The sequence below is a fragment of the Amblyomma mixtum genome, chromosome 4 (assembly GCF_055824585.1).
Source record: "Amblyomma mixtum isolate Tamu chromosome 4, ASM5582458v1, whole genome shotgun sequence".
In the NCBI taxonomy this organism is placed as follows: domain Eukaryota; kingdom Metazoa; phylum Arthropoda; class Arachnida; order Ixodida; family Ixodidae; genus Amblyomma; species Amblyomma mixtum.
In genome coordinates this window covers 94927195-94998262 of record NC_143015.1, presented here as the reverse complement: position 1 = coordinate 94998262, position 71068 = coordinate 94927195, and the positions used below count along the sequence as shown (strand labels likewise).

At 46.9% G+C, this 71068-nt stretch overlaps 3 protein-coding genes across 3 annotated transcripts in view; all 3 read left to right on the top strand.

Annotated features, from left to right (window-relative positions):
- Positions 1-12716, top strand: part of LOC149347481 (uncharacterized) — a 76546-nt gene extending 63830 nt beyond the window's left edge. The window contains exons 16-19 of the mRNA XM_089541586.1: positions 2299-2364; positions 6461-6565; positions 10715-10791; positions 12602-12716. Of these exons, the coding sequence (XP_089397712.1) occupies positions 2299-2364; positions 6461-6565; positions 10715-10791; positions 12602-12716 (363 nt within the window). The remainder of the gene's footprint in view (positions 1-2298; positions 2365-6460; positions 6566-10714; positions 10792-12601) is intronic.
- Positions 12717-22876: 10160 nt separating this feature from the next.
- eIF3b (eukaryotic translation initiation factor 3 subunit b) lies at positions 22877-70766 on the top strand. The gene is made up of 14 exons (XM_089587147.1): positions 22877-23072; positions 27940-28135; positions 30413-30532; positions 33538-33595; positions 35122-35250; positions 36494-36651; positions 42609-42893; positions 46460-46694; positions 50560-50632; positions 53185-53386; positions 58067-58205; positions 66153-66356; positions 69409-69517; positions 70582-70766. Exons 1-14 carry the CDS (start codon positions 22928-22930, stop codon positions 70689-70691), a joined length of 2163 nt encoding a protein of 720 aa, XP_089443273.1. The 5' UTR covers positions 22877-22927; the 3' UTR covers positions 70692-70766.
- On the top strand, positions 36667-40211 carry LOC149347480 (uncharacterized). The gene has a single exon (XM_089587148.1). It carries the CDS (start codon positions 37679-37681, stop codon positions 39539-39541), a length of 1863 nt encoding a protein of 620 aa, XP_089443274.1. The 5' UTR covers positions 36667-37678; the 3' UTR covers positions 39542-40211.
- Positions 70767-71068: the final 302 nt, after the last annotated feature.

Below are 71068 nucleotides of genomic sequence, written 5' to 3'. Positions count from 1 at the left end.
CCACTTAAATGCTAAAGCATTAAAAGTTGAGGTCAAAAATAACTGAAAGACAAAAGTACACAGTGATAACAGCATTATTTTCCTTACCTTCCATCGTGCTCTGCAGAAGCTATTCACACGGCACCATTTATTATTTGGAATGCTGCCAGTCTCTGGTTGGGACCTTAGCAGGTGGGCATTACATGTATCATAGTAAAGGATAATATTTCTAAAAGCGGCTGTGCAAAGGACAACTGTAATCTGGGCAATTCGTAGCCCAGAAAAACTGAAAAGAAGTTTGACAGATTTGCACAAGGAACACAAAGAAAGAAAACATGCTAATTCAGAAACATAAACATAACATAAATATGGGCACAACACGTCGTGTACTCCTTAAAATAGACAAAAATGAAGAAAAGCTTTCTAACCACAACACTAGTTTTAAAATGTGACTTCTAGATCGAAACAAAAATCTGAAAATTAATCAGCGTTAGTTATGGGTGCGTCTAGACGGTTCCATTCTCTTGTTTCTAGCGGGAAGAATCTTTGAAAGTGTTACTGTGATAAGGATATTCGGTTAGTGTTTACGCGTGCTGGTTTCTTATAATGGCGTTTTTTTTTACAATGAAATGTACTTTGGTGAATCTATCATAAAAGTGTTAAGAAGCTGATAAAGGAATTTTAGTCGCGCGCGCTACAGCAGATTACAGCAAGTTGTGTTGGCGAGTCAGTTTTTTTGTACATGTTATGAATAAACCTTACTGGTTTACTTTGAATTCTTTCAAGTCGTGAAATATTAGTTAGAGACTGAGGAAACCAAACAGTGTTAGCATATTCTAGAACAGGTTAACAAACGTTTTATAAGCTAAAAGTTTAGTTTCTGTTGGCGCAAGACGAAGACACCTTTTAAGAAAAAAACAGCTTTCGTAATGCAGTTGAAGTGATGTTGTAGATGTGTTTTCCCCATTTTTCGATTAGAGAAATATACATGCATTCTGTCTAAGCAGGTTTCTCGAACTGTAGTTTATATAAACAACTTCACGTTATTTTATAGGAACTGAATGTTGTGCAGACAAGGGAATGGAAAGAGGTGCTCCTTATGGCATACATGACCGAAGCCAGCAGTCACCGATACCAAGGAGCGTAGGGAATGTCCTTTGCTTTAATTTGTGCATTTATTTCATCAATGTGGTTTAATAAAAGCAGAAGAAAAAACAACCACGTGCCGCCGGTGAGATGCCAACCTACGACCTGCGAATCTCGCGTCGGTCCTATTTCCTCTTTTCTTCGTAAGAAAAATGGTGGTTCCCACTACTTCCTCTCGACTTTGTACTGTAAGAAACACTGTGCCGGACACCAGACACTCTTTTTCTTTACGATGAGGGTTCAGTGCTAACACATTAAGAAGTCATGGTGGTTGTCTCACGCCTAGCGGGCGCCTGAACCACTCCTCGATGGAAGGGGTTTTGGTAGGCGTAAAGAAAGAGAGGTAATAATGATGGTCATAAGGAAAGGAAAGGCGCAGAACTATCTCATTCTCAACTGATAGGTGAACGACGTCGAGAGGGAAGGAAACGTCCGCTTACGGCTTCATGATTTAAGTTTGAGTGGATTTGTTGCGTAAGCAACACCACGCCAGCCAGCTCGGCTCGTCGCGTGGTCGCACTGCAGCCGTATGCCGTGGCCCACGAACGACCTTGAGCCGCCGTTGCCTAGCAACGTCGCAGCCGCGCTCCAACAGATGGCGCCGCCGTCACCGCTCGCTCCATTAGATGTGCTCCGCTGGGGTAGAGGGGGAGGAGGTGTCACCTCGCGTGGGATATATATATATATATATATATATATATATATATATATATATATATATATATATATATATATATATATATATTCGCTTCGCCTCAGTGGATTCTAGTCGTTATGGATAGCGTTAAAGAGAGGCAACATCGAAAGAGCGAAGCGAGGAAGAGACAACGCGCTCGATTGCTTTCGCAGTTCAACTAGGGTTAACCAGAGCTCAACCCCAGCCAATTTTTTAATGTACACATACATCGCACAGCAAAAGGCGCCCTCCCGCTGTGCGATGTCAGGGGCACGTTAGAGATCCCAAAGTGATTAAAATTATTCCGGAGCCCTCCACTTCGCCGCCTTCCTCCCTTTCTTCTCTCATTCCCTCATGTATCCCTTCCCTTACGGTGCGGTCGAGGTGTCTACCGGGATGTGAGACAGTTATTGTGCCTTTCCTTTCCTAAAAAAACATGTTTTTTTTCGCACGGTCAGGCGACAAGCTTATACGATGGGCTGTTTTGTGTGACGCAGATCAAAGACTCTATGGAGCTTTATGAGACAATTGCCGAGATCGCCGCTGTCCACGTTCTCGAGAAGGTGGGTATGATTTCTTAGAGATGACTCTCATTCCGTCGACGGACAGAGTAGTATTGTACTTCGTAGCCCTCATACCTGTGCTCTATATTAAGGCTTTCCTCCAGTGAGGACTGTGCAGTTCAAATTAGCCGTACCTTGCTGGGCGGAAATCTATGAAGTATAGTTATTTAGCTTGCCTACGAACTAGAAACTTTACAGCCAGTTGCCTAAGAATCAGAATCTGGAAATACAGCTCAAGTCAGTCTTAGACAGTCGTAAGGCTGCAGAAAAAGGTCCAGGAGGAGTGTCCCAGGGGATTCCGTTGTGAGAGTGGTACAGTCTCGACTAAAGATTAGCACACATGACGGAACACCGGAGCGCCGGAATGGCAACGCGTGGTGCTGCGGGTGGCGAAGAGGCTGATAACGAGAGTGCTGGGCCGTTCCCATTCTACAGAATTTAGGGGGTTGAGTGGATTGTCACGGACCAGCAAAATTACTGGCTGAAAGCAGCGCTATCATCTATTGTTCCTGCGAGTTCCTTTTGACTAACCGTCTCGGACATTAAAAAAAACAGTCATAAAATGAAGCCATCTTTGCTCATGATAACCGAGCCAAAATAAATGCCGCATGCACAGTCACGTAGGAACGGTACTTCAACATTCCGGTGGTGCACGCTTGATAAAGCTCACCTGTTGCCGTCCCCCCCTAGGCTGCAAACATGGAAACGGCCCGATAGGTAGGTCTGCGAACCGCAGCGCTGCGTGGTGAGATGTCCCAAATCTGATCGCCAGAGATCTCTGCTAATATTTTTTGCTCGCGACTGTACATATATTTCTTTGTTTCTTAGTGCACGGTTTGCATTTGATAGCCAGATTTTCTCACTGTCGGCGCATTTCATCACCTCCATCCGCGGCTGGAAACCACATCGGCAAAAGAATGCTATTGCCACCCTGGTAACAACAAAGAGCGCCTACGTATTTCAAGTTCCCGCTCTAGTGTATGCATCATGCATACAAGCAGCTCAACTTTTTTTTTAATTTCATTGTTGGAAACATGTAGGGTACTGGTATAAAGATACTGAAGATATTCCACTCTCCTGATGTGTAGCAAAATCTTTCTTTTGTAGTGTTTCCATCGCTCACACCGAGCAGTTAATAGTGCCGTAGGAAACCAATGGGGAACGCTTTGGACGATAGCAAGAACGTTAATTGCAAAAACATGCAGGCCTGCCGACGGGAGATCTGTGGCTATATTGGGTGCCATAGTGAAATCTTGCAACATATGAAAAAAAAAATTTTTCATGAAGTCTTTCCCGTTCTTTTGTCCAGAATTGTTGGGTATGGCCTCATTTTAAGCGCACTTCATACTTCTGCCCTGGATAGGAATCTGGGTTATCCGTAGTTCCCAGGTGGGGTTGAAATGAGAAGACGGTGAGGAAGAGAGAAAGAAATAATACACAAAGGTCGCGCCGATAAAGTACGTACGCCTTTTAGAGGAGTCAACGTCACCCCAGTAGTGGTACAACTGCAAGCTCACGTCGACAAGAGAACAGAAACCACCGGTTATGACTCCTCTGCATAAGACCGTTTCGTTCCTTTATTTTGTTGCGAAAGCAACACTACGCAAGTCGCCGAGCCATTTCGCGGAGCTGCCGAAAGGCCATACTGAGCATGCGCGAGGAGCAGTGACGTCACACGGCACACAGCTGGCGCGCCGCCGCCGTCGCTGCGCGGGTGACTCAGAGGTGCCGCCGCCGCGCTCGCCAGTTGCGCATGCGCAGTAGCGGCGCGCATAGCTAGCGTGCCGGGGCCGCCGCCGCTGCCGCGCGCTCTCCATCGCCTCTCTCTCTCCTCGTTGCTTTCGCAATCCTCCAGGTTTAACCAGAGCTAAACCACTGCCAATATTTTTTCTCTGTCTCCAAAGGTAAATATGTACTACCAGCAAAAAATAAAACGCGAACAAGACAATTGAACCACGTACTGCAAAGTGAGAAACTCTTAGCCGATGCAAGTTCAGTACTAGCGGAGAGTAAATTCACTTCGAAGGCGGGAAGACTGTCCTCTAGAAGTGTTAGTCAACCTCGCTTGTATTTCCTCTCCATGAGCTAATATGTTGGTGTTTGTTTTTTAGCTGACACTTCACTTCTGTTGTTCAGGCCTCATATTCTGCTGATGGTGCGTATTATTCCGGAGCCCTCCACTATGGCACCTCTCACTTCCTTTCTTTCAGTCCGTACTTTCTCCCTTCCCTACGGCGCGGTTCAGGTGTCCACCGAGATATGTGAGACAGATACTGCGCCATTTCCTTTCCCAAAAACCAATTTAATTTAATTTAATTTGATGGTATATACAGTTGACGTCAGATGAAACGCAAACAGCATACCTGTAACTGGGAAACAATAATGCAAGATAATAACTACTGGATAGGAAATACACCATCGATAAACGCTTTTACATACTGGCATTCAAGACACAAAAGTGAATACTAATTAAGTTAGCATTCACTCTTCCTAAACTAGAAAAGTCCCGTTCACGAGAAAAACCGGCGTCCGTTCGTGCCACGAAAAAACAGTTGAGGCAACCTGTTGAAGCAACCTGTCTACCTCAACCAACAGGTTGAGGCAACCCGTCTTCCATGGCAGGTAACAATGAAGCTAATTCAAATTAATTCATTGCGATGCCCACCCCATTGCCCGAGATATAAACAGCATTCCCTGAGTCACTTTGGGAAAAACTAAAAACCAAACCAACCTAAACACCTTCTTGAACAACTCTCTCTGCAAAAATAGACCGAGCGGCAAGAGATGCATTCGTTGTTGAATTAAAGGAGATTCAAGTGTTTTCCCGCCGCTCGATACAAATCCATGGCGTGCACAACAAAAAGGACTCTGTGATCACCTCAAGCATCCGCCCGCAGTAAGCGGTCTGGACACCAGGCAGATCACTAGCAAAACTCCACCGATTTCCGGTTTGGTCGAGATAGCTCACGTGACCTTGTAATGACATCAAAAGCTGTCCTGATGGGCCACCCTGATTGGTCGAGAGGTTATGGCGCCTTGTGACGTCATCACAACTTGCCCACCGAGTTGTGAGCATCCTAGTCTGTAGACAGCAACCTAAATAGAGAACTGAAATAAAAAAAATCTGAAGAAAGTGCGATATATTAACTGTTTATGACGTCCCAAAGCGACTCAGGCTTCTAGAATTTCGCCTCCATCGAAATTCAGAGCCGCCGCGGTGGCTCATGGTTATGGTGCTCGGCTGCTGACCCGAAAGACGCGGCTTCGATCCCGGCCGCGGCGGTTGAATTTCTTTGGAGGAGAAATTCTAGAGGCCCGTGTACTGTGCGATGTCAGTGCACGTTAAAGATCCCCAGGTGATCGAAATTTCCGGAGCCGTCCACTACGGCGTCTCTCATAGCCTTAGTCGCTTTGGGACGTTAAACCCCATATACCAAACCACCATACCGAAATTCGACCTTCACGGCGCGATATATGAACTGTCGGCACCCTTGCAGCATAGCGGGTACCCGCCATATGTAGCTATACCCACCCGCTGCAAGAGCAACATCTCATTTCCGTTCTTTTTTTGTCATATCATCTCGGGACTGGAACGATCTGCCGCCGGAAGTCGTACTCATCGTCAACTGCATCGACTTCAAGAAAAAGATTGAGGCCATCCTTATGTAATCAGTAATCTTCATGTATCCTGTAATCTTTATGTATCCTGATCTTTATGTACTCTGTAATCTTTATATAATCTGCATGTAATCCGCCCATCCCTCATGTAATGCCCCACAACCGGGGCCTTTGAGGTAATAAATAAATAAATAAATAGTAGTCCGAATACGGAGGTTGATGGAGCGACAGTTGGAAAGAAACTGACGCAAACACACACACCAGTTGCGACAGAAGATGCGACAAATGCGAAATCTTGTGCTATGGCATTGCACTCTGAAGGCGCCTCAGGCGTCCTTATAGCTTTTCGGCTTCGTTGTCCTTACGGTAATCTACCGATACGGGCCAATCTAACTTTGTCCTCACTGTCCATTGAAGGGAAAGATATCAACGGTGGCATCCTCACTGTTCGCTGATAAGTGATTCCCGGCTCGTGCAGATGTACAGTGATAAGGTGAAGATCAAGAACGAAGCCGTCGACGTGCGACTGCCTTTCCTGAAGAATGTCCCCTCCCAGACACACTTCTACGTCGCCTTAGCATCGGTGAGTATCGGTCGGCGGTCGGTACATCTGCGGCTGCTGCGGCCTCATCGTGGATCAGACTTTAACACTAAAACCCTCCCATACAAAACGGAATGCTCAGAAAAGTGTGGGCAGTAGAAGTGGCGGAAATATCGCCGCCGCGGTGGCTCAGCGGTTATGGTGCTCGGCTGCTGACCCGAAAGACGCGGGTTCGATCCCGGCCGCGGCGGCTGGAATTTCTTTGGAGGAGAAATTCTAGAGGCCCGTGTACTGTGCGATGTCAGTGCACGTTAAAGAACCCCAGGTGGTCGAAATTTCCGGAGCCCTCCACTACGGCGTCCCTCATAGCCTTAGTCGCTTTGGACGTTAAACCCCATATACCAAACCAAACCAAGTGGCGGAAATATAGAAAACCTCGAATAGAACCATGACGAGGCATGCATTCGAAGTTATAACGTCTGAAATTGAACACTTCAACGTCCTCCGTTAGCTTTTGCAGGCCTGTCTGTATGTTTTATTTTTCTTTTGCAAGAATTCATGCTTTGTAATAACTGAAATCTACTGGTTAGCCTTACTTGAAAGTAAGGAAATAGTGAAAAGAAGCATAACGTGGACCATGAAAGTACTTCAGACACCATGCGGACATACTGTACGGGCCTGACAGAAATTGTGTACAGTTAACCACGTGGATAAATCGAACTGGAAGGGGGAGAAGAAGAACCGAGTCATTTCTGACCTCCAAAAGAACGGCTACCCAAGCTCATTCATCCGGCGCATTATCAGGAAAGAAGAAAGGCAAAACAAAATTCGATCTATTATTTCCTCAGACGCATCCCAGAAGCGAAAACGTGTTTGCATCCCCTACGTGAGAGGCGTGAGCGAGACGCTGGCTCTAATTCTCGGAAAAGAAGGGGTGCTGGCAACGCACAAACAGACCAGTACCAACACCACCAGTACTATCGGTCGCCTTCTCCCCAGCCTAAAAAACCGGCAGCCCAGAGAAAAGGCCCAGGGCGTCGTGTACAAAATTCCGTGTTGCGTCTGTCCGGCGTCGTACATAGGGGAAACGAAGAACTTCGCGGAAAGGATGAACCAACACAGAGCGGACGTCCGTTACATGATTCGTCAACGCAGCGCCGTGGCCGAACACTGTCAAGGGTGTGACCACCCAATTGACTTCGACAGCACCATTGTATTGGAAACGGAAGCTAACCCACGCACGAGGCTTCTACTCGAGTCGTGGCACATTTAACAAACACAAGAGAATGTTAATCGTTCCCTGGGGACTCTCCCCTCATCCTACGTCCATGGGCTGCGGCCACTGACCCGCAGGTCCTCCACGCAGGGGCTTAAAAAGCCAAGCTGCGCTCGCCCGTAGTCACACCGTGAAGAAGGGCCCGAGCCGGTCCCGAAACGTCGTGTTTTTCCTGTTTTTTACTTGGTTGGCGTCACTTGCCTTCTCCTAACATTAAATTTCCCAACCAGACAGACTTCTGTCGAATGTTTTCTTTTGAGACGAATAGTTCAGTATGTCGATAATTCTATACGAGGTGCTTCACCCAAGACTTGCCAGAATTTTAAAAAATAATAATAATAAAGTGGTTATTTATTGTGCATTTGATACGGAAGATAAAAGAATATTTGCTGCCCCGGCATCTGCTATCGCGACAGGGAGCACCTGAGCTGGGGCAGCGAAATAAAGGATAGCAGGCAGAGTGTAGAAGTGAAAGAAAAGTGGTGAGGGGACAGTAGAAAGAACAGGGGGAGGAGTACACTTTCAATGAGACTATTTACATATCTACAAGGAATAAAATATACATATGTACAACGCGCACGCGCGTGGAGCTCTGAGCGAACGCTGCTCCGTCACACGCGCACGACAAACAGATTAAATATACATATATACAGGTCGCACGCGCGTGTTGATCTGGGCGATCGATGGTCCATCACGCGCGCACGACACATAGCACAAAACAGCTGGAGCTTTTTCAGTTAACAGAGCGGTTTATTCGTCATGGCATTGTCAGCGGTGTAGTATATCAGAACCCAGCTAAGATGTGCTAGGTAGTAGGCTGGTCAACGAATATTCAATAGCTAACTTTTTAACTATTACTTTTAGCTCCCTAATTACTGAAAGGCGTGTAACATATCGTAAGTACTATCCATATCAGTTTTTAGAACTTCGAAAACGCTGTTGCTCTCTGCGCTGTGGCCGAACAAATTTTAGCTATTTCGACGAGTTACATATGCACTGGAAAGGTTGCTTTACCTGCAAGCTTCTCTAAAGCGCATTTATTTTGGCCCGATGTAGCCAAAATTCGTAGGGCTACAGTGCCGAGGGTAACCGCGTTTTCTAAACACTAAAAACTGATATGGATATTACTTACGATGGGCTATACGGCTCTCATCATGGAGCAGCAATAGTTGAAATGTTAACTATTCAATTTTGGTTAACCAGCCCGCTAGTTAGGACATCTTAGCTGTAGTCTGATGTACTGCACCGCTGACCATGCTATGCCGAAAAAAAGTTCTCTTCTAACACAAAAAGCCTATATTTTATATATTGTGTAGTCTTAGATGAAACACCCTGTATATAAGAAATGGCATTACATAAGTTTATCTAACTTAGAAGCAAGAATGCACTAGAACTACGCGAGCCGAGGGCCTCCGCTTTGTTTTAGTTAAGTAGTTAAGTTGCCTTCACGGCATGAGAGCGACGCGGCGTACAAATTAAATCGGTAGAGCGGAGAAGGCCTTTGCGCGCGAAAAGTGGTAACAGCGCCGTAAGGAGCAGCATCGCTTTCAGAGGCGCGACTAGCCATTCGATATAGCAGATGTTCCGCTGAACGCGAGTTCGATAAACGCTAATTATGGCGCTGCACTTTTGTGAGGAATTTTTCAAATGTTCTGAATTTTCGATATAGGCAATAATTCGATGAATCCCGCTTCAATATATCCGGGCTCGAGTGTATATAAAATGATCTGGGAATGTGAGTAATTTTTCTATGCTATCTCGGTGTGCTTCTCAGAGAACTGAAATTATGAAGATTTTTCTCTGCCCTCAAAACCGCGATGAGGGGCAAGAAACTAATGCAGTCTACACGCTGACAGCGCACTGAGCTAAAAAAAAGAAACAAGTAGTGTTCGATATTGGACTTCTTATATACATGCGCTTGTTTGCTTCACTAAAATTCAGTTGTTAGACAGCCTGGTATTCCTGCATCTTCCCTGTTTGGCCTCTATTTGTTGACTGTAGATCTATCGAACCTTTAGTAGGTACTGTGGCGTAATTCAGTTGTCATTGTAGATTCAACAGCGAACGCTATAAGCGATAACGGAACCATTACGTATGAATAAAAATTAATAAAGAAAGCAATTTTAATGGGCCCTGTGCATCGCTGTGTAAAACAGTGAAATTCATTAGGCAATCTCGCCAAGTTTACCTTGGTGATAATGTAATGTTCAGGGACAGCTTGGCTAGGGCGAAATTTTGACGCATGACGAAGTGCTTAGTAATTCTAGGAAGACGAGGTATTGAACAACACATTCGGCCGGAAAACTGGCACTGACACTGTTCGGAACCGTACAAGGGGCCATCATAGAGCACTGTGTGGCCGGACGACTCAATGGAATAGGGATTCTTAATGAAAAGCCACGCCCAAAGGCGTGGCTTTCTGATCGCAGTGCCATCCAGTCTCAAAAAGTAAAGGCAAAGAAAAATATATGCAGTTAACAATGCTGGAAAACATCTTTAAAAACACGAAATGCTTGTCTTGTTTGGCTTTTTTGACGGGTGTTTGTTGGGCACAGATTTCAAGAAGGTAAAATTGTTGCAGCATCACCGAGTGCCCCTCGTGGCCAGGACAACACACAATACCTGCCGCTGCTGATGAAATTTATCACTGCAGTTCTTTTAAGGAAGCCATAGGAATAAAATATTGTCTGATCTCATCGAATGAATAGAATACCCTATAGACTTCAATTTTAAAACACCCACTTCAGCCACCTCGTGCACAGCACCGGGCGCTGAGCCTCCTTTGAGCTTTCGCTCTTTTGGTGAAAAGATTGGTCTTTGGTGGAAAGGCCTTCGAGGAATGCCGTGACAGGGGTAGCATCTATACTGCACCCTTCATTGCATAATGGAGTCATTTCCCTGCACCCTTTCCGCAGGAGATGTGCTCCAGGACGAGCGACTCAGTAAAGAATCTTCTCAACTCCGAATACGGATACAAGACGGCGAAACAAAGGTGAACAACGCAATGTTTGCTCAGTACTTCCGTTGGAACACCGTGCGCCAGCCGTGCATAAGCTTCGAGAATGGGGGTAAAAGAGGCTATACGTACAGAGGGCAAAACACATGTCTAGAACGACCAAACTGTGTTCCGCAGCTCCCAAAGCCGTCGTGACCAGGAAAGCAACAAATTACGATTAAATCCTATGAGTGCACCTGTTTACACCCATATCATTTCTAAATGTTATCGCTAGATATCCCGTGTTCAACCTGAAACACGCTCAGAACGTGTTTTTGACAAGCGTTTTGCCCTCTGTGCAGTGTCTATAGTTTATTTCATCTTGTATAAATGATTGTGCACAGTGACCGCCCGCGCGCACTTATTTTCGGACAAAACTTGAACATTTGCTCGCGAGCGGCGCGAACTTGATTAGTTTTGTATTTTGTAAGTAGTGTACAAAACTCTCCCCTGTCCTTTCTTGATATCGCTCCCCTGTATGCTTCTCCTGGCTATCATTTCCGTTTCACCTCCGCCGGCTGTAGCATGGGGTGCTTAAGACAGCAATTGCCGCGGCCCGCAAAATTCTTTTGCTTCATCTTTTTTTTTCTTTTCTGTTTAATAAATCACTACTACCGCCTATACGCTCATACCTTCCGATTTCTGCTTATGCAAATGTGTAGAATAAACTTGTACAGTCCTCTACTTCATCAGCTCTCCGGTCCTTGCTTACTCCGCTTCCGGCTGCGTCGTTACGGTCCCGAACCCGTTACGAACCTGGGGCTACAACAGCGCGCCGAAGCATAGCGGAACTGCTCTCTTATACCACTCTGGTAGCAACTGCATTAAAGGGAAACTGCATAGGTTTTAGAAATCGGCCAGCTTAAGAGGGTCGAGTGTGTGAAACTTGCAGGTAAAGCGTGCGAAGTCTTTTCGGGCTAGCACTTGAAATAGTGAAGTAACCGCCGATTAAAATCCGGACGCTCTTCAAGCTTCTCCGCAGCGCACAACGCCAAGTGGATGGCGCATGATGACGTCATCGAAGGTATCGGTACATTTCCAACGCATAAACGCCTGCTTTGAAGGAAAAAAAAAACAACGCCACCGAAGGCGAACCCTGCCGAGAGTTGTTTGGCAGCCTCTAACGAGTCAGGGAGTGGCTGACCACAGCGGTAATTTGAAATCATACCTTCTGTGCCGTCACGCTGGGTTTCTGTACACCCCTCCGGTGCATTGCGTAGAAGCGCAAAATTCAATCGTCGATTACGTCACTATTTGAAATGATAGTGCAAGAATACTTGGCATCAGAAGTACTTGCATTTGGGCGTGTTGGTTCATAACTTTTCAGGAGGACACAGGGGCGCAATAAAAGACACGGACATAGAAGTAGACAGGGACGAGCGCTTACTATCAATGGTAAGCGCTCGTCCCTGTCTACTTCTATGTCCGTGTCTTTTATTGCGCTCCTGTGTCCTCCTGAAAAGAACACTTGGTATGCTTTGCCTACAGTCTATACAGATTTGAATCCTTGAATATCGCGAAATTCTCAGAAAAGTGCTGCAGTTGCCCTTTAAGACAGGCAAGGCGCAACTGTTCTCTCACACCACTCTGGTCGCAGCTGCATTGAGTCATGCAAGGTGCATTTGTTCTCTCATACCACTCTGGTCAGCTGCATTAACCAAATGGGCACTGAACGTCCTGAAGACATCCTGAACGTCTTCAGGACGTCCAGAGGAGTTTCAATGCCCATTGGAAAGTCATGCAAGGTTGGCAACCCTAGCCTAAACTATCGCTGCTTGAAGTAAGCTGTTTTTTTTTCCATCCGCAGAATGGAGATCCTTGCTACTCATCTTCCCAAGTATACGGCACACTTCGAGTGCGGCATCCGTTCTAATATGCACTATCACCATAGCTACACCGAATGCCTCTTCTGGAAGCGATGACGTCGGCGTGTCAACAGCCAAGGGGCAACAGCCGGGGATCTGCCTTCGACTCTGGCTTTTTTTCTTCCCGCTATTTCATACCGTTATCGTCTGCAATCCATACAGAAAACGCTGACCTCTAAGAATTATCGCCACAGCATAGCCGGAATGTGGCCGTGCCCTTCAGGACAATGGTTTTGATGTGCCTATTAAGATGTGCACGTTTTCTTCATATTAAGTTTACTCTGATGCTATCTCACATTGTGTATTTGATTCGTTAAGCAGACAGAAGAGCAGTTACCGCTCTGCCATTTCTTTCAAGCGAATTCTACGCACGCTTTTGTTTGCCCTGTCCACATGTTCGCGATAGTCATGTTCTGGTTTCATTTTGCACAAAGTACTTTTTATTTGCACGGCGAAAAGCTGTAAGCAAACAGGGGGCACGTAGCCGTTAAAAAGCAGATGGCACTAGGATAAACTGCAACACTCACGCACCAAACAGGAAAACATATGCAAAACATTGGGCGCTGTTGATAATGGAAGTAAACGGTGGAAAGTAAACTGCAGCAAATGCGTTTACTGAAATTACAAAAAAGCATTCGTCAATCAAGTTTCTAGCCGTAATGTGCGCGCACTGAACAATGCAAAATTCAACGATCCAAAGCAAATGCCTTACGATTCGTAAACGGGAGTAGAGTTGAACGAATGGATTAGAGACGAATAAAAAACATTGCGAGCTTACCTTTTGTATCTCTCTTACAATGCCGGTGACATTACGTCCGACCGGCGGTAGTTTTCATATCGGCTGCTTCTATAAGCAACATGCTACCAGCAACGAATGAAAGGCGAACAAGGAAACTGAGGTGACAACACAAAAAGACCCATATTAGCTCCTGGAGAGCAAGTACAAGCGGGATTGTTTAACACTTCTGAAGAGTCTTCGCGCCTTTTAGGTGAAATTACTCTCCGCTATAATTGATGTTCCCGGACAAAGAGAATTCATATTTTGCTCTCCGTGCCTCAGTTGTCTTGTTCACGTACCATATATTGCTAATAGTACGCTGCTCGCACCAGCAATAACGGAGTCCACGTTCAGGCCAGTTTACGTCACTTTTCGTCAATTTCGTCATCAGAGAATCCCGAGTTTAAATCGGGGCGGCGGGAAATAGTTTTTCAACTTCGAAGGCAAATCTCTTAGCAATAAAGGCATCTTTCCCCGCTGTTCAAGCGACAGAAAGCCACGAAATGCTGAACTCTCAGACTATGCTAACAAAAGAATGGGATAGGTTTAATACCTGCGTGTGGGCCAGTCGGTGAGCAATCATGGAGACGTGCAGCGCAAAGGAAACAAGGACGACATAGGCACAAAGGAAACAGCGAGAAGTCTGCCTTGAGGCATAAGTTGAGAAAAGGGGGAGTGGAATGTAGGTTACAGAAAGTTAAAAGAAGGAGTGTAGACCAGTTTCGGCGAGGTACTCGCATAGGCTGCTGGTGAAGTGATTGTCCATAGTCCACTTCACATAGTCCCCGTCGCGGTTCCACCACATGCAGGCCGACCTCCCTGAGGAGCCGTTTTCTAATAGGGGCCGTCGCTGGGCAAGTTCACAACAGGTGCCGCACATCACAAATGTCCGGTGCAGCGCCGCAGTGAGGGCACCTGTCAGTTGCTGGCAGATTTTTATCACCGCACCGATAACGGACAGATGGGGTCAGGGCCGCCCCTGTCCGAATCCGGCGCACTGATACCTCCTCCTGCCGAGTTAGACTACGGGGGAGAGGGTGCGAACACGGAGGAATTAGAGCGCGTGTCCGCTGGCGCAGAGCTTGTGAATCGGAGACATGGGACAGGAACGGATCTGGGGGAAGAGGGGAAGGTGGCGGGTCGTCTGATGTGTCAATGTGAGTCATAGCATCTGCTTGAATGTTATGTAGATCGTGAGCATGACCGCGAATCCAGTGTATGCGTACAGGACATGGGTATTTTGCGCAGAGTAGGTGAATTGATTGTGTTATCTGGAATTTACGTCGAACAGCTTAAGCTGTTTAAGGGCGGCGAGGGAGTCTGTATAAATATGAACTGCATTGAATGTGGGAACGAGCGGAAGGGAAGCAATGGCATTGTAAATGGCTTGAAGTTCCAATGCCAGGGGGGTACATGTATCTACGGTGTACGTTGCACGAGAGTTGAGATGCGGATGGGAGGGACTATATACAGCAGTAACTCTTTACTTGTAAAGAGTTACTGCTGGTTACTTGTAAACATAAATACCCCCGAAAGCAGAAGATTGACAGCCGTCGCCGTAGCTCAGAGGTAGAGCACCGGACGCGTAATTCGGAGGTCGTGGGTTCGGATCCCACCGACGGCATGTGGTTGTTTTTTCTTCTGCTTTTCTAATAAATTATCTTTAAGCGATAACATATTCAGTAATATTCTAAATTGATCAACACCACAACATAAATAAATTAATTTAAAAAAAAAATCCCCTGTGCCCCTTGGTTTCTGTGGCTGTTGGCTTCTGTCATATTTATAACGAGCCCCTCATTACCCTTCCCTTGTTTGCTCTGCAGTATGTGATGCATCAGTGTACAATATGCACCCTTCAGGCAGATGCGCGGCTGATACCGACGGGGAAACAGTGGGGCGATTGTCTGTGAGCTGACAATACGACCACGGAGGGAGCGTCTTTAAACGATGAAGTTGTAGAGACTGTTTGCGAGCTCTGTTTGCCACCCGCTGGTCGATGAGTTCACTGAGAGTATTAATTTGGGCGAACTCCTGAAGCACGGGTATGGGTGTCAAACGAGGCAAAAATGTTATGGCGCGCATAGCCTCACGATTGATAGCTTCAAGGGAGTCCCACTGTCTGCGGGTGAGACGTTGAAATTGTGCCTGATATATTATCCGTGGCTGAAGGATAGAGCGCACAAGCTGGCGGGCCGTATGAGCACGTGCGCCACCAGATCGCATAGCTATGCGACGAATCAGACCTATAGTAGCGTGAGCTGATTTACGTGTGGCTGTCAGCCAAGGGGTGCCAGTCCCAGAGGTATGAAGGAGGAGGCCAAGAATACGAACAGTTTCTACCTGAGGAATCGGAGAATTATCTACTGTAAAGTTTAAAGGGACAGCTTTCCGTAAGCCAGCTTTGTTTCCAATGCGAATGAAACATGACTTAGTAGGCGAGAGGGTTAGACCCAGAGGTGGGAGGCGAGATGTCAAGACATCTAGCGCATGTTGGAGGGCCGACTGATGGATAGACGCATCTGGGTGACAGCACCACAAGGTTATGTCATCGGCGTACGCAAGCACACGGATAGAAGGGATGGTCTCGAGGGCTCTAACAAGAGGAATAAAAGCCACATTGAATAATGTGGGGGAGAGCCCTGGGGCACTCCTCTATTAGAAGTGAAGTTACCAAAGGGCTTTCCATGGACCCGTACACTGAAGGTTCGATTTGTTAAAAAGGCGTGAATGGATAGGAGAAACTGGTCAGGGAGACCAAGAGTTTGAAGGGAGGCAAGAATGGCAGAGTGAAGGATGTTATCATATGCCTTTGTTATGTCTGTCGCGATCACCGTTCGAACGAGGTGACTCTGCGGAGAGTGGTGAAGCACGTCAGTAGCCAAAGTAGCAAGACCATCCTCCGTTCCAATTTGGGGACGGAAACCTATCTGGGAATCTGGGTAACAATCGTGTGATTCTAGCCACCACGACAAGCGTGCGGCGAGAATGCTTTCGTAAAGCTTGCAGATGGTAGGCGTGAGAGAAATTGGACGAAGGGCCGAAAGAGATACTGGAGGCTGACCTGACTTGGGTATTGGGACCACAATAGAATGCTTCCACTCTCCAGGGATGACACCAGAACGCCACACTTGGTTGAAAGTATCCAGTAGGGTTTGCAAAGCAGATCCATCCAAGATACGGAATAAAGAGTTTGGTATGGCGTCGTGCCCGGGAGAAGTGGTAGTTTTGAGGCGTTCAATGGAGGCTAGCAATTCTGCCCTGGTTAGATCAGAAGTAACCTCATCGGAAGGCTCTGTAACCGATAAGACTGGAGGATATGTAGGGGTGCAGTCATGGTGTGGAAAAAACTGACGGGCCGCTTGTTGTGCAAATGTATCTTCGTCCACATTCAGCGCGAGGCGAATGCTTTCAGTGTAATCTGCAACCTGAGAAGGGCGCTCCATGGCGTGAAACACTCTCCAAAGATGTCGATTGCCCTGCGTAGAGGACAGGCGGGCACACCATGCAGCCCAGCGTCTCCTGCCTAGTTGCTTTGCATAACGCCGCGCTCGGGCGGTAGCTCGGTGAAGAGAGGGAAGAGCCAAGGGGTCTTCAGGGTTGCGAGAAGCATAATGATCGGCCTGGCGACGAAGAGCCCACAGATTCAGGAGGTGTATGTCAGGGTTTGGGTCGCCTTCATTTACAGTACTGGTAATAGTATGAGTTGCAAGAACATCAGAGAGGGTAGACACTGCTGAAGACGGGTTGAATGTAGATAAACGATTGTCAGCGCGTACAGAGTCCCATGATGTTATGCGTACGCTGCGGCGTACTTTCCGTAGACGCGAAGGAGTGAGGGAGATAAAAATAGGGCAGTGATCACTACCCCAAGAATCTGATTCAACATCCCAACGAGGGTTACCGGGCCCTAACCACCAAGTCAAGTCAGGTGAATACGGGCCACCTCTTGGGCGAGTAGAGGTATTCGGGTGGTTTAAAAGTTGAAAGGAATTATCTGAAAAGCTGCCTTGGATGTGCGCACCCCTTGAGGAATCTGCTGGGTAACCCCACGAAGTGTGTGCGCCGTTGAAGTCTCCACCAACTAGAATAGGGATACCCGGGTTGGTACAACGAAGGAAACGTACCCATCCAAGATTGGGAGATGCGGAGCTAGGACGGCCATAAAAAGAAACTAGAATAAGAGGGGTGCGTGCTGGTTTAACAAGAAGGGCGACGACCTCTTGACGTGTGTTGCACCACCGTGAAAGGTCTAGCGGAGTATGGGGAATGGAGCTGTGAATATAAATTGCAGATTTACCTGCGGTGAGGGAGGAGGCGATGCAACGGCGATCAGGGATCGAGGGTGAATTGTATGCGCAGAATCCCGAAAGGCGTGGTAGTGAATTATGCTCTTGCAACAGGAACGCCCTTGCCTTCAACTGTCCGTCACGAAGGCGGATATTCACCTCAGTGGCCTTATTAGCAAAGCCTCGACAGTTCCACTACACCACCATAGATGATGCACTATCCATGGCGAGGCCGAAGAGCTTCTATGATGAGGGAGGTCAACTGATTCATGAGCGCCAATATTTTATCCACTGTCGGGGTAGTCACGGTTAACGGGTGGTCGGCACATGATTGTGGTCCAGTGGTTATTGGGGGTGATTTCTGTGAAGATTGCTCCCGAGTGATTAATGTTCTTCTAGAGGAGTGCCTATAGGGTTGTCTTCAGTGTCCCTTTAAGCTGCTAATATCTTTTTCCCAAGAACATCATCATTTCGCTGTTCTGTGCTTGTGCATAGCAGTATGCATATCTCAAAGAAATCATTGCTTTAAATGCGCGATCCAAGTGGAACGAAATGAATGCTCCAGTTGGGATAATTAGACATTTCAATTGGAGCTTCTAATTGGAATGTCCATTAGCCTCAAATGGAAGCTCCATTTGGACTCCAGTTGCACGATCCAATTGAAACCAATCGAACTGGCCAACAGGAAGTAAGGAGACCAACTGGGCAACCCAATTGGCTGACCTATTGAGCTCGTTTGAGTCCGATTTGATCCAATTGGAATGCCCAGATGGTTCCAATGTTTATTTTGCTTTTTTTTTGGGTGTCGCCATTAAAATACACGTCATAATCGTGATGTTTGCCTTCGGTCAGTAAATAATTTATAACTGAATTTCATCTTTACGCTGCTCGAGTTTTATCGACCTGTCACAGACCAGTGGAACGTGTCTCGTCAGGAGAGAGCAGAGGCGGCGTTCGAATAGCAGCAGGCACGTAGCACGGCTGTTGCTGGGGGTCCGTCAGGAATTCTCTCGGCTTTCTTGCTGTCGCTCCCGTCTATACTTCTCCTCACTATCCTCTCCCTTTCCCTTTCATGTCCGCCGGCTGCAGCTCGGGTGCTTAAGATATTATATAGCAATTGCCGCGGCCGGCAACACTCTTTTGCTTCACTTTTTTATTTTTTAAATAAACCACTACCACCACCACCATCGGCGAACGAAGCCGGCACTGGAATTCCAGGAAGAGTGGAAAGTTCTAGAGCGGTGGTACGGGCGCGCTTTTTTTTTAAAGTGGAGAGTGCAGGCATAGCCGACTCGGCAACGCCTGTCACGGAAGACTTTAACCTTTTGCGCCCCGATGATGAGGGAAAGGGAAGAAGCATGCTATCTGCCGGCCCGTCCAGGTTGCAGAGAGCGGTTGGGACAGTCGGGAGGAAATAGGCAGCTGAAGAGGTTGGGTGGTGTGTCTGCGGGCGTGGAGGGCCGATTTACTGCGCCGAGGTACGCGCGTTCCATCGCGCAAGGCCCGCCGCCTTCGAGCCATCGCCGCATCGACAGACACCCGAACCAGAGGCATCACCTTGGCCCCCGTATGTGAATTGTCCGCCGGACTTTCTCCTTTTCCTAGCTCTAACTTTTTTTGTATATTACTTCCTTTCATGCACTGTACGCCTTCTTGTTCTCTGTAGTTGGATTTGTGTGTTTTTTGTATTGTCTGTCTCCTACTTGTCGGGTTTCATGTTTTGTATAGTTGTTTCTGCTACTCCTGCTGTTCGTTTTTACCTTTTATGTGTTTCCCTGCCTGTAAGTAAATGCTTGTTTTAACCCATCGACCCCTTGAGTTCCTTTGGAGGACCGACACACCGACACACGTGCACCACGCACGGGCTGACCGACCTCAACAGATAAATGTTGTACAACGCTCGCTTTTAGGCCACAGGGGAGCGTAAAGCGGCCCCTGTGCCTCAACGGCTTGCACCAGGCAGCCGGTTGACGAGCGATAGTTGTGACACGACCGAACCACACATAAAAAAAAACGGATGACTGCGGATACGTTATTTGTTGTAATTCCAGCTCTTGAAGCAGGCAACGTTTAAGTGTTTTAGTCTAATAAATCTACACATGAGCGTTTATATTGATGTTTTTTGTGCCTCACGTGGCCTAAAGGCCAACTACACATGTCACAACCATCGCTGGGTTGATGAAACCGAAACTACATCAGAGAAAACATCCTATTATATTTAGCGGTCGTAGGCGAATACCAAGTGGTGCTCCATGTATCCTAGTTTCTAATGCATCATTTGAAAGAAGAAAGCACGCAACTATAATAACGTGTTTGTAGTTTTTTAATCGACATATGCATCCACGCTAGACGTTATTCTCATGCCGTAGTGTGTGTGTGTCCTTTGTGTGGCCTCGTCTGCAAGCACCATGTCTGCAAGCGCTGTGATTTCATGATGTCTGACAAAAACCAACTAGCCCAGCGACATACCCTTGTGGAACCTGTATTAAAGAGACTTTCAAAGAGGTCAAAAACCTCTCGGTCGAAACCCAGATTCGGATTCGGCTTTTTTTGAGGGGTTTTAAATGCCTTCATGTTTTAAAAAGACGTTTTTTTTGTGCTGGGAAGAGGAGACTCTAAAGGATATGGTGTGAATAATCAACTAAAAATGTTCAAAACATCCCTAGAGTTGCCCGTTAAAGGACTATAGACACGCTCATTTCATTGCGTGTTTTCTTCTTTCAAATTATGCGTTAGGCAGTAGGATGAACCTGACCTAACCCCCGTTGTACAACAACATGAATCACCGCGTGGTATTCGCCTAGGACCGCTAAATTATATTAAATTTCTTCTCTCATGTTGTTTCGATTTCGGTTTCATCAATGGAACGATGAATGTATCGTGTTCGAACTTTTTGTCGCGTGAGGCACCGAAAAACTGCTATTGAAACGCTCATACGTAGCTTTAGCTCACCGCACCAGCCTGCTTCAAGAACAAGAGTGGCCAGAAAGGGCATATCAGCAGTTATATTGCTGTTTTTCGCACTTCACGTGATCTAAAGTTCAGCTACACGCCACAGACATCGGTCGGTTGACGAAACCGAAACCGAAACAACGTCACGAAGAAATTCAATTATACGTTATTTAATTATCTTACGCGAATACCGTGGGGTGGTCCATGCATACCAATGTCTAACACACCGTGTGAAAGTTAAAAACATCCAAGAGAAAATTTTTTGTCCATAGTCTTTTAAGGACAGTAGGTTCAGCCTTTGTTAAAATATGCAGCCCACAGTTTGCTTCTGGATGCTGTTGTGGGGCTCCTTTTGCATCATTAACGCTCGAAATTTCTCGAGGATGAAACGAAGTATCTTCCCCTCTTCTTTCTACTATCCCCTCCCCTCTTTCTTTTCACTTCTACACACTGCCTGCTATCCTTTATTTCCGCTGCCCCAGCTCAGGTGCTTCCAGCAGCGATAGCAGATGCGAAAAAATTCTTTTACCTTCCGTATTCAGTGCAAAATAAAAACCACTACACACAAACGGAGTATCAACCTGGGACCCCGAGGGTTAGAACTTCCAGCTGACTGCAAGAGCCCCACTGCAAAAGGATGCTGAATTGGGCGAGTGGGAGTGGCCTTTGCAATATGTGAAACGACAAGGTGTTGTGTGCTGTTTTTCTAATGTTATTGGACGTCTGTTTTGTATCTACACTTTTTCGTTTGTTTCGTGTCTTTTGAGCTATATATATTATTGCCGTCGTAATAAAGGAACCAGTTCTGAGACAGCACTCGCGTGTCCTTGTCGTTTCGCCCAGCCTAACTACACGTTCTAGAAACAAACCCTTTGGACTATATATTTTTGAGAAAGGCTGTACGTGGAAAATCCCAAGTAAGTACTGCGGCGCTCTTATCTCTTGTTCTTTCACTCCCTCCTCCGTTCCTTTCCTTGAGGTGCTGTTGAGGTGTCCACTACGAGTGATACAGTTATTGCGGCCGGCTGCGACAGTTCCCTCTCTAAGATGCGGTTAGAAAGTTGGCAGCCGCAGACTCTGGTGCTGCACAAGCTTAAGGTGATATCGTCTGAAGAAACTGCAGTGCGTTCCAGGTCTTTGGGTGCTTGTTATTTTGCTGATCATCTGTAGTTCTGCTTAGACCTCACGGCACATACCATCGGATTGCCGCACTACGCTGCAAAAGGCTTATCCGAACTCTGAATTTTGTGGGCCCACATTAAGGCCTATCTGCGTCTTGGTATTGCTCAGGAGCATATAAATAAATGCTCCGTGTTGTAATCATTCAGCAACAAGAGTATACAGCTAGAAGACATAAGCCTAATAGCAAAAACAAACGACTTGCACTGCAAAGTGTTTTCTGCTGAAGCGAAACTGAAAGTCGAAACCTATCGTCATGCGACGGCTGGCCAGCATACTAGCCAGCAAGCCATTGCAGCACGTACCTCAAAGCGATAGACGTATAATACAGGTAAGCGAACTCTATGAGTAAATTTATTTCTTTTTCCAGACACCTTATGCACTTTATACATAATTAATCTCTATTTTCTTTGAGTAGATTGTTGCTGGTTCTACAAACTGTCCAAGATTCATCCGAGACGTGAGAGGCTGGGAATTTGTTTCAACCAGTTGCAACGCTCTAACGTTATAATTCAAAGCATTAGTAGTAACACTTCAGCTCGTACACTTGACTTAAAGCACACATGAAGTATGTATAGCTGTTTACAGCAAATACGTCATTTTAAACGCGTCACGTCCATGGTCACGTCTAATGAAGTAGCCCTCATCGAGGCCGTTCACCTTCTTTCATAGAGTTCATGGAGGAAGGAATGATAGAGTTAATATCCCTCTCCAAAAATCAAATATTGCAGGATAGATGGATGGAAGATAGGAGGGTCCCCTCTGAAACAGGGTGATGCCAGTTACCTCTGTGTTCAACTTTTTTTTATTTTTGTTTGCCTGCGTTGCAAATTGTAAATAAAATTTTCTATTTTCTTTCAATATGGTTTCCTAGACTTCTACTTATATTAACTCTATGCTTCTAACCTGATGCCACGACGACACTGAGGAGGCCATGGCCACCACCAGAAGGGTGGTGCGGGGCGCCTCTAGTGGCGAAATCAAAGATCATCCCGGCAATTCTTTTCGGCTCGCGCATGCGTCGTGCATAGTCCTTTTGGCTTCCCTCATGGCCACGGTGGTGGTGTAAGATGGTCGAGAAAGGAGACATGGCTCTCAGCAATACGGAGTCGGCGAGCGACCTCAAAAAGACTAGCGTGCTAAATGGAGACGATGACGACGAGCTACCAAGCTTTAGTGATCCCGAAGACTTTGTTGACGATATCACGGACGAAGGTGCGCCTCACTTTATTCCGCGCGCACGTGCTGCTGCTCCTCCCTTCGAACCTTGGGCTCGGATTCGGAGGCTCATTTTACGACACGTCCTGGTGGTGGTGATGTATCGTTTACCCGGCGTCGGGTGCGCGTTCGACGCGACCCGTGGGCGCCTGCGCCCCCGGCGTCGATGCGACGCACCTATCGCGTCGTGCCTTCATCAAGTTCTTGTCCACGCCGGCATCTGGCAAGCGAAGCGGCGCCCCCAAGTGATTATTCGAATTTCGCCCGGTTCCCTAACGCTAGCTATGTAAATTTCACTAGGCGGTTGCGCATGCTTTATTGGACCCCGTGATTGGTGTTGACAAGTGATTGCTGCCCTTCAGAGATTCCGTGCAGAGATTCCGCTAGAATAGATACCACGATCCACGGGAGCCGAGCCTTTGACATATTTCCGGCTTTTCTTGTTTTTGTGGGCGCCGCAGGCTTAACTTCTAGCCGGCCGGTTTGGTGGTAGTTTTTTTCCAATGCGCGACGTATTCGAGCCTAATTACACTGTTGCCCGACGTGGTCGGCTTTGATTGGTGTACATTTGTCGCAAGACAAGGTTCTCGGAGTCAAATTCGGTGTCGGTTGTCGGACCATATTGGAAGCCGCGTTCTGTTGAGCCGTTTCGTATCGAGTTTTGATTACGTGCCATTCCAAAAGATGGATTAGCGCTTTGAGATCTGCTTGGATAATTTATCATTTCTTCTTCTTTGCCGTTTGCTTTGTTTACAAGCGGTCGCGGTCGTTGACATATTTTGATGCGTCATTAGTATTGAGGCAACGTTCGATTGTTAGGTTGCGCTGTGCCTTACGTTCCATTCCCGCGAAGCGCGGTTTTCGATTAGCGGAATGTCGTGCTTTTAGCGGAGCTTCAATTTCCTTACTGATTTTGTGCATTACGAATAGTTGCAACTAGATGCGATGGGGAAAGTATAGAAATAGCATCATACCCAATAACGTGATGTGGTTCAAACGGTATGAATATTCGCGAACAGGGTTGTTTCTGAGTGCAGTAATATTGCGATATCAGCCAGAACATGCAAAGCAAAAAGGGCGTTGAATTCAGGCTCTGTCTTAACATAGTGCGTCACTGTTACTTAACTGCTGTGCACCTGATTGGTTGGGATTGCTCCAAATGTTAAATCACAGTGCGGAATTTATCAGCTTTAGATGCGCATCCTTGTCTGGTTGATCGCATTTGAGGGGGCAAAATGCTGGAGGCCTGTGTACTGTGCGATGTTGGTCCACGTAAAAGAACCCAAGGTGGTCGAAGTTATCCAGAGCCTTCCATTACGGCATCCCTCATAACCCCAGTCACTTTGTGGCGTGAAACCCCATAAAACTAAATTAAAACTATGTTGTGAATGTCCATTTGCACTTTGCTGAAAGTGCGCAGCCAAACCAGGCTTGTTTTCAAAATTTGCCCGTCTTTGTGAGGATTCTAAAACGCGCTGCTAGGGCTTTGTATGATCAAACCTCTGAAATGCTTCTTTTGACTGTAAGGAACTTGTGTACATTAACACGCAGCCACAGGTCCCTTGCACTAATTTTATGGCTTCACACAAACTCTGCATAGCTGTTGGGCATTGTGTGGCCGGTAGTATAGTTGTCTGTATTGTGTTGAGCATACTTCGGCCAAAGCTTCAGTATGGTGGGACTAGCTTGTCAAGGAAACGTACTTAGTACTAATCATACAGTGTTTTACGTAGCCTTCACGTTCCAGTCTTAGGCTCTTTGGCATTGAATCTAGAATTGTAAAATCTGCATTGTCGTAGACCTGTCGGCCATGCTAAGTGCTTTGCTAGAGCCTGCTCGTGTCCTTCAGTGTGCGTGTGACGTATTTTTGTTAACTGCCATTGTAAAAGTTTTTTTGTAGAATCAAGTACATTTCTAAGACTACAAAATTCTGTATGGCTGTAATTAGATACAGAGAGAGCACGTAGCAGCTTCGTCTTTAAAGGTGCACTGAAGAGGATTCTGAACATGTCTTTTTGCCGCGGGAACTCAATCTGCACGTGCCTAGCATTCTTAGAAACAGTGACTTATTGCCCTGTGTGGCCGATTTCCCCAATTAAACCGAATTAACGTCCGGCTCCCACCTTTTTTTTTTTAATTCTCCCCCGTACGGTGGGCGGAGTCGACCAACGCGTGGAGCGCCTTTCACCCAGTCCCGTGGAGGCTTTGCTTTCGCTTTATTTTGTTTTTTAGGTTTCCAAGAATAAATAGTTTCATTTGCAGATAATATAGCTGCAAAATAAGCCCAAAGAAATAAAAATACGCGCGGATTATTTGCTACTACGGACTACTACGTATTACTCCGCCGATGGCAGAGCAGCAAGCCACCATGGGACTGGGTGAAAGGCGCTCCACGCGTTGATCGACTCCGCCCACCGTACGAGGCAGAATTAAAAAAGAAAGGCGGGAGCCGGACGTTAATTCGATTTAATTGGGGAAATCGGCCACACAGGGCAGTAAATCGCAGTTTCTAAGAAAGCTCGGAACGAGTAGATCGAGTTCCCGCGGCAAAAAGACAAGTTCAGATTCCTCTCCAGTGCACCTTTAATGATGTAAGCTGTGTACTCTTTTTGAGGTGTGTATTCGCTTCCAAATTTACATTTCTTTTTTTTTTTGTGCACTATCTGGAGCAAAATAGACTACATAGCTGTAGTTATATAGCTTGTTAGAGCAGATGCTGTGTGACAACACAAGGAGTACTTAGGTCTGTTCTGCTGCGTTCATGTGTAGTTGCTACAAGCTGGAGGGCTGAAAATATTCTCTTAGGTTCCAATTCATCCGCATATATGAACTTGTGTGAGGTCAGTTCTACGCAGGTTCAGTTGGATTCGATGCAGCCTTGAGTTAGGTTTATCTTGTCTTTAACTTTGACCAATCTACGCTCACTGTTTACTTGTGTTCTTGCGAACTAGTGTGGATATTCATCAATATTATCATCAGCCTGACTGCGCCCACTGCAGGGCAAGGGCCTCTCCCATGTCTCTCCTGTTAACCCTGTTCTTCGCCAGTTGCGGCCACTGTATCCCCGCAAACTGTTGGATATTAGGTCATATCAGCCTGAATGGAGCTTCCCAGCCTGTGTTGCCTCTAGTATGATGCAGCCATCCATAGGCAGAGAACTGAAAACAGCACCACAGTTTTTGTTTCTTTGCTTTGTGCTCTCGTCCTATTTACGCAGTCTTGACTTTTTTCGATATGAGCCAACTAACCCTAAGAACATTCTACCATAGATTTAGGAGGCACTGAAGAGAACAAGTTTTGTTATTGGTTAAAATTAGTTTCGTGGCTTTTCCTCTCTATAATGGTGTTTGTTTGATAAAAGAAAGATGGCACTGTGTTCAAACTCGTGATGCCCAGACTGAATAGAACTTCGTGATTGCTGTCTGGAGTGTAGGGGACCTGTGCACAAAAGTCTGACCTGAGATCACTGTAGTTTGCTTATGAAAACGACCAGTGGCAGCGATTCATGTATTTGATTTCTCAACCTTTAATTAGCTACTAAGATCTCCGTGGCCATTTTCATTGGAATTAGCCTCTTTCTCCCTAAAATGTAGTAAAGTGTCTCTACAGGCCAACTTTAATTTGACCTCACCTCTTTAACAAGGCAGTAATTACTGAAGTGCTAGTGCCAACCGTGAAAGCATGTTAGTCGACATGACCTTCACCTGAAGCTTGGTTGTGTTTTTTTAAGCCGTCCATTTAGTCTTTGTAAGTAGAGATGGCAGAAGCATGGTCAAGGTTTTTCGTGACGTTTCATTGATATTGCTGCTCGATCTTTCTTTTGTAGCCCTGTCTTTTAAAATTTATATTCATCATTTGAGGTTTTGTAGAGCTTTTCTTTCTTGGCTGTTGCCCTTTCGGTCTGAAATGTAGCATAAACAGTGTTATATAAACAAATGAATGCAGCTTACCCAATTGATGTGAACATACGAAAAATGTAAGCACTAGGTATCCAATACTGCAATATGTGATTCGATGTATAACCAGTTGCCTGGTCTGCATTAGGCATGGTTGTTCTTGTTAGAAAAAAAGTACAAAAGTTACTGCAATGCTACGACACATTAATTTAAGAAAGGGGGGGTATGCATCCTGAATGATACGAAGTGCTTCATACGAGTTTTGTGGTACTTGAACCATGTACTTTACTTAAAAAACTGTACTTTACTTAAAAAGTACAGTTTACTTAACTTAAAAAACTAACTTAACTTAACTTTACTTAACTTAACTTTACTTAAAAAACATGTACTTTACTTAAAAAGAATTATGCTTAGTGGTGTATTGAAGGAGTGGAGATGGCAAATTTTTCGGAACGTGCTTTGCTCTTGAATGATGCGCTCAACATTAGTAAACTTCGATCACCACGTGGAATTTTGCAGCGAATGAATAATTTGTAATTTAATTTTTTTTCCTCTGTCGTTTGTTTTGGTTTCTTTTGCGAGACCATGGTTGGGACGGTTTATTTAATTTGTTAAAATTCTTATGCTAAAGTGCTCCAGAAGCCGGAATAGCAGCAAATGATCAAAGAGCTTATATATTTCAGTTTTTATATGCCTTGCATGATCTGGTGCTCACTAGTGGCACCGCAACCGTCGTTCAGCGGCTGAAATCGAAACTGCAGGGAAGAATAAGTTCAATTACAGGTACCAAGCTAAGGCAAATTTCATTTGGCGATTCTAGTTTGCTAATGTCATGCGCATGATTCGAAGGCAAAAATACTGTGAAAATTTTCGTGTCTTTGCCCTTTTAAAGCAGTTTTGGAGCGGAGACTTCGAATTCTGTCGGTACCCTTGTGATTTCTCTAATCCTGTTCCGTAAACCGTTTCAGAGCTCTTGGGAGACATCCTGCAGCACAGGCCCGCGGAGGCTGATGGTGTGGAGAGTGTCATTGTTGTCGACAACATCCCTCAAGTTGGTAGCGACCGGATAGAGAAGTTAAAGAATGTCCTCATGAAGATCTACTCCCAGTTTGGCGAGATCAACACAGAGTACATCCCGGTTGACGAGACGGGCAAAACGAAAGGGTGAGACACCGGTTTGCTTGTGTTCTGCTTGTGTAAAGACCATGGGTGCTGGAGTGTGTGCTGGGTTTTATTTATTTTTTTTTTAAAGCATTAGTCGTGTCCAGCAAGCTGCGAAAAGCAAAAAATAATGGGATTTACCTAGACTGAGGGCAAATATGTCCAATTTTTAAAGACAAAAATCACTTCTACGGCTCTTTCTGCGCGAGTTGATGCTTGTAGAGCAGCAAGAGATGGATTTATTGATGGGAACATTGCATTTGAAAATTTTGTCACCTTCGATTCAGATTTGTGATGTCTATACTGGCAAGATCTCTGTAATCACCATTTTGAAGTTGTCTAAATTCCACTGTAGCTTTGCCTATGTGAGCTGGGCAAAAAACTGGGTCAACGCAGGCAGTTAACTTGTAAAATTTGCTGGTGATGGCAAGTCCTGTATTTAATTTTTTTAGGCCTTTCCTTGCTCATAGAAGGTTCATTTTCAGTGAAAATAGTTTCCTTGTCGTTAGGATGGCAGTCGTCGGTCAACATAAGCCATACGTCCATCAAAATGCGATGCTATTGACATTTGGAGTTGGATGTTGACATTTGGAAAAGAAAAAAAAAAAGATTGGTTCTTCCATGTTACTTTATCGGTGGCACACATAAGAAAGGACTTTTTTCTGGCCATATAGAAGGACGTGATAGCTGGTTACTAGAATCGGGGTCGGAGGTAATCTGTTTCACTATTGCCGGTGTTGCTCATGCTCACCTAGCCGGCACCTTTGTCGATGTAGTCAAGTTCATTTCCATCCGGGTGCTCACGAAGTTCCTGTGGCTTTGAAAGATTCGACAGTAAATATCCGGGACACCATTTGCAACACGCATATAAAATTATTACTCTCAGGCCAGCTGTAGTTGCATCCTATGTGGCTGTCTTATTATCAATGTCTCCATCATCAACCTAACTGCATGCGCTGCAGAACAGAATCCTCTCTCATATCCTTCCAATTAACCCTGTTCTGTGCCAGCTGGCACCAGCTTATCCCTGCAAGACATCCTAATCTCATCCGCCAGCCTGACGCTCTGTGGCCGCTGCAAAGTGTGCCTTCTCTTGGAATTCACTCCGTTACCCAAAGGCATCATCGGTTGTGTTCCCTTCGCAGTGCATGCTCTGCCCATGCCCAATTTCATCTTGATCTTGGCTATAGTGAGACACAACTCAGGAATGAAGCGGAAAATGCCCCTTAAAGGGGCTGCGAAGCACTGCTTGGGGGGATGCCGGCTATACTTCAGGTGGGTTCTTTATGTCACACAGATGCTGACTTAAAAAGAATTACAGGAATCGATGCACAGGAACGGGAGTTATTCAGTGGAGAAATTTCAAAATACAAGCAAACAAAACGCTGCCGTCAACTCGATTTTGGGGGGGCTTCCCACTCCTATTTCGCTCTCCCAATGACGGCACCTGGCGCAACCAGTCAAAACAGCCTGCCAGAGAACATCGGGGAAGTTTGCACTCCATGGTTGCCTGCTCTCTGTAACTCGTTCTTGCTGAGTCTGGCAGCGTCGTTTCCATGCCAGAGCGCCCTTGGTGGTGTATTTTTATTTTACTTGGTCTGCAGGGCTTTTATCCAAGACGAACAAGTTGTTTTTGTTGATCTAATATAAAACGCAGACATGTGACAAAATGTGTCTCTATTTATTCACACAATTTGCAGTATATTTACTGTTTGTCCGATCATCAAGCTCGCGCCAGGTGATGTCATATCCACTGCTAAAAACCCGCCACCGTGTGGGGACACCATCAGAGCCATGAATTTGTTTTTGGGAGGACATTAAAATATTATAAAACAGAATGTACGCGGTATTACCGACGCCAATAGCACCATTATAACTCACTGTATGCGATCACGTTGACCCTCACCCTTGACGGATCCCTTTGTACCTGCTAACGTGAAATCATGGGGTTGCAGATGAATGGGGGATAACCAGAGCATCATGAAAATCGCTTGACGCTGTTGGCTGGAGGGGCCTCCTTTGAGGCGCATCTGCCGCTTCGCTCCCGAGTTGCCTCCAACTATGGGATATCATTGGCTCCTTTTTTTTTTCCCTGACCAGCCGTGCTGTCTTGTCTTTGCACGGAACTCTGCTTGCGGGGTCTTTTTCTCTTCCATCAGATTTTGTGATGCCGAGTCTCGAGGGAGCAGCTTTCACACGCTTGTCTTCAGTTGTAGTTGAGTGGTTAGAGTGTCAGCTGTGCTGGTGTAACGAGACGGGTGTTGTTGATGTTTGTTGCAGGTTCATGTTCTTGGAGTACAAGAACCCCCAGAGTGCACAGGATGCCGTCAAGGTGACAAACGGGCACAAGCTCGACAAGCAGCACTCGTTCGTTGTCAACCTCTTCACGGACTTCCAGAAGTGAGCGTTCTTCCACCTGCCTTTATTATTTTGCTCTCTTATACGTGCTCGTTGTGTGGTCTGCCCGTGAACAAACAATAAAATGAAAACTGTTGTTGTTGCGTGACCTTTGCAAGTTTTTCTAAATGTGCAAAGCAGATGTGTATCAGTAAACTCCCCCCTCTGGACATGGGAGATTTATTAGTGTGCACTTTCTGCCTCTGAAGAGACGTTGTGTTGGTAATTAAGGGGGGATGTGGGGATCAGATCGCAAAAATCGCGAGAAAAGTCGATTTTTGAAAAATGCGCTTTTTGGCATCTCCAACACTGTTTCTATGCTGTGCTGAAATATTTCACCCAAAGATAAACCTTAAGTGCTCCAAATAAATATATTTGTCGGCATCTACACATAGACAGTGTGTGCTAGCTTAGAACTTTCAGGCTTGTTTTCTCAAAAGTTTGTTTTGAGCTTAATACCTTGCTCGTGGAAAGCCTAGCACAGCAATGGGCGCATGGATTTTTACCCCATTTGTTTTGTCATGGTCACTGAAATGTGGTCTGCGTCAAGACAGTCTCACATTTACCATTTAGGCTTGCATGTTTTTATTACATGGTAATTAGAGCACGATACAATCCAAACATAAAGAAGGTGCATATTGTGTCTGTTATAAAAAGAGCAGAGAAATTTTTAAAAGAAATTAAGAGAGTCTTGATTTACACCACACTTCGTAGTAAATGCAGTCGAACCCGGATATATCGAATTCGAAGGGGATCGGAAAATAGTTCGATATAGCGAAAATTCGATATACAGATATAGGCTAAAACTGCACTCCCGATCATAACAAATTGTGGCTTACCGTTTGGAATAGCCGCGAATCACATAGTATGGGCACGTAATGTGAAAGCGCTTTATTTCGCGGAAAAAAAATCACTAATTTTGGGCTGCTTTTTCCCCTGGGAAACGAAGTTCGAAACACTGGCCTCGATCTTCTCGAGACTGTCCAGGTGCGAGAGCACAGTGCCTTCCATTTCGCCGCAACAGCGCCGAATCAGGCTAACGCTGACGCCAGTTCAGTGGCTGTGCACGGACGCGTTTCTTCGACAACACAGTTGCCCTCGTCGTCGCTGGAGTCGGCGTCTTGAACGCCAGTTACCGCTTGAACTTCGCTGTCAGCGTTAAAGTCCTCAACAGTCACTTCGGACGGAACGGCGCCGAGAAAATTGGACAAGTCGCGAAACGCGTCGTCCAAGAACACATCGTCATCTAAATCTTCCGGACATTCATCTCCGGCCACTTCAAGGCCTGCCTTGCCAAAACAGTTGGCTACTGGGGCCTGCTTCACGTCGCGTGTTGAAACACAGGCACACACAAAAAAAAAAAAAAAAAAACGCGAGGCGGTTGAAACAACAAAGCGCCGCCTTGAAAATTGGAGTGGACTGAAACGTTAGGTGGTGGTGACGACACGGCGGGACAGACTTCGCCGTAGCGTCACAAAGTTGGCTAGGACGTTCGTGTAATGTCCGCCCGTTAAAGGGATCAGCCCCAAGTCCAATCCAATCCAAAATCGCAGATGGAGCGATAAGAGCGAGGCCTATGCGAGCGGCAGTCAACGCGGCTGCGAAGGAACGACAGAGGGAAAAGAAAGAGCAGGAAGAAAGATCGACGCTCTGGGCTGCGTTTTTTTTTTTTTTTTCCTGAGCTCTCTCTTTTCCCCAGACCCACGATGTGCCCACGAGCGACCGTTTTCTCTCTCTCCCTTTCCCCAAGAAGCGTGGCTTAGAACCGGCGCCGCGCGTCTCCATGCCGCACTCTCTCTTCGCTAAATGACCTTGACGAAGCACACGCCGGCGATACACGAGGAGCGGGAAAGCTCGCGCCGGTGGGGCGCAAAAACGGGGGACAAAAAAAAAAAAAAGGGTCCTGCGCCTGCTGACTGACTGCGGAAATGTTCTCGCTGAGGCGGCTGAGGACCAAACAGGAATGTCTTTGGGGAAAGCGCACCGTCCAGGGGCGCGGCGCGGCGCGGCGTTCGATATATCCAATGTCCGGCGAAAATGGAATTCGATATACAACGCAACTGTCCTATACTTTTACATAGTATTTTCAAGGGGGTAATCTGTGTGTTCGATATAGCCAATAATTCGAAATATGCGGGTTCGATATATCCGGGTTCGACTGTATTAAAAGCATTCACAGACCTGTAGCCTGTTTTTTTGCCATGCTATGCTTTCCACAAGCAAGCAACATGGGGACAACATATAAACAATGATAAAAAGGAAACTACTACAGCTGTCGTAGTTAACTTTACATCTGATTGTTTGATGCTGATTTAAGCCAGTGTGCCGAATTTGATCACTCTAAGTCGAAAAATAGAAAAGTTTCCTTCGATCCCCTCATCCCCCCTTAAAGCAGTGCATCTAAAATTGAAAGCATTTGATACAGGGCATGCTGGGGTGTGTATTTAGAGAAGGTGGGTGAGCACGAAGTCTGGATGGTAGCTGTTCGTTTCTGTTATTCAGCAGTGGGTCTAATTATTGCAGGTAAAGGAGGACAGGCTTACGCCGGACAAAGTGAAGTGAAAATTCGCCCGGAATTCATCAGAGAAGTCGTGTAATGAAATACATGTAACAGCTGTACAGTGAGAGAAAATGCATGGACCCCAAAAAAATATATAAATATCAACCCATGTCAATTTTCTTGGAGACAGTCCTTTAGTGTTTCTTTAAAACGACGCAGGGGATGATGAGAAGGACTCCGATTTTAAGGCACTCTAAAACAAAATGGCTGCAATCGACAATGTCATTCTGCTGTAATTAGTGTGAACTTTCTGGGGTGCAAGATTGTTTTGTTTCTTTCTATGTTTTGTTCTGGAGCCTGTGAGTGCTGTGTGTTCCAAGCAAGTTAAGAAAAAGAAATGACGCTTAGAGAAGGGAAACTTTGCCCCCATGCTGAACTGGTCTCCTGATGTGCTGTGGTTGTGCCGTCGTTTTTTGAGACTTGCCTTTTGCCTCCGTTGCCCGTGCAGGTATGAGAACATCCCAGAGGAGTGGAAGCCCCCACAGCCCCAGCCATACGTTGACCACGTAAGTGTTGAGCTTGTGTCAGCATGGGTGTCATCATCCACTGTGCGGGGTCGCATACATTTGGCCACAGAAGCTTGATTAATACTAAGCACAGGAGCTGTGAAAAGGCTTAGCCGTCTCAAGGCTATGGCATGTATTGATGGGACACTGAGGACATATCCATCTAATTGTTATTGGTTTGGTTTGTGAGGGTTTAACGTCCCGAAGCAACTCTGGCTATGAGGGAAGCCGTAGTGGAGGGCTCCGGAAATTTCGAACCACCTGGGGTTATTTAACGCGCACTGACATTGCATAGTACATGGGAGTTGCAGTTATTGTTCCTAGGGAAAACCGACTCTATGGCTCTCTGTGGAGGTGTTGATGTTTGTTAAGTAGGAAAAGATTCGCTTTTCTGCTGAGAAAATTGCATTTAAAAAATTTTCCCGCCTCACGTTTCAAACTGGTGGTGGCTACACTGAAAAGCACTGCGTGATCGCTGTTTTTGAGTGAACGGCTCTGTCGCCCAGCCTTTGAGATCTGCTCAGTTTGCTAAAAAAAAATGGGCTGGTGATGGCTGCCCCGGCATTTTATGTATTCTTTTGGCCTTTTCTAGCTCGATAGAAGCTTCGTTCTAAGTGAAAGTGGGGCCTGCGTTTTTGGAATGTGGTAATGTTGTGAGACAGGCTAACCTCATTTTGTCCTCTGTGTCCTCAGCATTCTTGCACGCTACATGTGGTTGCCAAAGCATGTGGGCTGCGCTGAAAATCCCAAACCCGCAACCTTAGCAGTGGGAGTCTGTGCTGTCGAGCTCAGGCTTAGGAGACCAATAACTGCTGGTTCAGCAGGTGCAGCTGAGGGCTAAGGCTGCAGGAGTCCTGGACTAAGGGCCCCTCCCAGTTGAGGGGGGCGCAAAGCATCTTGACCCTTTCAGGCACCATGTTTTGTTTTGACTGAAGTGAATTATTTTTTCACCCAAGTTGCGTACTCTGGCCTCAAGAAAGGGAATTTGTTAGTTTTCGAACGGGAAAGACCAGCAGGTAAGTTTTTACAACAATGTGGAGAATTTCGTACAAAGTGTCAGATTTGTTAGAAATAGTAACATCGAAATGTTCTCGTGTGTCAGGTAAACACCCTAGGCATCGTGGAATCGCTTTGTGTTTCGAAGGTTCACATTACGCTCGAAATTGAGCAAAAACAGTCAATGTTTTCACACTCTGCAAAATCTGTCTGCACAAAAACGGCGGGCGAAGTGCTACCTAGCTCACTGTTCTGTGAAATATTGTTTACTGCATTCGCTACATGGTACTAAAAAGCAACTTGTTTGCAACAAGAAGGGTGCTCAATTTGACTGAAACAATGAAATCACTGTTAAGTGCTCCAGTTTCTCAGAAAAAGCGGTAAGTTTGCCGCTTACACAATTGCGTACAAAGCGCCTGAAAGGGATAATGATTTTATGATCAAAGTGCTGCTGTGATCAAAGTGTTTGTGCATGCCTGCTGAGGTGCAAACGCTGGTTGCGACTGAGACTGCGATCTGCACGACTGCAGGGCAACCTGAGGCAGTGGCTGCAGAATCCGGACTGCTACGACGAGTACAGCGTCATGTACTGCGGAGGGGAGCGGGTGGCCATCTACCTCAACAGCACCCCAGAGGCCACAGTGCTCAAGGACCGAGAGGTGTGTGCGCGCTCCTCCTCGGTCTGAACTCTTCACTGCTTCTGTTGTTTGCATAGTTGTGTTGATTCCTCCGTGCTATCTTCGGTGCTTCATTCGTCCCGCAGTTTTGTAAGGTTTTGTAACTTAGGGGGAGCGCAGCAAGCTATGGAAAGAAAAATTATAGGCGTAACGTTAAGAGATCGGAAGCTGGCAGAGTGGGTGAGGGAGCAAGCGCAGATTAATGACATCCTAGTTGAAATCAAGAGGAAGAAATGGTCTTGGGCAGGGCATGTAATGCGAAGGCGAGATAACCGCTGGTCATTAAGGGTAACGGAGTGGATTCCAAGGGAAGGCAAGCGCAGCAGGGGGCAGCAGAAAGTGAGGTGGGCGGATGAGATTAAGAAGTTTGGGTGCACACAGTGGCCGCAACTGGCAGAGGACAGGGTTAATTGGAGAGACATGGGAGAGGCCTTTGCCCTGCAGTGGGCGTAGTCAGGCTGATGATGGTGATAGAAGCAGCGGTTTAAAACTCATGAGTGGGCTTTAGAATAAAAGTTATGCCGATCAGTTTTGTAAATGTGGTTAGTGCTGTTCATGATTGTAGGAACCTTAATAGGTAAGGCAAAAGTATGAGTGCTGAACAGCCCGACACCTTTAGAGCTGTACAACTGCAGATCTGTTCTGAAATGGCTGAGTTGGAGGTTGCGTTAAATTGAGAGTTGCCTCTATTTACTAGATTGATGAGTGAGAAGAATCACTGCACTGAAAAATAAGAACCACTTGCATCGAACGGGAGCTAGCAGTTGACTGCCGCCATTGAGTAATGTTTTGCATGCTCTCTTTAGCTTATAATAAGGTAGTAATTGCTCATTGATCCACCCGAGCACAGCCATACGGCTACAAAGGAAAGCTATACAGCTTTCTCAGAAACTTTGCAGTTAAAGAAAAATTCGTCCTGGTCCGGGGTTTGAACCTGGGACCACCGCTTCACCGGAGCAGTCGCTCTACCAGTTGAGCTAACCGGGACGGCAAGCTTATGGTAGGGCGAGAGCGAAGTGATCAATAACTCGAAGTGGGAACAGTGTTGGTCAAATGTTTTAGGGGAAACCCCCAAGGTGGAGTGGGGTATTCTTGGGGGACCTTAGGGGATTGATTCCCCTAAACATTTGACCAACTCTTTAGCTTAGCTGTGCTCCCGTGGAGACTTGTGTTTCTTTCTACCCGTGTGACTGGCCTGTGGTGTTGTTCCTCTCCCCCCGTGCAGCGTTGGTCGGACAGTGCGGTGATGTGGTCTCCCCTGGGCACCTACTTTGCCACCTTCCACCAGCAGGGCATTGCCCTCTGGGGCGGCCCCAGCTATGCCCAGATCATGCGCTTCAGCCACTTTGGCGTCAAGTACATCGACTTCTCCCCCTGCGAGAAGTGAGTGCCCGCCTTTCCTGCCGTGTCGGTGTGTGCTCTCTCTCTTGATTTCAGGCACCCCTCCTTATTTCAGTTCTGAATCGTATATACATGCCTCAGGAAATCTGCTTCGTTGGTTTTCCGGGGCAAAACACCGTCGGTTAATTTTTGACAGTCTGTACGAAATTTTGTACAAAGCTTTGCAGTGGCTGGAACCCAGGAACCCTCCACCGTTCCTTTACCCAGTTTGTTTTTGGGATAGCTGCGCTGTAATTGCTCATGCCAGACTGTTTTCATATGCAGTCAGCTTTCTCTATTAATTGAATTTAGGGATTCCTTGCACGTTTCCAATCATATTTCTTACACTCAGGTTAGGCAAGAAGTAATACTTCAGGTTGGGCTAGTTGGTTCCTAATTGTAAAGGGTTCTGAGGATGGCTCGAAAAAGATCAAGGCGCCAGTCCCGTCCTGTCATTTTCATGTGCCTCGTTTGTTCCTATTTTCTTTTGCGCCATCTTTAGAACCCTTTATAGTTTAAGGGGAGATGCGGGTGAAAAAACCGATTTTTTTTTTTTAAATTTTCATTTTTCTGTTTTTTATTATTTTGAAATTTTTAGGCATTCAGCTACCTTTTCTTGAAAAATGAACGCGATATTCGCACCAGAAATTAGTAAATGACGCGTTTGTATGAGTGATGGTCTGCTGAGAAACTGAAAATATCCGCGAAAGTTGCCCATTTTTGCGCGCCTGTCGCGCAAAGCACCTTCGCCGCACGGCATGGCGATCGCTTGGAGGAGATAGGCCAAGCCCTATTCTCGGCCATGAACCGGCTGCCAGTTTCGTATTTTCACTACAAATAATAAAGAAAAGCTCGTTCTGCCACCGCCTTCGAGCCTCTCTTCGATCACGTGGTGCGATTCCGACGCCGCCATTGGCTCCGGGCGGCCGGTTTGTGCAGCGAAGCCTATGCACAGGTTCCGCTGTTTCTTTCTCTGTAGCGAGCTTCGCGAGGCTGCCACGATCACTTCTGCGTTTTTTTCGGTGTAATCATGGTCAGTCCGAAAAAGCGCAATGTTCGCGTGCAAAAGTTCCATACGAAGTATAAATTCAAAGGGAGGAGGCACAAGTTGACGCCGAGGACGATTTGCGAGAAGAGCGTCCCGAAGCCTGCTAGGCCTAACGACGACAGCGGCTCCGACGAGATCGACTCCACCGTGCACTTTGTTAGTGCATCTGAGAAGAAGATTGGTCTCTTCAAAAACGAAGAAAGAAGAAGTGACAGCTCGGCCAGTGCGGTCATTTGTGACATTGATGCGCTAACTGTGCTCATGAAAGGCGCGGAGTGTCCCGCTTGTCGAGAGTGCCAACTGTGCGTCCGGGAGTCGCCCCGAAAGCGCAAGGGACTTTCGTCGTACTTAGAACTCTGCTGCGGAAACAGTGAGTGCCCCGAATCTATTCTGTCATCGTCGTACACTTCGAGGCATGCAGCGGCAAGCGGAAACGCCAGCGCGGACGTGGTGGCAAGCGGAGACGCAAGCGCACAGCGAAGTTACGTGAGCGGGAGCTCGCGAGACAGCTTTGCTGTAAATGTGAAGGCTGTCGTAGCCACTCGCGCAATCGGTGCTGGCTACGATCAACTCGTGCGGTTGTGCGCGATCATCGGCCTTCCAAAACCGATGCATTACAAGTCCTTCCATGCAATAGCAAAGAAGGTGCATTCCGCTGCCGTGGACGCTGCCGCAAAAAATCTCGAGAAGGCCCGAGAAATCGAGGCTCAAACTGGTGGCGCAGACGCTGCTGTTATGTATGACGGCACTTGGCAGAAAAGGGGCCATAAGAGTCACAATGGTGTGGGCACTGTTGTGGCCCTTGACAGTGGCCTGTGCCTCGATTTTGAAGTACTTTCCAATTTTTGCCTCGCATGCAGTCGGCACAAAGTACTAAGCAATGAAGAGGAAGAAATTTGGCAAGCGTTCCACCGCCCCGTGTGCGAGAAAAATGTGGAATGCTCATCACATGGGATGGAAAAGGAGGCAGCACTTCGTATCTGGCAGAGGACGCTGTCATATGAAACGCCACTGCGTTTCACCAGGTTTTTGAGTGATGGAGACAGTGAAGCATGTACAGCTGTCTCCGAGGCTCAAGTGTATGGTGCTACAACCATAGAGAAAGAGGACTGCACCAATCACGTTGCGAAGCGCCTAGGAACAGCCCTTCGGCAACTGAAGACTCCACTTCCACGCGGAGAAAAGCTAAAGGATCCTACGATACAAAAGCTGCAGACCTACTATCAAATAGCGATTACTCAGAACAGGGGTGATCTTCGTGCTATGTATTGCAGTATTTGGACATCGTACTTGCATTCCTGCTCTAGTGCTGGGGCTAGTAGCCACAAGCACTGTCCGGAGGGTGCATCATCATGGTGCAAGCACAAGCGAGTGGAAGCTCTTGGACAGCCTCCAACTGTCCACACACCCCTCTTGACGAAAGCTCAAGCGAAGGCGCTGCTCCCTACATATAAGTGGCTCACAGAGGAGAAGCTGCTGGCTCGCTGCATTCGAGGGAAAACTCAGAATGCAGCAGAGAGTCTGAACAGCAAAATTTGGTTGCTTTGTCCGAAGACAAGGTTTGCGTCTCGGACTGCTGTCGAGACAGCCACAGCCCTTGCGGTCTTGTGGTTCAACAGCGGACGCACAAGCTTCGAACAAGTACTGGAAGAGCTTGGAGTTGTTCCACCTAAGCAACTTCTTGCACTCAGTGACCGTAAAGACAAGGTGCGCATCGAGAAGATGTGTGAACGACAGACTGCAGAAGCACGAGCTCATCGCCGCAACACGGCGAAGAAGGCTCGGGTTGAGGACTCCACTCGCAAGGCCCACGAGGGAGTGACCTATGGTGCTGGGGAGTTCTAGTAATTGGATATGATGGCTGTATAGCCCATGCCTCTCCCTGCCAAATTTCATGCAATTTCAGCCTTTTTTGGTCGAATACAGAGTTTCCAAACTTTGAAATGCGTTTTTCTCCTTTTGCAATTTTGAGCAGATTTTCAAGTTTGCGTACAGCATTTTTTGTACTTCTACTTTTCATATCGCAATGAAACTTGGCACATATATTCTTTAGAATGTGTAGCTTGCAGGTATCTATTCAGAATTGTAATATCTTTGATGTAAGTTTACAAAAATTTGATATAACAGTAATGAGCCCCAGAAAAATAATGATACAAATGATCACAATTTTTTTTCCATGCTAGACTATTCTATGGCCATATTTTGGTTAGTTATATGGATTCTACAGTTAGTAAGCTACAAAATGAGCTATTGCTCTTCATTCTCAGTGAAAAATTTCAATGCAAAAGCATGTGCGCAAAAAGGCCTTTGTTTTATGCTTGTTAGCAACACTGAGCAAAAAGTATGCATGCTACAAAAAAACTACCGTATTTACTCGCATAATAGGCGCACTTTTTTTCCAGAAAATCCGGCTCAAAGTTCGGGGTGCGCCTATTACGCGGGGTAAAATTTCCGGAAATTTTTCGACTGGCAAAATTGAACACACCGCGTAAACGCACTCGTGTACGGGCCGCACCCCGTTTTCGTGAAGAAAATGTTAAAAAAAAAAAGGTCCCGTGTAAGGGCCGCACCGAAACTTTCGGAATGCACGCGCCGAGGCCTCCGCGATCGGCTCCGGCTGCGCGCAACGGGCGCTTGATCGCGGAGACCACACACGCGCACAGGAGCTTCCAGACGCCGCCCAAGGCCAAGCTCATCATCATCATCATCGTTTTCCTCCGCCGCGAGCTTTCGCTATCTACTATATCGCCATCAGCATCTCCAGCTCGTTTTTTTTTGTTGTTGTTGCTGTCAAGTGCCGGGATTTGCGGTAGCGCGATAGTTATCGTGATTTATGGCTTTGCCGCGGAGCGTTGATGTTTTAGCTCGATGGGCAAGCACCTTAACAGCTACACGGCTGGGAGTTTGCTCTCGAACGCGGCAAGCGTGCGGCAGGTCGGAAAATACGCTGTGGCCGAGAAGTGCGGCAGTTGCGACTGCGGCGTCCCTAAATTTTCGTATGCGACTCCAAGCGCCGAGGTTTTCGCGGGCCTAAGTCGGGAACGTTTCCGGCTGGAGATGAAGCTTTCCAAACAGACGTTTAAAGTGAGCATCCCTGAAAACTGTGTGCGGCTGTTCTACGTGATGTCGTTGTACGTGCTGTGGGTCCGCAGCAGCTGCGACAGCAGCAGCACTAAGTGTGGACCAGTAGTCAGTTCAGCAAAAACTTTGTTAAAATAAAGATTGGGAAGCGGGGGGTGGCGAGGCGTCGGCTTGCAATCGTGCAAATAAGTAGAACCCCGCTGTTACGTTCCTCACTGCTGCGTTTTCCCGGCTGTTACGTCGTTTTCTTCGGGTCCCGGCATAGCTTCCATAGGATCCAATGTATTGGGAACCCCGCTGTTACGTCGTAGCCGAGGAAACGATCCCGCATGATACGTCGCAACCGGGCTCCCCGAACCCAACCGGGCAATGCGCGCCAACCGGCATTTTGATTTTTGACGAGTCTTGGCCAGGCTTGGCTGCGGAACTGGCTGCAAGAAGCCACTAGATGGCTATCTGCCTCGCACGCCGAACGCCGCGATCTTTATCGTGGGAGGTGGTGAGGAGGAGGCGCGCAGCTGCGGTCGCTTATCAGCGCGTCTTTTCTTTCACTCTTTTTTCTTTTTATCTTTTAACTCTCCTCTATCTGCAAGTGACAGCGGTGGTGGCTCGGCTGGAGCCAGTCGGCAGGGCCCGTGCAATTTCCTTTTCATCCTTCTCAGTCGCGCAACATCTTTATTGTGCTTTGATGGCGTGATAGCGTTGAGTAAGTGGAAGGGGCTTTCCCTTGAGGAAAAGCTGGACGTACTAAACGCAGTCGACAGGCAGCCAGGGCGGCTTACGCGGAGCAGCGCGGCGAGCAGCCTACGAACATTTCAGTGCTTGACGCTGTGCACAACGTCGCTTCAGCGTGGACTGCAGTGAGAGCGTGAACTGCACAGCACTGCTGCGTGCGTGCGGTGTGGCCGCACCGCAAAGCGACGCTGACAGCAATGCGGCCTTTGCTATTGAGAAACGCGTTGTTCTTTCCAGCGAGCGAAAGAAACTGCAATCCACCATTCTCGATTTTTTAAAGTCCTAGGGTCAATTTGTGGAAATTAATTGTTTCAAGTCAAAGCTGCACTGTTTTCATTAATTTTCGGTACTTTCCTCACTGTTGTGTTTTCCCGGCTGTTACGTTTTATTTTCCCGGTCCGGTGAAAAACGTATGAACGGGGTTCTACACAGTGCCAAGTTCGGGGTGCGCCTATTATGCGCGGAAATAAAAAAATCTGATTTTTCGCGCCCTAACTAGGGCTGAGCCTATTATGCGAGTGCGCCTATTACGCGAGTAAATACGGTAATTAGTTTTCTGAAAAGGTCAGAAAAAATAGTATAGGCACACAAAGTTTTGTTGTTCTGGGTCAATTATTTAAAAAAAAAAATTTTTCAGTAGCATCTCCCCTTAATAAGAAAAGAGGGAAGCCCTAGCATTCAGGGTTCCTTTGCACTTTTGGGGAACCCTCGAGGCTATAAAAATTGAGGATTTACCTTAACTGAAAGGTTGGTTGATTTGATCCAGTATGCGGTTGTCTCAGCAGGCGGGTAAGATTAATTGGCTTTGTGTCTGCACGTAAGAAGTGGAACTGATCCCCTTCCCTACCCGCCGCGGTGGCTCAGTGGTTATGGTGCTCGGCTGCTGACCCAAAAGACCCCGATCCCAGCCGCGGTGGTTGAATTTCGATGGAGGCGGAATTCCAGAGGCCCGTGTGCTGTGTGATGTCAGTGCACGTTAAAGAACCCCAGGTGGTCGAAATTTCCTGAGCCCTCCACTATGGTGTCCCTCATAGCCTGAGTCGCTTTGGGACATTAAACACTTGTAAACCATAAACCATGGTCCCCCTCCTTGCAGCTACCTGGTGACCCTGAGTCCCCCGACACCCGAGGCGTACCAGGCCCAGCAGCGGGGTCTGCCCCCGCCCGAGGACAGTGGCCAGGTGGTGATCATCTGGGACATCCGGACGGGCCTCAAGAAGCGCTCCTTCACGGCCGATGCCGAGATGACCAGCTGGCCCATGTTCAAGTGGAGCAGCGACGACCGCTTCTTTGCCCGCATGACGGTGGACATGCTGAGCATCTACGAGACGCCCTCCTTCGGCCTGCTCGACAAGAAGTCCCTCAAGATCGCCGGCATCCGGTGAGCAGGGGTGGTGCCGTGCCGTCACGGTTGTGTCTGGTTTGGGAGCAGCGCCAGTTTTTGGCAATGATTGTGCAGCTTTTGTTGCGTGTGTGAAGCCCAAAGGGCATGCTTTTGGTTCATGCTGCTTTGCTGTTTACACACCGCCAGTGCTCAGATCTCTTGAAGGTGAGAGGAACTTTTGTCCTCGGCCCCTGTGAAAGTTGGGACGTGAGCGCATGTTACAAGGACCCCATCACACTTTTTAGACAAAGACCCCCTTGGCCTCCTTACTTTTGACAGAGGCTGTACTCCTGCTCTTAAAAGTTCGTGGAAAACATTACATTTCTTTGCATCCAGGGCTCATGGCTTCAGATTGAGTGGTGCACTTTGTAATCTTCAAACAGAGAATAGACACCAAATGGGTCGGGGCTTGCATGCTAAGATGGTGAAGTTAAATTTTTTCGCTGATGTTGTGTTCTATAAACTTTGACTGCACGTGTACTCAGTTTCGTTTGTTTGTGTGTGTGCTTATATGTAAATGCACTAATTAATTAGGCTGCTGATTATGTTTGCATTCCTACCTGTCTCAATCATTGTTGCTTGCCTTCTGTCTAGCCCCCCCCCCCCCCCCCCCTTCTCGTATGTCATATCCCACCTGAGGCTCTGAATGGTTAAATAAATGCTCGTAATGATTTGATTCTTGAGAGTGAAATACTTGGAAGCGGTGGTACGCAAGTTTTCATTAGCAAATTTAACTACAGTCGCCGACTGATTTTTCGGACTCCAAAAATTCGGACATGCTCGATTATTCAGACTGCTTCGTGGCACCGCCACTCTCCCCATAGACCGTAATGTATAACAACTGCCGAAAGTTCGGACATCTTGCAGCCTCTCGTTTGATTTTTCGGACACTCCTTGAGCCAACTCGACCGGCAACACTTGCCGCACCGACGCTCACCGACGCTCACCGACGCGCGGTTCACTTCGCTCAACGCCATTTTTGTTTTGAACTGAGCCTCCTTGCTGCCCCGCGAGGTGGCGCTACTGCAAATTCCCGCTCATCATCATCGTTTCTGCGTGGTTCGGTAGCGCGCCGCATGGTGGCGCGCCACACCAGTTCCGGCCGCAGCTTAGTAAGCCATCTCAAGGCAATCCAGGAGCCGCTTTGTTTGTTTATCCGGCAGCAAGCCCGCGAGAGCGCCGTGGTAGCACGACGCAGCGCTGGAGATGCGATATTAGCCTAGGGTGGCTTACAGCCGGCGTTTTGTCATCGAAAGGGGTCTGTTGAACCCCGAGTAGCAGTATCAAGATGTTTCGTTGAAGCGCGCGTGAGCATTGACTTATGCAACAACACCAGGCCGGCGGCAGCAAGCCCGCGAGAGCGCCGTGGTAGCACGCAGCGGTGCAGATGCGATGAGGCCCGACGGCTCTCGAAACGATGTGGGGGAGGAGGCAAGTAGAGGAGGTGGTGAAAGAAGGAACGGAGAAGAGGAGGAGAGGCGGCGTTGGGCGAGGAGACATATGCAACGCCAGCCCGGGATCAGCCAGTGCATGTAAGCTCGTTAATTCGACCCCCGTTAATTCAGAAAATCGGATAATTCGACGCGCGCGCGAGGTCCCTACAATTATACATAGGAGTCTATGGGGCGAAACTCTCGTTAATTCGAACAAATTTTGCCGTGCGTCGGTTAATTCGACTTCACTCCGCAGCCCGCCAAGCCGGTTTGCCGAGAGCAAAAAGAAAAAAAACACTGCCATGAGCGGCGCTACTGTACTGCTGATAGGCCATCCGTATGGTCATATCATCCATCCATCCGAGGAAGCGAGTTAGCGGCGGCCGAAGCGGCTGGCGTCTTTTTTTTTTTGTGCTTTGTTGTGTCGCAGCAGTCGCTACGATCGCGGTTATTTACGGCGCCTTTTTTGGTAAATGCGCGCTTTGTCAGCGTGTTTACTGTGCTGCTTGTTGTTGCTGTTTTGTTGCGACTGAGAGAAGGGTGAAAGGAAATTGCAAGGGATTGCCTACTGGCTCAGCCGAGCCACCACCGCTGCCATGTGCAGATAGAGGAGAGTTAAAAGATCAGAGGAAAGATAAAGAGAAAAGATAAGACGCGCGTCCCAGCAACAACGCCGTCCCCGCGGCCGCTGGCTGAAAAAACAGATAAGCGGGGAGCCGCGCTCTCTTCACCTCCTCCCCACCTTATCCCCGCGCTGCTTTCGGGTGGATAGCGCGCAGGGCCTGCGCGCCTCGCCTTTGTGTCCTGTCAGCTGACCGAGGATGAAATAATTAAAGTGACAGGCGCTGACAACGACGACGATTTACGATTGTGAGCAGTTGTCCCAAATGCCGAAGTGCACGGTGAAAGAAGCCGCAGAAGCCTTGTCATTGCGGGAGGACTTCTGTGAACAAATCCCTGACGGCGCGTGTGCCGCGGAGCACCTGGCAGCTGTTAGAGCTATCGTAGTCGCTCGAAGAAGCAGACTGTGATTACAGATTTCCTTGCCAAATAAAGGTATACGTCCTGTTGCGGCAAACATTGTTTTTTGTTGTTCATTCGATAATTCGACAATTTTTCGCGGTCCCGTCAGTGTCGAATTAACGAGTTTTTACTGTAAATAAACGATTTCTTTCTCTTTTTTTTTCTGAATTTGTTTTTTCGGACGCCTGTTTATTCGGACATTTCCGCGGTCCCCGTGAGGTCCGAATAAACAGTCGGCGACTGTATGCGAGGAAACTTTAGGGGGAAGCTCAAAAATTCCTTATTCTGGGAGCCATTGAAATGTTTGGTGAAGGAGCGCCCAGAAGGTGGTTTTGAACCGGGGGCCTGTCAAGTCGGAATTCGGCTACCGGACGCGGAAGAATGTGGTTGCAGCTTGTGTTAAGGCAGAACACGAAAAGCAGTGGAACTAGGCCATGAACTGTGAAGAATTTTGTACTTATATTGTCCAGTCTTGATAGCAAAATATGCTGTAGTTATTAAAGGGATATTGAAGTTACTGTGTATCGATAGATAATCATGCTCTAATGACCATGAGGCCACTTTCACTGAAAGCAGAGCTTCTCTAAGCTGGGAAAGGGAAAATAAAATGAAACACAGGTATCGCTGCCGGTGGTTTTCATGAGCAAACCATGATGATGTCAAAGCAGTTAGTTGCATGCAGACTGCTGAGGTTAGGTTGCACTGCTTTTCACTTCCTTCTCAGCCTTGACATCGTGAGGTTGAATCGAGTGGTGGGGAAAGAAATATGTTCCATTTCAAGGTTCAATTTTGTTTGCAATATGTGTATCTTTTTCACAGACATCATTGTCACAAAGAGCCTAGCAGCCGAGAATGGATTTTGCTGAGAATGGAAATTGGATTGAGTTGCCCTTAGTTTTTCTTTGATGAAAACTAGCATTCTTCCCGCTTCAGTGCCCAGTGTTGCCACTTCGCAGTGTTCTGAATGTGTGCTGCATGGTCATTTACATATGGAGCTACAGTTCCAACTTGCTTTTTTGGAGGTGGCAGCCGCGGCTTAGCTGGGAAAAATTGCCAGCAGGCGGCAGCTTTCTTTTTTGCTAATGATGGACATTTGTGCTTATGCAGCAACTTCTCGTGGTCCCCGGTGTCCAACATCCTGGCCTACTGGGTGGCCGAGGACAAGAACGTGCCGGCACGTGTGACCCTCATCGAGGTGCCCTCGCGCCAGGAGCTTCGTGCCAAGAACCTCTTCAACGTGGCCGACTGCAAGATGCACTGGCAGAAGTCGGGCGACTACCTCTGCGTCAAGGTGGACCGCTACACCAAGGCCAAGCGCGAGAAGAACGAGTGGAAGTACAGCGTGAGTTGCTTTTTCCCCTTTCCCGCATTTTTACAGCGACGGCTGTTAATGGCACGTTTCCCGGATCCGTGGCGGCGGCGTAACACAGAGGTGAAACGATGAGCCTGTGCAATGGACTTGTGGTGTCCTCTGTGCACTGGCATTGAACTAGTGCTTGCGCCGTTCACACCTTGGTGCGTGGAGGGCTCGCTCAGGGGTGGTATTCTCCCGGTGTCGCCTTTTGCGACATGTCGCATTCGCTCTTCGCTGATTGGCTTGAGCCGCGGTGACGGCGGCGTGACGACACGGACCCGCCTTCCTGCTACGTCATCGTGACGTCGCCCCAGTTTACTATGCTTAGTCGAACAACGGAATGCGCTGAAGCGATTCGCGCGGGCGACGGGCTACCGTTAGTGTACGAACGCAATCGGCAGTTGCGGCTTTTGCGCCCTTAGCGTGAAAACATGGCGACGTCCTTTCAAGCGAGAGCTGCCCGCTTCAGCCAATTCAGCAGTCCTTGCGATTCCGGTCGGCATGTTTACCGGCAACTACTGGCGTTGTTACTTTTCACTATGACTTACCTTGCTTCGACGATAAAGTTTAAGCTGCAATTCAGCCTAGTTTTTTTAGATACGCTCTCGATTCTGGAGCGCGCAAGCCTAATGGGACCTCCAGCTACACTGCTACCGTCTGCAACTGCCCGAAACGCAGCCGAAACCTAGCACAACCGTCCGGAACGGAAGAAAAATAGATTTGGAGCTTTTTCGCGGTGTTTTATAGACTTAAATGAAGTAAAGCAAGTTTATATTAAATTTGTAAATGTTTTTTTGAACATTAGACGTCATGTGATGGCAAATATTCTTGCTATAAAAGATACGAAACTACTGCTGCTAGTGGATCAGCAGTGGTAAATTGTCGCTTCTCGGAGTGAATGAATGCACCGCAGACGAAAGTGCCGGCGGCTTTTTCCGTTTCTTCGAGCATCTGTAAGCACTTTTTTAGGCCCCGCCCATATGCGACATGTCGCAAAAGGCGACACCGGCAGAATACCACCCCAGCAAACGGCACTTTCAAACAGCGCAAGTAGCAGTTGCTAAATCTTGCATTGCGCAGGCGTAGTAACTGTTGGTCAGTTTGTTTCCTCCCTCTCTCTCTGTCTTTCTGCTGCACCTGATAAGCTGGCTTAGTCACTTTGGCGTTTGGCCGCTGATCCCTAGGTCGCAAGTTTAGTCCTAGCCGTGACGGCCGTCCAGTATGATCTAGGTGATATGAACATGCTTGAAATGAATTTCATGATAGCACAAATTCATTGAATTTTCCCACTGGAGTGCATTGTGTACAGTGTGCAGAATTTCGGATCATCTGAACACTCTTCCACGACACTGCATATGATATATGACTGACTCTGCGATCACTAGTCATGCTGTACGCACAGGGAGCTGTGAGTGGCGATGTGCATCGTCAATATTCAGATTGCCGATTGCGCTGTACACACCGCAAGTAGTAGGCTGAGTGGGCACAAAGTGTGATGGTGTTTGCATGCACCAAGCATGTGGAGAGTGCGCGGAAAGACTAGGCAGTGGGCTTTTCTGCTCGCGTTGCTTCCACGGCAAAGAAGCTCAAAGCTTGACAGAAGGGCCATCAGTCATGCTGCACACCGACAAGAAAGCCTCCCAGTGCACCGCAATGCATAACCCTCGCCACCACTGGTCTAGTATTTTGTGTGACTTTAGCACCGCTCGCTGCCTCTACTCCCTGCCTCAAAGCTTGGCAAAGTTACGGTTCAACATTGAGGTCTGTTCATTATGGCTGCAGTCGCTGCACCTGTTTTGTTCCGTGAGTGTGCCGTACCGTGAGTGTGCAGCTTGACATTCATGGTTGACTGCAGGCCTGGTCATCTGCTCACCTGCGCCAACGGCTGCCAATAGCCTGAACCGTGTCAAGAAATTTAGAGCAGCAAGTCACTGAATGTTGCTGTGAAGTCATTGTTTCCCCAGAAAAAGTCGTAGCTTGTATTACACGCCCGATTTGTGAACATGTGCTGAAATGCTGCCAACAGGGCTGGACTGGACTGCTCAGGTTTGCAGTTCTGGTGCCACAAACAGCTACCCACCATCCCCTTTCATGAAAGAACAGCCGACATTTCATTAAGACTGTGGTCGTACGTTCACCGATGTACGCATGGGCGACGCCTTATTGCTACACTACAGCTGCACTTCCTCTTCGGGAAGGGCAGGCCAGCCAAGAAATCGAGTTGCACTAGGCGGGTGAAAGACTAATACAAAAGTGCAGCGGGCACGTGCTGCACTGGCAAGACTACTGCAAAAGGGTTGCACTTTTTGAACTGTTTCAGCAAGTGCATCCAGATTGAACTGATGTATAGAGAACTAATAGTGGGATGTGAGGCGAGTCTGGTTCACAGGGTAATGCGATGCACGGCAAGGAGGGGTTCACCAATCGCCCCCCATTCTATGGCCTAATAATTACAGTCGATCCCAGCTATATTGAACTCAAAGATGATTGCAGAATAGTTTGATATATCAATAGTTCGACATAGAAAGTGCCAATTGATCAGCCTATCTGTAACCTACAAGCAGAAATGCATTGCACCATCTCCAGTGACATGCTTCTTACAGTGACGAGCCTCCTGCCGGCGTGCTGGCAACGCATCGGGCCGCTAGGCTTAGCCTGCTTCACATTGAAGCCGCAGCTGGCGACAGTTCAGAACTAACCATCGCCTATTACGAGAGGTTTAATCCTGTTATAGTACTTCGTAAATAAAATAGCTTTCAGATTAAAATCAAGGTACAGTTGGTTTCAGCATTGCCTTCAGCAGTGTAGTTAGTGAAGCACGTTAGGCGAGGGCGGTCACTAGGCTTCTGCAGTTTGGTTGGTTTCACCGCGTGACATGGCTGTCACGTGGGAAGTGTGTACAAGAGGTCGAAGGCTAACCTGATACACACGCACTCCAAGTTTAATTCGTGACGTGGTGTTACAGCACTAGCGCAGCTAGGAGGTGCGCAGCGCTGTTCCACGTGTGGAAAGCGATGTATGAGGAGCACCAACTGCAGGGGCGCTGTTTGATGTATCGAATGTTCTGGTAAATGGGAGTTTGATGAATGAGAACAGCTAGTGCTATACAAGTATACAGCCGCTGTATCTTACCGGCACTCACCTATGGGGCAGAAACGGGGAGGCTAACAAAGAGGTAAGTTAAGGACAACGCAGCAAGGTATGGAAAGAAAAATGACAGGTGTAACGTTGAGAGATCGGAAGCGGGCGGAGTGGGTGAGAGAACAAACGCGGTTTAATGATGTCCTAGTTGAAATCAAGAGAAAGAAATGGGCTTGGGCAGGGCATGCAATGAGAAGGCAAGAAGATAACCGCTGGTCCTTAAGGGTAACGGAGTGTATTCCAAGAGAAGGCAAGCGTAGCAGGGGACGGCAGAAAGTAGATTAAGAAGTTTGCGGGGATACACTGGCTGCAACTGGCGAAGGACAGGGTTAATTGGAGGGACATGGGAGAGGCCTTTGCCCTGCAGTGGGTGTAGTCAGGCGGATGATGATGATGATGAGTGTTGTCCTTTTGCATGGGATTCCGAGGGAGACGTCCTGGCTGCTCGATTTGAACGGTGATTTGGTGTATTCGGGATTGACTGTATTCAGTAACAGTGATTCAGATGTAAAGCAAGGGATGACTTTCACTTTCAAAAAGAAATTGCACTAAATTTGTGTGAATGCGGCATGTGGTTTGCAGCATGCTACGTTTTCAATTGACATCTTTAAACTGGGATCAGTGTGTTTTGAGAGTGTTGAAATGTGCACTTGTAACGATGGCAGGCTATCCCTGGTCACGCGTCTCAATCCTATTCGGTCTGCCCCTGCAGGGGATGTACTTCAACTTTGAGATCTTCCTCATGAAGGAGAAGCAGATCCCCGTTGACAGCCTCGAGATCAAAGGTGCGTCTGCCTTCTTTCAAGTGTGCTGTTCCTTGTTCTTTGTTTGCACAGCATGGGCCATGATAATGGCTCTAAGCTATGTGAAAATGATTAACCTTAATAAATAACGCAGTCGAACTTTGTACAGTCGAACCTCGATGTAACGAACCTCAATGTAACGAAATTCGCGATGTAACGCATTTTTTTTCATTTCCCAATCACTTCCCCATTGAAAACCATGTATTTTTTTTCGCGATTTAACGAAGTAATTTTGCTCCGCACTTTCGATGTAACGAAGTCCTTGCGCATCGCATGCATGTGCCAGGAGCTACCTTGCCAATCGAATGGGAGCTAAAAGTTTAGCCGAGACGAAACGCAGTTTGTATTTGCCCTTTTACGCGCCAATTTTGCCGGCAGTGTGCGAGAACGTACCGCCGCGCCATCTGTCGTGCGCATACAAAGCCCGCGTCATGGAAGTTTCAAGACGCGCCGCGCCATGACGCCACTGGCGAGCTGTAGACTCTGAACGTGAAAGCGCAAACCAGAATTTTCTTGCAGCGTCCGTTCGTTTTTTTTTTTTTTGCGTGCGATGTCCTCGTAGACAACAACAAAAAAAAGTCATCAGTGTTGACAAACTCGTGGAGCTAGTGTGGTCGTACCTTTAAAACGGGTGAGCGGCGAAAAAAAAAAAAAAAACGTGCCCTGGCAGAGGAGGCGAGTGGCGAAGGGGGTAGAGGGGAGGCGTGGCGTGGGAGGCGCGCGCGGTGCATTCTGGGTGGGCGGCTTCGGCGCGGCCCGCGCGAAATGCAGCCGGCTGCATTCCGCGCCGGGCGCCGTCAGAGCGCGCCGGTAGCCGCCGAACACGCTGGCGATCGGGCGCCGCTGTTTCGCGGACGTGACGTCGCCGTGCCGCGCGCGCACGCGCGCTCGCGCTACGTCGGAGTATAACCGCGCCGCGAGCACAATCCCACCGCGCCGGCGTGAGCGATGCGAACATTTTTCTTTATTTTTCTCTGATGCGTCCCCGGCTGCAAATGTTCAATGCTGATGATGATGATACTAGTAGCGACATCTTGTGGCGGCTTTCAGTACTAGGCGCTGCGCTCGTTCTTTTGCTATGCGCACACGGAGAAAAATGATGCCGTCGCGGTGTTTGCTATCACTCATTATGCTCCTGATGTAGAAAAAAACATCCGGTGCCCTTGTTAGCGATACTATTACTCGATTTTCTTGTGTATTTCCTCAATAAGTGATTTACAAGTTCCCATCAACAAGCAGTGTTCCTGAACCAGTTATACTTTATTTTGACAGCTGAAACATGGGAACCTCGACGTAACGAAATTCGCGATGTAACGAAATTTTCGGCTGCAAGTAGGACTTCGTTATATCGAGGTTCAACTGTATACTGTAAAAGCTCGTTATAGCAAACAGGTAAGAAAATCGCAAGATAGTTTGGATATAGGCGAAATTTGCGAAATAAAATTTTGCCCAAAACGCACGCAACAGCAATGCAATTTGCCGTACTTTCTTGCGCATAAGCCGCACTAAAAATTGAAAAAAAAAAAAGTGTTTAAAATGCGGGGGTGCGGGTTACCTGCAAGTATTAGGGGAGGTGGGTTGGCTTCATGGCAATGTGCGGCTTGCCATGCAGAGTCCTAGTTCCCATCGACATTGAGGGGTGTTAATAAGTAACGGCCGATACCTAAGGAGTTGGCTGAAACTCACCTCCATAGTTTAAACGTTTAAAGGTGGTTATGTGTTGTTCAAAGCCTGGTGTCGTCCCAATTACCCTACTGGCCTATTCTGCAATAGCTCAAGGGAGCAGTTAAACAGTGCTGCATTGGCGGACACAAAACCGTAACCAGCCAGATTTTTACTGCATTGGTATATTTGGCAGTCTGCCTAGCTGGGCACTTTCCATGCAAAAATGATCTTTTCACCCGTATTTAGTTAAGTGAGGACTACTTATGCCTAACTGTTGACATATCAGCTTTGGCAGTGAAAAAGAACCTCATGAATGCAAATAAGAGAGAATTGAAAAATCGATATTTTCTTGAATTTTCGATTCTTTAAGACCCGCGTCTCCCCTTAATAAGTAGTTATATTATTAAGAGGCTTGTATTATCAATATCCTGCCGTAAATGCATTATTTCATTATAAACCATTTTGTTATAGTGAGGTATAACTGTGCCGCTGCGGTGGCTCAGTGGTTATAGCACTCGGCTGCTGACCAAAAGACACTGTTTTGATCGTGGCCGCGGTGGCTGGAATTTCTTTGGAGGAGAAATTCTTGAGGCCCGTGTACTGTGCGATGTCAGTGCACGTTAAAGAACCCCAGGTGGTCGAAATTATTCCGGAGACCTCCACTACGGTGTCTCTCATAGCCTGAGTCGCTTTGGGACGTTAAACCTCCATAAACCCAAACCCAAGGTATAGCTGTGTTTCAGTGTGCTCTAGAAGAGGTTTCTGAAATTTTTTTATGCTTCCATCTGAAGCCGTGCATGAATTGCAGTCGGCTCAGCTTTGCGTTGACGTTGCTCCCTTCGCACCTCCTCCCCCCCCCCGTGCTGCAGACTCGATAGTGGCGTTTGCCTGGGAGCCCGTGGGCAGCAAGTTTGCCATCATCCACGGGGACAGCCCCCACATCTCGGTGTCCTTCTACGGGGTCAAGCCCGGTGCCTCGGCCGTGCTCCTCAAGAAGTTTGAGCGCAAGCAGTGCAACCACCTCTTCTGGTCACCCAGCGGACAGTTTATCGTGCTGGCCGGCCTGCGAACGTGAGTGCTTCTGCCTCTCTCACTCGCACGGCCTCCCTCGTTCATTGCTTCAGGCCGAGCAGTGCATAGCTGATTTTCTGGGGTGAAAAGAATTCATTAGCACTCAAAACATGATACACGTAAAATAAGTTTGTAAGTATTTTAGAAAAAGCCCTCGCATGCTTGAAGTATGCCTGTTGCAATGTAGTTTCAGGTAGTGCTTGGCATTCGCTTCACGGGAAAATCAGTGATTGGTTGACAAGAAGCACCTGAATATCTCTGCAGATGTCTGTTGCACAGTACGCACAACTGCTAAGGTGGTCATACCCGCAGGCGGGTACTGCTTGATACTGCAGTCTTGGTACTGCAGTCTTGGTACTGCAGTCTTGGTACTGCAGTCTTGGTACTGCTGTCTTGGTACTGCAGTCTTGGTACGGCAGGCTTGGTACGGCAGGCTTGGTACGGCAGGCTTGGTACGGCAGTCTTGGTACGGCAGTCTTGGTACTGCAGTCTTGGTACTGCAGTCTTGGTACTGCAGTCTTGGTACTGCAGCCTTGGTACTGCAGCCTTGGTACTGCAGCCTTGGTACTGCAGTCTTGGTACGGCAGTCTTGGTACTGCAGCCTTGGTACTGCAGCCTTGGTACTGCAGCCTTGGTACTGCAGCCTTGGTACGGCAGTCTTGGTACTGCAGTCTTGGTACTGCAGTCTTGGTACGGCAGTCTTGGTACTGCAGTCTTGATACTGTAGGTCGCAGGGTTATACCGCAGGCCAGCAAAAAATTGGCTCTCACCTGTCAGTTGCTTTCATTCCTGGATGGCCCGTGCTGCAGCAAGGGAAAGCCTCTGGAATTGATGATTTGTGTTGGCCAAAACTAAAAGCGATTTTTGCCACTACAATAGCCCGCCTGTTTTTTCGACTCCTATAATTCAGATTTTATTGAGGAACGTCGGGCACCTCATAGGAACGTATATTTGCACACCGATATTTCGGAACCTAGAAGTTAGATTTTGTGGACAAAAGTGGACTCCAGCAATGCTGCAGAGATAGTTTCTCTCGACCCAACCTAGACATGTGCGGGCATCGCTGTCAGAAACAAACTGGTCCTTCACTGCTGTGAAAGGCGCCATCTTGGACTGGCTTGGATAGGATTGGCTATTTTGTTCCTCGTTGTTGTTGTTGCTGCTTGAGTTGACGGCATGCCCTATGCTGCCATCAGGTTGGGCTACTAAGAAGAGTGCACGATCACGTTGAAAACGTGACAGTGTCCGCTGCGCTTTACATGGCTTCCAATGGGACGTGCGTGTAGGGGGTGTATAGCCGGAGGTGCTTGCTTCATCTTGCTTCTTTCAGCGAGTTCCCTCTCGCTCGCTGCCCCGGGAAACACTGCGCTCTCACTTTGCGTGGGGCATTCATGGTGGCGCGTTCACGACAGGATCCACTGCCACATCACAGTCTATTGCAATCCAGAAACACCTCCTCTAAGCCACTCTCAAAAGCCCAGACTCCTCCTAGACAGCACGCCGAGTCACAGATAGATCAGCGTGATAGTGTAGTGGCAATGGCCGGCCCAATTACTCCCGCATTGAGCTTCCAAGTGTCACACATACTAGTTGAGATGCAATCTCATGGCCTTTGCCAATTGTGCAAGGTAATAATGCGAAGCGCTTCATAGAAGTAGGCATATAGGTATTTCGAAGGACCATTGCAGACAACTCATGCGCATTCCACCGCAACTTGATGCTCAGGTGTCAAGCGGGCTGTTGATGCATTCTGCCTTGGCCAGTGAACGTGCTCTGTGGCTCCGACGTGACTCAGACAACCCATTGCAGCGCTACTTTTGCTTTTGCTCAGAGAAGTGTGGCATTGTAACCGTCATAGGCTCTGATCTCTCCCCCTTCATGGTGATGCATTAAAGGTTAGTTTATTCGACCTTCAAGGGAGTGGAAAAAAATGTTAGAACTGTCTGGAAGTTCGAGTTTTTGGAATGACCTCAAAAAATCTGTTAGCTGGTTGCAACGCAGTAAATTTATTTGGTTAAAGATTGGGCAGTGGGTGCCTGCTTTTGAGATAAGAACAGCGCGGCAATGACTCCTGTGTAAAGCATGCAAGGGCCGCACTTTTTTTTCCAGATTCGAGGGCCAATTTTTTGGGTGCGACCCATACGCATGCTGTGCGAAAAAAGAAGTTTAAAGTAGAAACACATTATAATCAGGGAATGAGCGGCATTTATTCTACGTTCAGTCGTCACCTGCGGAGTCTTCCGACTCTGAGCTGGTGCTGTGCTCTTGTGCATGCTCTTCCCACAAGAAGTAGCGCAGCATGTCCTCTGTCAACGCATAGCTGTTGTTCCGCGCTTCTGTCGCATAGCAGAGCAGCTTTTATTCCAGGTCGGAAAACTTGCATGACTTGCTTTGGAAACCGCGCTTTTTGCAGCCTGCGTTCCTCAATGCATCCTTTTAGTTAAATTATCGTCGGACGCACTTCTTGGCCACATCGAATTTCCTGCCTGCCGCATGCTTGCCGTGTCTGAGAGCAAACTCGCAGCTGTGTAGCTTGCCCATCGTGCTAAAATTGCATCGCTCGGCAGCAGCACGCGAAAGCCACAACTACAATGAACTGACATGGCTACCACAGTTCCCTTGCCTTTGAGAGCCATAAAAAACTGGAGCTGGTGATGCTGATATGGATAGCGGGAACTTGTGGCGCAGGGAAAAGTTATGATGATGATGATGAGCCGCTGCCTCGGGCGCCATCTGCAGGCGGCATATGGAAGCCCCTCTGCATTTGCTTGGCCTCAGTGATCACAAGTGCACTGTTGCTCTCAGCCGGAGCTGATCGCGGAGGCCACGCAAGTGCATTTCGAAGGCTATTCCTGTGTGGGTTGCAGAAAGTTTGGGTGCATTGGGAAAATAAAATTTTATTAATGAAGTCATAGTTATGAAATTTTCAGGGCACATGTATTTTTGTGCGCTGATTCTAGATATGTCATTTAATTTCAGGTAAAACAATTCCTTGTGCACTTTTTATGCAGGTATTTTGCGGAGAGTTTTGAAGAAAATTTGCTGCAGAAAACTCGCTGAAATGTATGCCATTGGGTTCTCTTGACACCAAGGAATACAATAAGGGTGAAATCATCATCCTGGCTATCATAGAACTTGAGTAATAGGGTACTGAAGCTGCCACTTCAGAAACAGGAATACCGCTTTCCTTCTAATTTCTGAAGCGAAAACTTCAAAACTCTATAACTTAAGTTCTATGATAAGGAAGACAATTTCACCCTTATTGTATTCCTTGGTGTCAATAGAACCCAGTGGCATACATTTCAGCGAGTTTCCTGCAGCAAATTTTCTTCAAAACTCTCCGCAAAATACTAGCATAAAAAGTGCATAAGTGCTCAAGGAATTGTTTTACATGAAATTAAATGACATATTTAGAATCAGCACACAAAAATACATATTCCCTGATGATTTCGTAACTGTGACTTCATTAATAAAATTTTTTTTTTCAAGACCAGTGTCCCCCCTTAAGTCTGGTTCACATGCAAGCGACTGAGCGATTGAGTGGTGTGTCGCAGTGAAAATTTCCAACTTGTTGGAACCTTGGCTCTCGCCGCGGTGGCAGGATATTCGCTAGTGTTTTCGATTGCATTTGAAACAGGCTTTACACGGATCTTTATTTTTCTGTACTATTTCCTTCAGGAGAACAGGGTGTGGCCGTAAGATGCATTTATATGGTATCTGGAGTCAACTTTCTTTTTGACCAGCATGGGCTGCAAGTTAGGTTATGCAGCAGTGCACGATAACCACGAAGTTCATCCATAGAGGTATCACATTCCTGGAGCTAAATTTTTTGCTGAATCCCATTCTTATTGCTGCGCTCTGTTAACTTGAAAACCCAGTTAAGGGGGTAGCCTGCTCTTGAAAGGGAAATTTTATTAATGGAGTCACAGTTAAGAAATCTTCAGGCCACATGTATTTTTGTGTGCTGATTCTAAATATGTCATTTAATTTCATGTAAAACAATTCCTTGAGCACTTATGTCATATTTGTATGCATGTATTTTGTTAAGAGCATTGAAAAAAATTTATTGCATGAAACTTGCTGAAATGTATGCCATTGGGTTCTCTTGACACCAAGGAATGCCATAAGGGTAAAATTATCATCCTGGCTATCATAGAACTTGAGTTATGGGATACTGAAGCTGCCACTTCAGAAACAGGAATACACATTTTTCTTCTCATTTCAGAAGCGACAACTTCAAAACCCTATAACATAAGTTCTATGATATGTAGGAAGACAATTTTACCCTTATGGCATTCCTTGGTGTCAAGGGAACCCAATGGCATACATTTCAGCAAGTTTCGTGCAATAAATTCTTTTCAAAGCTCTTCCCAAAATACATGCATAAAAATTACATAAGTGCTCAAGGCATTGTTTTACATGAAATTAAATGACATATTTAAAATCGGCACACAAAAATACATATTCCCTGAAGATTTCTTTACTGTGACTCCATTAATATTTTTTCTTTTTAAGACCAGGCTCCCCCTTTAATTTGAATGCTTTTTGCGGCCATTCCCAACGACTTGCGAAGGTAGAAAGCTGACCATGTGAAGTTTGCCGATTGTTTGGCCCATGGAGGATGATTGTTTGCTCCTCCATGGACGTCTTCAAGCCTGCCTTTCCCATGTGTGCTTGCAGCATGAATGGGACCCTGGAGTTCATTGACACTGCCGACTTCACCATGATGAACCAGAATGACCACTTCATGGCCTCGGACGTTGAGTGGGATCCTACGGGGCGCTACGTGGTCTCTGGCGTCAGCTGGTGGCTGCACAAGGTCTGCTCCCCCCCTTTCTTTTTCTCTTTCGTTTTTTTTTTTTAAACTTGTTGTACTCGTGGTTGTAGGACCTTCAGATGCTGCATTTACTTGTATTTGTACATATGTCCTGAATACTATCAAATCTCAGCATAGAGAAGGTGCAGTGTGCAGTTGTGAGTACACTACAGTCAAATCCACTTATAACAATACTGAAGTGCCATGGAAATATCATTGTTATAACCAATAATTGTTGTAACAGGGTTGTGCCGAAAATACCATAGAACACATGCAAAAGCTGACGGTGCTGCAACTGACCATTGTTATATCCAATAGATTGTTATAACCGGTATTGTTATAAGTGGGTGTGACTGTATAATGAACTGCCGAATGGGCAAAATTGTCTGCAGAACCATTTAAAGCCGGGCATACCAAACGAACACAAAGAGGAATAGGTTTTAAGAAGGGCACCTCTTATTTACGGCAGTTGTACAACTGCTGTCAGTGTGCATTTTCTTTTGTTTGTTTCGCGAAGATGTGTGCTTCAATCCGCTTGCTGTATCAGACTGGTGTGTACGTTGGGACATGTCCTTAAATATAAACAAAACTGTTCACGTCACCTTCACAAGAAAACGTGCTAATCATCCGTATAGGTATAGAATTCATGATTTTACTCTAAACATAAGCAAGTCATTTAAATATCTAGGCGTCTTTTTTACATCGGACTTACGATGGAATAAGCACATTAATCATATTACGAATAAGGCAGCATCACGTTTGGGTTTTCTACGGCGGAATTTTAGCCATTTACCAAGTAACTTAAGAACACAGCTGTATTTCAGACATGTACACTCCATACTTGAATATGGATGTGTTTGCTGGGACCCGCACACATCTGAGTGTGTAGGAAAATTAGAGAAAATTCAGAATAGGGCAGTTAGATTTGTTCTTGGTAATTATAATCGGCAAGTTAGTATGACGGAAAGCAAACGAAAACTTGACTGGCAAGAGCTGAGGGACCGTAGAAGGTACATCAGATTGAAATTTTTCCATGAGATTTATTATTCAAAAACTGGCATAAACCGCGAACAATGTATCTAGGCACCTCATTATATATCGAAGCAACTGGACCACTGCTTGTAGGTCAGGGAATTTTCTTGCAAGGGTGACGTCTTGTGTTATTCTTTTTTTGTTAGAACTGTTCGGGACTGGAACAGTTTGCCATCGAGCATTGTATGTATTACATCTAATGAAGCATTTTTCCATGCACTGCAATAATTGTTTTATACCTATAATGAAGTCCATACCCCCCCTGCTGTAATGCCCTGCGGGGCGATGCAGGTAACTAATAAATAAATAAAATAAAAATGTGCTAATTTACTTACGTAGCAAGTTCTCACGACAGGAGCTGTTCAGGGCAAGTGTAATTGAGACCCTGAATGTCGAGTCACGTATTGTGGAGATACGAGGTCTTGACAGAAGCTGCACAGAGGGGGGGACACTACCCTAAATAGTGGACTTTTGAACCACGTGCTTGATTTCATTGAAACTTATTACTGCTGGGACCACCTCTGCCAAATTTAATTATCCTAGAATAATTATGAAGTATGGTATGCAACCTTTATGCCAAGGTTTACTATGCTTACATAGGAAAACTATTGTTTCAAAAATAAGGGTAATTTTTCCAATTTTTTGTGTTATGTGGCATTGGGAATGTCCAGAGCACACAACTGTGGAATTATTTTGAATGGTATTGCATTTGCATTTTGCATCAATTTTTTTAGTCATTTTCTAGAGTGAAAAAAGGAAAAAAATAGACAAACTGAGCACGCAGTTGTGTTCCTCATAAAATTTCACTCCAGAAAACCTCCTACAGTACCAATATTATTAAGTAATATTGGAATGATAGTTTTTCTAAGCTGACAGTTGACTGAAGAAACAGGAGATGAGAAAAATAGACTCACATGATTGAAAATCATCCCATTTTATTTTTAAGCACTACAGTGTTCAATACAAGCCCCCCGCTGAATAATAAAATTTAGCAGAGGTGGTCCCAGCAGTGATATTTGCAAGTTTCAATGAAATCGAGCAAGTGGTTCAAAGTTCACTTTTTAGGGTAGTGTCCCCCCTTAAGGGGGGACACTACCCAGTGTCCCCCCTTAAGGGGGACCAGTGTCCCCCTTAAGGGGGGACACTGGTCTTGAAAAAAAAATTTTTATTAATGAAGTCACAGTTACGAAATCTTCAGGGAATATGTATTTTTGTGTGCTGATTCTAAATACTATGTCATTTAATTTCATGTAAAACAATTCCTTGAGCACTTATGCACTTTTTATGCTAGTATTTTGCGGAGAGTTTTGAAGAAAATTTGCTGCGGGAAACTTGCTGACATGTATGCCATTGGGTTCTCTTGACACCAAGGAATACAATAAGGCTGAAATTGTCTTCCTGCCTATCACAGAACTTAGGTTATAGAGTTTTGAAGTTGTCGCTTCAGAAATGAGAAGGAAAGTGTGTATTCCTGTTTCTGAAGTGGCAGCTTCAGTACCTTCAGTACCCTATAACTCAAGTTCTATGAGAGCCAGGATGACAATTTTACCCTTATTATATTCCTTGGTGTCAAGAGAACCCAATGGCATACATTTCAGCGAGTTTCCTGCAGCAAATTTTCTTCAAAACTCTCCGCAAAATACTTGGATAAAAAGTGCACAAGTGCTCAAGGAATTGTTTTACATGAAATTAAATGACATATCTAAAATCAGCGCACAAAAATACATGTGCCCTGAAAATTTCATAACTATGACTAAATTAATAAAATTTTCTTTTCAAGACCAGTGTCCCCCCTTAAATGTGTGGGAGGGTGGGAAAACGTTTTCTGCGCAGTCGTGGCATGCTCCGAAATGAAAATTAAAATGTTGAACATTTTACCTTCTCTGGATAATAATTTGTGCCTGAAGACGGGGGCAGTTGCTAGTAGTACACATCACGCAGAGTGCTGGAAGCTATTCATAAAGTTGGCATTTTTTGTTCCATATTTACTTTTGGGCATTTAGGCAGTGTCAGGCTGTTTCACCTGGACTGAGTGGTCTTCAATGACTGCACACTGGTCTTGGTGGCTGCTTTCAGTGTATTTTTTCTGCGGGACTAGTTAATCAAGTTACAGCAAACCTTGGTGAGTAGAACCTGAAGGAAAAAAAACCTCTCTCTCATCAGGTCCAGGTTAGCTGAAGTGCTGTAAGCACTACAAGTACGATTACTAAGAGCACGTCACTATAAGCACGATTACAGAGTTACCTACAAGCACAATTATGTACGCGTTGGATTCTTTGATTTCTGGTGTTTTATCTTTTGAAATTCAGAGGATGAAAGTTTGGCTTTAATTTTCTACTTGGAAAATTCTACTTAGAGTCTGTGTAGAAATTGGGTTTTTCTTGAAACTGTACCACAGTTCTAGCGCCAAATTTTTGGGCTATCCAAGAAAAAATAAAATCGCAAAAAGCTGCCAGAGCTGAATGATGGGAATAAATAAAATCATATATCTAGATCCAGTTCAGTATGTGTTGCTGTTCGGGGCTGGTTTCAGGACTGCAAAGTTTCAGTTTTAACGAAATTTTTCCTGGGCCTCGTGAGCTTCGTTTGAACTGGATGATGTGACTGTGGTGTAAATTGTATCAATTTGAGCTTCACAGTTGGTTTACTCTTCAGTACAAGCCGTACAAACCTAGTGCATAATTGTAGTGAAATCGCTCCTGTGTAGGGGCATAGTGGGTTAAAACACATTCGTTAAAGGTGCACTGAAGTGGAATCTGAACTCGTCTTTTTACTGCGGGAACTCGATCTACACGTTTCGAACATTCTTAGAAATCTCGATTTATTGCCCTGTGTGGCCGATTTCCCTAATTAAATCGAATTAACCTCCCACCTTTATTTTTTTAATTCTCCCCGTACGGTGGGCGGAGTCGACCAACGCGTGCAGTGCCCTTCAGCCAGCTCCGTGGAGGCTTTGCTTTCGCTTCATTTTGTTTTTAGGTTTCCGTAAATAAATAGTTTCATCCGCAGATACTATAGCCGCGAAATAAGCCCGCAGAAATAAAAATACGCACGGGCTATTTGCTTCTACGGATTACTACGTATTACTCCGCTGATGGCAGAGTGGCAAGCCGCCACGGGATTGGGTGAAAGGCACTCCATGCGTTGGTCGACTCCGCCCACCGTACGGGGGGAATTAAAAAAAAAAAAAAGGCGGGAGCCGGACTTTAATTCGATTTAATTAGGGAAATCGGCCACACAGGGCAATAAGTCGAAGTTTCTAAGAATGCTCGGAACGTGTAGATGGAGTTCCCGCAGCAAAAAGACAAGTTCAGATTCCTCTTCAGTGCACCTTTAAAGCAGAGTGTCTAAGCTTGCAGTGCATGATTGCGTTGATGCCTGTGGCACGGCCGCTCAATGGAGGCGCACTTGGTGCGGCCCGCCGCGTCGCGCCTCAATGGCTGGGGAAGCGCGTATTGGGAGAAGTTGAAGTTTCCGCCGCTATTCCCCGCGGGGGCGCCACCACTCCGTGACAAGCCGCCGACGCGCAAGGAGTGCGCTGGCTGTGCTGGCGCGTGTTTTCGCTGTAACTACTCTGCATGACCGCGTGGTTCTGCTAGTTCTGCGTGCTTTTCATCGGTGCCTGTGTCAACAGCGTCCTAAACGCATGCGAAACCATGCCACGCAACTGCTGCGTGCCGCTGTGCATCTCAAACGCAAGAAAAGATCCGAAGATCGGTTACCATGAGTTCCCGCAGAAGCAATGTCCGGAGTTGATTTGCGAGAGAAAAGACCGCAGTCACACCGAGGACCTCTGCAAAGCCTTTCTAGCAAAACTAATGCGACCACTGCTGACCGATTTGGTAGAAAACATCAGTCTTACGGTGGAAAAAATCATACTTGCTCATAAACCGCTTTCGAGGAAAGTTCTTCGCTTGTAAAATAGGCTTGAATTCCTTCGGTGCATCACGTGGCTTCAAAATAAAACGAAAAACATTGGCTGAGCCTGCTGGCGTCTGGTTGAACTGGCTGTCTTTTGTTGTTTCTTTTGCAACTGTTTGTGACAGCAGTATATTTACGAGGGTAATCTTAAAAGTGAGGTCTCCAAAGGGCTGCGGCCGCCAGGAAACTATATGCGTGGCTGCTCGCTATACTGCTGTGTTCATTGTTCCTCGTCTTCCAAACAAGCCATGACTCAGCGCGAAAGGGACTGTCAGTTTTGGCCCGGCAACCATTTGAAATGGAGCTCCCGTTTGTCACTACAGCCAGGAGCGAAGTTCACGCAAATGGCGTTCAACCAATCGAAAATTATCGCCAGTTGACGGAAGTGTACGGAGAGTCTTGCATGGATGTTAAAAACTTCCCCAAGTGGTGTAGGAAGTTCGCAGCTGGTCGCACTTAAATTTACGACGAAGAAAGAAGCGGGAGGCCGTCAATCTTTGATGAAACAGTCGCGAAGGTCGAAGAAATGATGCAGTAATAACGGAGGATCACACTCGACGAACTCTGCATTATGGTTCTTGGCGTTTCTAGAAGCACTATTCATAGGAGTTTAACAGCAAAGTTGAAATATCGGAAGGTGTGCGCAAGACAGGTTGCGCGAATGCTCACAGACGACCATCAACAACAATGCGTTGACTCCTCCTGCGAATTTCTTCCGCGTTCTGGAGATTAAACGGAGATATTTGCATTCTGTTGTTACGGGTGATGAAACCTAGACATTCCACTTCACGCCTGAGACCAAACAAGAATCACGTGAGTGGCGGCACTCATATTCGCCCAAGCCGCGAAAATTCAAGCGAACACAGTCTGCCGGCAAAGTCATGGCAGCTGTGTTTTGGGATCGAAAATGGGTATTGTTGGTAGACTTGTTGGCTCCTTGCACCACAGTAAACGCGGATAGATATTGTGAGACCCTTAAAAAACTCAGAGGGGCGATTCAAAATCGCAGAAGAGGAACAACGCTCGCCCCCACGTTGCCTGTCAAACCATCGCTCTCCTAGAACAGTTTGTATAGGACGTCATCAGCCACTCACCCTACAGTCCGGACTTGGCACTAATTGACTACCACTTCTTTCCAAAGCTAAAAGAACACCACGCTGGAAGGCGCTTCACTGATGATGACGAAGTGAAAGATGCGGTCAAACGCTTCCTTAACGGCATAGCGGCGAGCTGGTATGACATGGGCGTACAAAAACTGCCGCAGCGTCTGTAAAAATGCATAGACTCCAACGGCGATTATGTGGAAAAGTAGAATAATGGTGTCCCTTTTAAGGTTTGGTTTATGGATATTTAACGTCCCAAAGCGACTGAGGCTATGAGGGACGCCGTAGTGAAGGGCTCCGGAAATTTCACCTGGGGTTCTTTAACGTGCACTGACAACGCACAGCACACGGGCCTCTAGAATTTCGCCTTCATCGAAATTCAGCCGCCGCGGCCGGGATCGAACCCGCGTCTTTCGGGTCAGCAGCCGAGCGCCGTAACTGCTGAGCCACCGCGTCGGTGTGTGTCCCTTTTAAGTGATTTGTAATTTGCTTAAAATAAAAATGTCTTTCGATTTATAAAAAAACTGCAGTCCTTAATTTTGGGATGACCCTCGTACGGGGTGGTACCCACTTGAAACTATTTCCAGCGAAAACTGAGCAACAGGCTGAACTATAATGCTGAATGTTACGACCTCAAACGTAAGTTTACAAAAAGTGCATGTTCAATAAGTGGCCCGAAACCTTGTCCCGAGTTCAAGATTATAATATGTAATAAGTTATTACAGTGGTTGAAACGCCTGTCACCGAATGGGTGACCGCTCGGCGAAGCGCACTTCTGCCTCGATTCTCGCTGTAAACACACGGGCGATTCGGAAAAGCGCAGTGATGGTGACATGCCGCTATCACGCTATCAATAGCAAACTTGCACGTGGCACCACCATAATCTGTGAAACGCAGCTTGTAAATGCTAAAATTATAAAGCGCCTACCGCGCGGACACCTAAACGAAAGCACTGCCTCGGCCGCTGCGCGCAGCTCTCCGCCCGGACTCGTTCCGGAGCGGTGGCGATGAGAACTAGGCGCGATACGGCTCTTTCGGGCGACGCGACGGGCCGCACCCAGTGCGCTCTCCATTGAGTGGCCGTGCCTGTGGCCATGGCTGCTGCTTGTCAGGTGGGGCTAAGGCAAGGGGTCAAAGGCACTTGCTTGTTCCCGCATGTCCTTTCTGTGCGCGCTAAGCAGAAAACTTTTTTGCTAAATCAGTACTTTGAGATATGCGAATTGGAGTCGGCAAATGGTTTGCGTTAATTGGTTGATGTAGTAACTGGCAGTGTCTTCGTCTCACGGCCTGTCCAGCTTCCTTTTCAGTGTTTTTAAAAGCCTCGGGGAACCTCTTGCCTCGGTATCCGCCCTTTCATGCTCGACATGTATACAGAAAAAAAAGAGAGAAGGCATGTAGGCGCGCAGCCTCTTGAAAAATTAAAATGCCCAGATTCAATTAATATTGGCCGTCAAAATGGCTAAGTGGTTATGCCACTCGGCTGCGGACCCAAAAGACGTGGGTTTGATCCCGGCTGCGGCGGCCGAATTTCGATGGAGGCGAAATTCTAGAGGCCTGTGTACTGTGCAATGTCAGTGCATGTTAAAGAACCCCAGATGGTCGGAATTTCCGGAGCCCTTCACTACGGCGTCCCTCATAGCCTGAGTCTCTTTGGGACGTTAAACCCCCCTAAAACCATCAATTAATATTGACCGACTGTGCAGCGAATCACTGTTTTGAGCGGTTACCGTGTGATCAGTCCCAAAAGGAAGTAGTAAAGGAAAGGTGAGGATTGAGGCATTTACGAATGTATAGGTGCTTAAAGAACCCCAAAACGATCTCCGAGGGACGTCTCTATGATCTCCAGGGGACGTCCTGATTTCCGCTGAGGAATGCCCCTGTCCTCCGTTTTCAGACGGACAACGCCTTCTGGATCTGGTCGTTCCAAGGGCGGATCCTGCGCAAGTGCAACCTGGAGCGCTTCTGCCAGCTGCAGTGGCGGCCGCGGCCTCCCTCGCTCATCACCGAGGAGAAGCTGAAGGAGATCCGCAAGAACTTCAAGAAGTACTCGGAGCAGTTCGACCTCAAGGACAAGGCCTCGCTCACCAAGGCCTCCAAGGCACGTGGAACTTGTTCTCTCGCTCCTTTCCCCCTCTGCCTGCCTGCCTTTCCCAAATCTTTATTTGGGGGGGGGGGCATGCCCTTGCAGACTCTGATCAAGAAATGTGTAATTTGTGAATATTTGGGAGGTTCGAATGGTGACAGTGCAGTGTGAATTGAATCAAATGCTAAGTACTAGTATTTACAGGCTGTTCGAATGTTCACACGCCCCTAATTTTTACTGTGAACAAAAAAAATTAAGTGGAGTAAGAGGAATACTGAGAACAAATTGAAGTTGGCTTGTACTGATTGATTGCCATGTTAAAAGAGCCAAGAAATGAAATGGAGGTGTGTCTGTGTCATGGGATGATTTCACAAGCACGGTGCGGTGACATCAAGTACCTTTAGTGTGTGGGGATCTCTGAGGCTATGCAGCGCCACCATTCACTTTGAGCCAGCAGTCACAGAGTCTCTAATGTTCTCAGTGTCATCGTCGGTGTCACGAGTGTGGAGAAATATTCTAATTCTAGTTCATCAAAGCAGCGGCGCATCCTTGCGTCTTTGGTGATGCGGCTTCTGGTCACTGTGTCACCATCATCTTCCGCATTTCGCTGATCTCTTCATATATCTTTCACTGTTGGTGAGAAACTAGTGTTGCTGAAAGAACAAACTGAGACAACACTCGAAATGGTTTGACGTATTAAGTGCGAGCTTACAAGATGGCTCTGACGTTGCCTCGATCGCCCAGTGTCAAGGCACTTTCCATTTGTTTGGGCCAGTGGATTTGGCTTATCTTGATCGACATTGCAGCACGATCTGGGTCATATTTCTTTTTATTTGAAATGGGCTGTGTGTGTGCCCGTTGTGCAGGTTTTGTTCGATCTTTTTTATCTTTATAATTTAGGAAAAAAATAAGATTACAGCTTTACTTCGCTTAGTTTTGGTTCCTGGATTTCTAAAGGAAATACAGTCGAACCTCGATGTAACGAACCTCAATGTAACGAAATTCGCGATGTAACGCATTTTTTTCATTTCCCAATCACTTCCCCATTGAAAACCATGTATTTTTTTTCGCGATTTAACGAAGTAATTTTGCTCCGCACTTTCGATGTAACGAAGTCCTTGCGCATCGCATGCATGTGCCAGGAGCTACCTTGACAATCGAATGAGAGCTAAAAGTTTAGCCGAGACGAAACGCAGTTTGTATTTGCCCTTTTACGCGCCAATTTTGCCGGCAGTGTGGGAATCTGCGAGAACGTACCGCCGCGCCATCTGTCGTGCGCATACAAAGCCCGCGGCATGGAAGTTTCAAGACGCGCCGCGCCATGACGCCACTGGCGAGCTGTAGACTCTGAACGTGAAAGCGCAAACCGGAATTTTCTTGCAGCGTCCGTTCGTTCTTTTTTTTTTTTTTTTTCCGTGCGATGTCCTCGTAGAGAACAACAAAAAAAAAGTCTTCAGTGTTGACAAACTCGTGGAGCTAGTGTGGTCGTACCTTTAAAACGGGTGAGCGGCGGAAAAAAAAAAAAAACGTGCCCTGGCAGAGGAGGCGAGTGGCGAAGGGGGTAGAGGGGAGGCGTGGCGTGGGTAACTCTATGGGCGTGGGAGGCGCGCGCGGTGCATTCTGGGTGGGCGGCTTCGGCGCGCTCTCGGCGCGGCCCGCGCGAAATGCAGCCGGCTGCATTCCGCGCCGGGCGCCGTCAGAGCGCGCCGGTAGCCGCCGAACACGCTGGCGATCGGGCGCCGCTGTTTCGCGGACGTGACGTCGCCGTGCCGCGCGCGCACGCGCGCTCGCGCTACGTCGGAGTATAACCGCGCCGCGAGCACAATCCCACTGCGCCGGCGTGAGCGATGCGAACATTTTTCTTTATTTTTCTCTGATGCGTCCCCGGCTGCAAATGTTCAATGCTGATGATGATGATACCAGTAGCGACATCTTGTGGCGGCTTTCAGTACTAGGCGCTGCGCTCGTTCTTTTCCTATGCGCACACGGAGAAAAATGATGCCGTCGCGGTGTTTGCTATCACTCATTATGCTCCTGATGTAGAAAAAAACATCCGGTGCCCTTGTTAGCGATACTATTACTCGATTTTCTTGCGTATTTCCTCAATAAGTGATTTACAAGTTCCCATCAACAAGCAGTGTTCCTGAACCAGTTATACTTTATTTTGACAGCTGAAACATGGGAACCTCGACGTAACGAAATTCGCGATGTAACGAAATTTTCTGCTGCAAGTAGGACTTCGTTATATCGAGGTTCAACTGTAGTAGCTGCATAAATATGTGTGTGGGTGTATGGTACATGTTGTATGTAAATGCTGCATCTCTTAACAGATTTATCTAAATGTGAGCAAGTGCACAAGTACACACAGATGTCACTCTTTCGACGTATACAGTGAAACCTCGTTATAGTGAATAGGTGATAAACCATCAAATAGTTTGACATAGCCGAAATTCAAAATGCAAAATTTTGCCGTAAACTATCGTTGAAGCAGCAAAATTTAATCAGTGATAGAACGGCAACTGGGGGAGACCTTTTCCGTAGCTCCACCACCGTAGATCCGTAGATCCACCGGAAGTCATCATGGCATAGTGAAAATTGTCCTAGAATGGTCGGAAAAACGTCGGATTTGTGACAAATTAGATGGAAAAATGTGTAATTAAGCGTAATTAACACTTGAGATCCCCGAAAGATGTATAATTTGGGTATCGATATAGCCACGGGAACGGTGTGACGCCACATCCACCGGAAGTCGTCACGGCATAGTGTCCTCGGCTTTCGCCTCTCAACACTTTAATTGCTAAAGTGTGCATGCAATTTTTTATGGCAATCCGAATTCAGTATGTAAACTGAGAAATGCATGTGCTTGTTGAAAATAATTGGGAGCAATTCATTATAACTAATAGTTCATAATGTCTTGTGTTCTCTGTAATGAGGTTTGACTGTGGTATGTGAGTGCAGCATCTGTAACAGATGCGTGTATCTAAGTGTGAGTAAATGCACATGTAGATGGTACTCTTTAGTGTAACTGCCAGTTGATCGTGTCTTGACGTGGTGGTGACCGTTGCAGGAGGTGATGGAGAAGCGGAAACGCATGCTGGAGGACTTCCGGGCTCTACAAGAGCGAAAGACAGCAGAGTACCACTCCATGCGCGAAATCCGCATGCAGCTGCGTGACGGTAGGCATTCTGTTTTCGTGTACCTGGCTGTTTTAACCAGTTTCCCTCTGATAGTCTTCATTGAAGCCCTGACAAAATTGCAGGAGTTGTTAGCATTTGCCATGTCTAGAATGACGTTTCTGAGGCAGTCTTGTCAGAGCCGTAGTTCCTTGGACTGCCTGACTTATGTTAAAGGTGCACTGAAGAGGAATCTGAACTCTTATTTTTACCGCCGGAACTCGATCTACACATCCCGAGCGTTCTTGGAAACTTCGAATGATGGTCCTGTGCGGCCGATTTCCCAAGTTTAAATTGGATTAACATCTGGTTCCCGCCTTTTTTTTTTTTTTTTAATTCCCCCGTGGGAGGAGTCGACCAACCTTTTAACCAATCCCGTGGCGGCTTGCCACTCTGCCATCGGCGGAGTGATACGTAGTTATCGGTGAAAGCAAAGAGTCCGCGCGTATTTTTATTTCTGTGGTCCTAATTTGCAGCTATGTAGTCTCTGACTAGACCTATTTATTCACGGAAACCTAAGAGAAAAAAATAAAAGCGAAAGCAAAGCCACCACGCGACTGTGTAGATCGAGTTCCCGTGGCAAAAAGACGAGTTCAGATTCCTCTTCAGTGCACCTTTATGCTTCGGAGCCGTTTTTCGCTGTTTGTTTTGCATGCAATAGATGAGAGCGTTTTTGAGGGTGTTGCTTTGGTATATAGGGCTAGCTGTGCTTTCTTACTGTTTTCAGAAAATCAACTGGTCCAATAGGAACTTGATGATAACTCGTCTTTTGTTGAGCATGGGCCAGTAGAGTGCAAATGTGGGAAAAATTCAGCTTACTTGCACATAGATTATCACTACTGACATAATTCATGCTAGGTTTAAAAGAGGTCTGAAAAGCAAGCTGTAGCTGTGGGAAATATTATCCCCAAAGCGTGACTGGCTTGTGCTAAAACTTGTGCTTTGCCTTTGATGTTCCTGATATGGTCGTACACCATAGCTAGTTGTGGCTTTGGCAATTTGACACCTGTGCGTGTTCTAGTTGTCCTTTGCAAGACATGTTCTCAGGAATTTGCGTTCTCATGCAGGCATCGACACAGACGAACTGGACAGCAATCTGGAAGACCTGGAGGAGGAAGTGGTGGAGTTCCTTATAAAGGAAGAAGAGGTAGCCCAGGACTCTGGTGACGCAGACTGAACTCAAGTTGAAGAGGGCCATGTCTCCGCCAGGCCTTAGCTGCTCAGAAAATAAAATAAATGCCTCCTTGTTTAACATGGTGCTGCCCGTTTAAAGCTGACGCATCTGACTGTCTCAATGGGCCGGCAAAGTTCCCGGTGCCATTCAGCCTTACGGCTACAAACTTGCTTGCTGTGTACGAGCTTGTACACAGTGAGGTTCAGAGCAGTTGACGAAGCGAAATTCAGTGAATTGTGGAATGTGTGTTGGGTGCACGGGTAATAGAACTGTCATTTGCTTACTAATATAAAGATTTGTAACGTCGATTTTATTAAATAAATGACTGAATGCTATTCCGCACATTCAGCGGTTCCCATGGCTCTGTGTTGCAGCAAGTT

Bases quoted from the DNA above. Each gene is read 5' to 3' on its own strand.
- LOC149347480 (XM_089587148.1), top strand. From the start codon at position 37,679: ATGGTCAGTCCGAAAAAGCGCAATGTTCGCGTGCAAAAGTTCCATACG.
- eIF3b (XM_089587147.1), top strand. From the start codon at position 22,928: ATGGTCGAGAAAGGAGACATGGCTCTCAGCAATACGGAGTCGGCGAGC. The intron at 36,652-42,608 runs GTGAGTGCCCGC...CCCTCCTTGCAG, and splicing joins GACTTCTCCCCCTGCGAGAA to CTACCTGGTGACCCTGAGTC. The intron at 50,633-53,184 runs GTGCGTCTGCCT...CCCGTGCTGCAG, and splicing joins TGACAGCCTCGAGATCAAAG to ACTCGATAGTGGCGTTTGCC.